General features: G+C 44.0%; 2 protein-coding genes across 5 annotated transcripts in view; one reads left to right on the forward strand and one right to left on the reverse strand.

Moving 5' to 3' along the window:
* Positions 1–2,069: 2,069 nt before the first annotated feature.
* LOC147107305 (superoxide dismutase [Cu-Zn]) lies at positions 2,070–25,418 on the reverse strand. 2 transcript variants are annotated; one of them, XM_086006195.1, is made up of 6 exons: positions 25,246–25,418; positions 20,881–20,931; positions 16,907–17,000; positions 10,588–10,657; positions 3,772–3,889; positions 2,070–2,573 (listed from the first exon to the last, which is right to left on the reverse strand). In XM_086006195.1, the coding sequence occupies exons 1-6, from the start codon at positions 25,309–25,311 to the stop codon at positions 2,466–2,468; spliced, it is 507 nt and encodes a 168-aa protein (XP_085862321.1). In that variant the 5' UTR covers positions 25,312–25,418; the 3' UTR covers positions 2,070–2,465. The 2 variants fall into 2 exon arrangements, with proteins under 2 accessions (XP_085862321.1, XP_085862322.1); XM_086006196.1 differs by lacking the exon at positions 20,881–20,931 and having other exon boundaries at positions 25,246–25,414.
* Positions 25,419–56,523: 31,105 nt separating this feature from the next.
* Positions 56,524–72,089, forward strand: part of tiam1a (TIAM Rac1 associated GEF 1a) — a 358,747-nt gene continuing 343,181 nt past the window's right edge. For 2 of the 3 annotated variants that reach the window (XM_086006197.1, XM_086006200.1), the window contains exon 1: positions 56,524–56,646. The gene's annotated coding sequence lies outside the window, so the exon portion shown is untranslated. The remainder of the gene's footprint in view (positions 56,647–72,089) is intronic. The other variant, XM_086006198.1, reaches the window with a different exon arrangement.

Below are 72,089 nucleotides of genomic sequence, written 5' to 3' on the forward strand. Positions count from 1 at the left end.
TGCTGTAACCATTCTATGATACTACTCTAGGGGGACTTAATTTCATGCATTTAGAAGTCATTGATCCATCTAACAGTCTTATTTCCCACACTTCTGCTCTCACCCCTTCCCCTCCCAGAACCACGATAGGGTTCTCCTTGTCCTCACCTTTCACCCCACCAGCCTCCACATTCAACGGATCATCCTCCACCATTTCCAACGTGATTCCCACCACCAAACACATGTTCCCCTTCACCTCCCCTTTCAGCATTCCGAAGGGACCGCTCCCGTCCAGACACCCTGGTCCACTCCTCAATCACCCCCAACAGCCCTTCCCCTTCCCGTGCAGGAGATGCAACACCTGCCCTTTCACCTCCTCCCTTCCCACTGTCCAGGGCCCCAAACACCCCTTCCAGGTGAAACAGCGATTTACTTGTACTACTTGCAATCTAGTATACTGTATTCGCTGCGGCCTCTACATGGGGAGACCAAACGCAGATTGGGCGACCGCTTTGCGGAACACCTCCGTTCAGTCCGTAAGGGTGACCCCGAGCTTTCGGTCACCTGTCACTTGAATTCTCCACTCCACTCCCATTCTGACCTCGGCCTCTTACACTGTTCCAAAGAAGCTCAATGTAAGCTCGAGGAACAGCACCTCATCTTTCGCTTAGGCACTTTACAGCCTTCTAGATTCAACAATTTCAGACTATAATCCCTGCCCCTATTTTTCAGGTGGCTGTTTACGATTCTGCTATCCCCATTTGCACCAATTAACCACTCCTGCCTCCTACCCTAACAGACTATTCCTTCAATTCCTCCTTCCCTGCACCACCCCCCCCCCCCCAGTCTCTGCACTTGCTTAATATCTGTTACATCTCTAACCATTTCCAGTTCTGATGAAGGGTCACAGACCTGAAACGTTAACTTTTTCCTCTGTCCCCAGATGCTGCCTGGCCTGCTGAGTGCTTCCAGCATTTGTTATTTTAAATATATGCTCAATTGCTTAAATTGTGTATATGTATTAATTTACTATTCTGGACAAAGTGTTTTTGGAAAAGAAAATGTTAACTCTGATCAAGTCAAACTTCTGTTGATTGACTAGGTAATTTATTCATGGCACCTTTTGTCTACTGAAACAACAGCATCATGAACACCACAAATCTGCTTCACTGGAGCCTTTGTGGCTTCAGCTACTCTTGCAGCTTTCTGGAGGTTGAAGCATTGATTTCTCAGTAACCTCTACCATGCGGCTAGATTGAGGCCCCAGAGTACAATTTCTACCATCAACAAACTTGGGATAGGTTCATCAGACTCAATTTCACAACTTCTATTCTGCCAGTGAACTTTAGATTCTGATGCTACATGACATTCCCCTCACATTGGGCCACTATATGGCAAGAGGACAAATCACTCTTGCTCCTATTTACTCCCTCTGCCCATGACTAAATAACATTTGCTTGCTACAGAGAGGATCCAGATTAACAAAATCTGCTTCAAGTGGAGGAGAAAAAACATCAGACCCACTTGCTTTACTCCTGGGAATGGCTGGTACTGAAGCCAGATTAATACTAGGGTGCAGGTTTTGACTGGAGCTGGTCAATAGCACCAACTAATTTGCATGCCAATTGGGATACAATGAAAGACAGTGGCTGCTCCTTTAGGGTCAAGGTATTTGGCTTATTCTTGTCAAGAATTCATTTTCAGATGGTAGATGAAGCATATGACCAGATTATGCTTGAAAGACAGACTTCATATCACCACCTCCACTAAGTAACCTACTGCCTCTTAATATTAGTACTCAAGATTCAAAATGGACACAATATAGAGCAGCCATTTCATTAATTTTGAAGTTTCCCTGATAGCTAAACATGGCCAATCTCAACACAAAAGCCAGCATCACATTCAAACACCCGTTTCTCCCCACCTCCCCCATTCCTTTTTCTTAAGCTCATGTGGTTTATGAACCGTGCTACAGTATAATGAAGAACCATCCTACTGTCCAGAATGTGTGTACACAATAGATCACCCCTTATGTAAAAGTCCAGATAGCTATCAAGTCTATTTTTCATAAGACATTAAGATACTGAAAGGAAAGGACACCATTTTTATTAGATTCGACAGACAATACATTGCTCAGTGCTTCCAGCTAATGGGTTAACTCAAGTTCTAATAGCTAAACAAATTCCAATAGCTAGAGAACATTTAAGTGCTCTAGGCCAACAATCAAGATCCAACAGAATTTCACTTACAATTTCTGTATTTAGGATTAAACAATACAGCTTTAAGGAATTTAAAGCACAACTTTGCCAGCACGGTTGGACCAAATGGCCTATTTCTGTGCCGCAGACTCAAGGTAACTTAATGTGCACTTAACAAAGTTGCTGTACATTAGACTATTTTGGACCATTAGTCATCAACAGGTTAGGTATGCTGACCGACAGAAAAAAATTACAATGTTAGTTCTCTATCCCACAAATATATTCATTTCATTTAGCAATTCCAATCACACCACAGGCCAAACGTCCTCCAGCATTTCCTGTTCGAGTGCTCTCCTCATCGCCACCTTTGCCCAAGTCATCTTCCTTCTCATGAATCTTCACAAAATAAAAAAAATAAAAATCAGTATTTATAGCTTCGATGGCAAGGCTATTTGAAAGCTCTGTAACCTTACAAGAGAAATAATAGTGCAGAGAGAGTTACATCTTTTCACTCCAGGTCCAAATGAAACTCTCAAAAATGCAAGAAACCAGATGGTGGATCTCAAGCCACATTACTTTGGGGCATTTTTACCTAGTGTTAAGTATCTCATTTAACCATAAAAAAAAATCAGTATGAATTTGTTCAAGAAACATTAAATATGTTTTTTCTCCAATATAGACAATCTTAAGTGTCTCAGCAGAGTGAAGTATGTTACAATATTGTTGGGGCAGTGCAGAATTAATTTATTTCTTATTCAGAGAGGCTTCCCTTTAGGTCCTTGGCATGTGAACACAAATCTCCTCAGCTGATTTTTGGGAGGATAACCTGTACACCACATGGCCTCCACTAGCTCACTTCAAAAATGGTGTAGGAATGAAGTTAAATAGTGAAATTTGGGACAAATGTTAGAAGCTGCTGGCTAAGCAGCATCCAAAATTCTGGTTTGTAAATCAATGTGAGAATCAATTAAACTACTGCAGTGAACCTACCAATGGTTTCTGCTGGTATGCATGGATTCCCAATTGCTCAGAAGGGCATCCCAGTGATTACAATGCAGAAATCAGGGAAATGCATAGCATTACAGCACACACAATGGACATATTATACATTGCTTAACATGAGGCCAGTGTGTGCATGCACATGGAGAGAAAGGATGCAAGTCAGAGAGAAGGAATCAAAGTCTTAATAAAGTTAGACATTCATTTGCACAAGTACTCAATAGAAAAGTAATACCGGGCCAAGGTTGGAGTTTGTTTGTCTTTCTTCATTCGATGATTTATGTTGAGTTTCATGCAAACAAGACTTAGCCCTTTGGTTAAGCAGTTTCCCAGTCTTTCCTCCCCCACATAAGAATTACATGCTAGACCACAGATCATAGGTTAGTGGATAAACAGGTTGGATCATCAAGTGGCCTAGAGACTAACAATTTAAAAAGAAAAACAGCTCAGAACAGCCAATTGTCCATCTCAACCAATTACCAGAACTCAGTTTTACAGGTGAATGCCTCAAAGTCAATGGTTTGCACTTCATCGCATCTTCGTTGAATCACACCCAGTCATCATAACTACTAGGCCACAAGATTTGAATACTTACCACAAGTGTACGTCCAATAATGGACCTTTCCCCCAATAGCTGGAGCATTTTATCCTTTATTTCAAAGTTGGCAGTGCCATTTTCATTAGCCTCCACGTTGCCAAGATCACCAACATGTCTACAATGAAATCAGTTATAACTAAGCCAAGTCAGACAAAAATTTAATCTATACAAGGTTAACTGCATAGCAAAACTTTATAATAATTAAAAAAGCCCCCAAAAAACCTGGGATGGTTCACATTAGAAGCAACTTGTACTTCTAGTATCTTTAACGTAGTAAAAATGTCCCAAGGCACTTCACAGGAGTGTCATCCTCACATTACTGCAAGATAAGAAGTTAACTGACCTGGTTTTGTATTAAATTCTTAACATTAATTGTAAATACAAAGTATGCCCTACAAAGTTGATTATATTAAAATTAAAAAATAGATTCTAATAAAGTCAATACTGAAGCAACAGGCCATAGAAACTTTCTTCAATAAAAAAGGACTCGGGATTTAATATTATTTAGTGCAGACTAAAAAGTTGGAGTGGACATATGGCAACACAGACACACAAACCATGAAATTAGAGAATGTAAGCTTGTGGATTCAACTCAAACTTGACAGCGACAGAAACCTGCATTTATAGTGCCTTTAATGCAGAAAAATGTCCCATGGTACTTCAGTGGTGTAATCAGAAAGGAAGTAAGCCCCAGATGTTCTGCCTCTTAAGGATAGGCAAATGCCCAAGTGATGTGCCACTTGTATATTTAAAGCACAGGAAATCTAACAAGGGTAGATTTTCTGGCCTTCTCCAACAGGGAGCTGCTTCAAACCAAGAGCCATCTGGTATCTTCACGTGCATTACATTAAGCACCAACATTTCAGTTTGAGATAGCTGATCACAGCTGGCTGAGAACCCTTATACAAATAATGTGCAGGCAAGAATAAAGTTGTAGATGCCAAAAATCAAAAAAAGGTAACAGTACTTGTGGATTGCAGGCAATAATGTACTCCATCCACTGTCAAGACTACTACAAGCATGGAGGTTTATCTTGGACATACTGCTTCAAATCATCTGCAAACAATTATTTTAACTTTTAGAACTGGGTCAAAAGATTTCTGCCCAGAAAATTGGCCCAAATTATTGTTTTCAAAAAAGAAACTACCTTTTCATAAAAACCAACTGTCACTACCATCTTAAACAAAATCACTGCGAAGTTGAGGAATACGCAAGTGAATAAAAGTTAGCCAAAATGAAGCAAGTTACCTTGATTACCCTGCGTGTATAATGTTTGCAGCGCCAGGGCCATTAAACAGAAGCCACTGTATTAATAGTTTTAACCATTAATCACTGTTGAGATCACACTCAGGTTTGGGGGAAAAGAGCCCTATTTAGTCTTAAAGAAACATAGGGAACAGGACAGTGGGGTTGTATCATTTTACTGATGCTCCTTGAAGAGGTTTCAGAACACTCGCTCTGCCCTCCCAGAAATCTACCAAAATCTCATTCCTGCTGCCCTCATTTAGCCCCTGCACCAAGTAACTTATCCTCAGCGACTGCATTTAAACAAACAGACTTCTGTTCCAGTCCTCAGCCTTACCTTTTACATAAACCTTGCCAACACATCCATTGAGATCTTCGATCACTGACAAGACCTCTGACTATTTCCTCAAGTTATAGTGTGCTCACCTCCGTGTGAAGTTTGAGGGTTCAAACCTCACTCCAGATACTTGAGCAAATAATTGCAGATGAAACTTCACTGCAGCACTAAGGAAGTTGGTTATTGTCAGGTGTTAGAGATACTGTCTGTACTCAGATGAACATAAAAATATTTTATTGCACAATTTGAAGAGCATGGGAGTTCTCCTGGTGAACATTTGTCCCTCATTAGGAATGTAAGAAGATGGTCTACTCTCGTTTCTATTTAACCCCTCAAGCCTATGTTATCTTTCAATTAGATCATGGCTATCTGCACCTCCACTCTATATCCCTTACCTAACAAATCTGTCTTGAATTGCCCTAGCATCCTGAGCCATTATTTTTTGGGGGGGGAAGAAAGGAAGGGAGGTGTGGAAAAGGAAAAATTCCAGATTCCCGAATTCACCCCGAAAGAACATAAGAAATAGGAGCAGGAGTAGGCCAATCGGCCCCTCGAGCCTGCTCCACCATTCAATATCATGGCTGATCTGATCCTAACCTCAAATCTTCTATCTCTCCATCCCACCCAAACCCATGTGATCTCCCGGGAGAGGCGAAAAACCAGATAAAGACCCAATGGCCAATTTGGGAGAAAAAAAATCTGGGAAATTCCTCTCCGACCCATCTAGGCGATCGAAATTCTTCCAGGAGATCACCCTGTCCCTATATTTTCTACAGTACTTACCTTCTGTAAAGGCGATCTCTACCCCAGCCAGGAACAGGAATAAAACCATCTCCTGAAATCTAACAGAATTAGAACACAGTAGGAGCAGAACCAGGCTACACGGCCCCTGGGCCCACTCCACTACCCACAGGGCCATGACCATTCCGAACCTAGACTCATGTCCAATTTCCTGCCCGCTCCCCGTAACCCTTAATTCCCTTTACTTCTAGGAAACTATCTATTTCTGTTTTAAATTTATTTAATGATGTAGCTGCCACAGCTTTCTGGGGCAGCAAATTCCACAAACCTACCACCCTCTGAGTGAAGAAGTTTCTCCTCATCTCAATTTTGAAAGAGCAGCCCCTTATTCTAAGATTATGCCCCCTAGTTCTAGTTTCACCCATCATTGGGAACATCCTCACCGCATCCACCCGATCAAGCCCCTTCACAATCTTATATGTTTCAATAAGATTGCCGCTCATTCTTCTGAACTCCAATGAGTAGAGTCCCAATCTACTCAACTTCGCATATGACCACCCCCTAACTATGGCCTAACTATCATTAAGATTATACCCCCCTGGAGGAAATAATTTCTCCATATCTGTTCAAATACTTTTAAGAGCTATTTAAAATAGACAATAGTTAACCCAAGCCTGCAGAGCAAACTTGTCTTAGCAGGATACATAGGCCCAGAAATTCGGGTCTCCATGAGTGAGTACGCATGGGGTACTCACCCGTAAGCCCAATGGAAGTGCCGGTTTTGGGCATGCACGGGAAACCGGCACTTCCATTCCCCTGAAAGAAGAAGGGGTTAAGAGGTGGAATGCGTGCGCAAACGTACTTTTTTTATTTTTTGTTTGTTTTTTGCAGGTTTTCCCAGGAGGGTAAGTCTCCAGAAGTTAGACATGTAAAAAGCAGTCACAAGGCCTGCTTTTTACAAGGTACGTGGTGAATTAATTAAAATTAAAACATTGTTTCCACAGGTTTATTATTTTTAAATACTTTAAAGGTTAAGTTTATTTTTAGCCCTGTTAGAAAATAAAATTCTCAAATTTAAATTGTTTAAAAGTTATTTCATGTAATTTAGTTTATTTTTAAAAATGTGATTAAATTTTTTTTTTGAAGATTTAGTGATTTTTGGGGCTTATAGTATTTATAGGTTCCCGTCAAACTTATGAATAAAGCATTCCCTGCTACCATTGGCTCTCCATGGCCCACGTGATCCCAGGGGACGCAGCGAACTAACTGCGCCCCTGGGATACACAAGCACTGCGCGCCGGCAGTTGGAGGAGGCCCAGGATCGGAATCCTACGGGGGCCCACAGCTCAACGGCCGGCGCGGTAGGCAAGTGCAGGTCAGAGGCTTGCACCCGCGGGAAATGCCCGACCCGAATTTCTGGGCCATTATGTTATTTAAAGATTCAATTTCTCTTTATTCTCAGCTAGCTTGGCAACATATGGCATTTCCACATGAAGTATAATCATCTTCTGAGTTTTCATCCTTCTCCTGAAGATTAGATGTTTAGAGCTTGTAGGATTTGTCCTTTAACTGTTTGAATGTTCCTCCTAAGAGCATATCCTGCATGTAGTGCATCAACTTACAATAGAACTAAAGGAATCTTGGTCGGTCAGTGTGCATAGCTAAATATCTGCTGGTTGAATTGCCACAGGAGTCCTTCCAACTTCTGAAGATAAAGCAGACAGACAATGGGACAGAACCCCTGTGGAAATTCCAGGTGCTAGTCCTCTTATCAACGTGAAAGCAACTCTGTGGGGCATGTTGAGCAGACGCTGAAGTTCTTTTCATGAGCAGCTCCTCCAAGACAATACCTTTAGAAAAATCCCCAAGCCTGCATATACAAAAACCAGATGTGACCAATATACTGACCAGAGGCAATTAGCTGTACTAGACAACAAACCCTTGTACTCACAGGCTCAAATGGAGGTGGTTAGATCACTTGAAAGCAATATACAGATGCTAATTAAGAACATAAATAATAGGAGGAGTAGGCCATTAGGCCCCTTGAGCCTGCTCTGCCATTCAATCAGATCATGGTTGATCTTCTACCTCAACTTCACTTTCCTGCCCAATCCCCATATCCCTTAATATCCAAAAATCTATAGATCTCTGTCTTGAACAGTAAGCTCTCCCCAACTGCAGGGGGCTACGTCCCTGAAAACCCCCGTGGTTAGTAAAACTGCGGTTGGCAAACAGTATAAATGTTCAAATAACAAAATATAAAAGCAATAAAATAATGTTATTTACCTTAATCCTAAATTAAAAACAGCGTATACGCAAAATTCACTGCCGCGGTTGGCAAAAGTTGTCGCAGAGAAGAAACCGTATACTTGAAATCTGCGTATGGCAAAACTGCGGTTGGGGCGGGATTCCTGGACTAAGCGACTGAGTTTCCACAGCCCTCTGGGGTAGAGAATTCCAAAGACTCATCAACCTCTGATTGAAGAAATTTCTCCTCATCACTCCTAAATGGCCAACCCCTTATTCTGAGACTGTGACCCCTGGTTCTAGACTCCAGCCAGGAGAAACATCCTCCCTGCATCTACCCTGTCAAGCCCTGTAAGAATTTTGTAATGAGATCACCTCATTCTTCTAAACTCGAGAATATTAGGCGTAGTCTAATCAATGTACATTTTTATGCATTTATTTTAAATTAAAATGGGGGGGGTCACAATGATAAAATTGCAGAAACAGAAAAGCTATTTCATGGGTGAATTTCAGCAGCGTATGATAGGTTTGAAATTGCACCAAGTCAGCGATAGAGGAAGGAATACGCAAATCAGGTTTTTATTGGAACATGCTCTGATCTAACTTCCACACCTCCCCCCCACCCCCTCCCCCAAACAGAACACACCTACTACAGGAAACTTCGATTTACCGGCACCTAAATAACCAGAAAAATTCAGGAGTAGGTTCAGGTAAGTTTTATTACTTGCCTTCCTCGATCTGTTGCTGTGCAAGGGTGTGGCTGCAGCTGTTGCTAAGCTAGCGACGCTTGGAACTTGTGGCCATTGTTCTGAACCTGTAAGCAACAGGGTTTGTTGATTTATACGGAGCTCTCAGCTCCGTATCTTTTACTATAGCTTTTGGTTATCCAGAATTGATGATGAACCGGCACCACGTCAGTCCCGGATTAAATAAAAAATAAAAAAATAAAAAAAATAAAAAGTTTCCTGTATCTTGAACAGTCTTCTAGAAAACATGGCAGGAGCCCATGTCAGCTGCGCAAGTAACAGTGCACAAGCCCAGCCGTCAGTGTGTGGAGGACCACTAAAGATTAGAGAGAGAGTTGCAACTATACTAAACTGACCAGATCTAAAGCTAGTAAAAAAAAAAGTAGCACTACTGCAGGGACAAAATCCTAAGGAATTCTGGGCCGATTCTTGCTACGATGAGGATTAACTGAAGCAGTGGCTTAAAGCAACTGTAAACAAAAAGCACTCGAAGGACATATTTCAAATTCAGCATAAAGATTGCTATTGTAAAGTTTGTGTGTGCTTGAATTTGTATGTGCAGGAAGACTTTGCATTCTGAACAGCAGGGAATGGAAAGGGAAGAAAGAAAATGTTAGCGAGGGACCAAACAGTCAGGCATAAAAAGGGAGGGGAGGAGAGGGTAGGTAGATGTCACAACATTCCAGAGGAAGCAGTTGCTGAACTATGCCATCAAAAAGGTGTAAAAGGATAAGGAGAAGCTAAGCATTGGCAGAGCAGAAGGTGCACGTAGGGATACAAGGCTAGAGATCACTAAAAAGGTAGACAGTGAAAAAGGACAGGGGTAATGGAGTGCAGGAACTTGTGTAAAGCTGTGAACTGTAATATACAAGGGGCAACTTAGAGGGTACTGATAGGGTTTCCAGCTAGCAGAGATGGAAAATTGAGTCTTGAAATGTTGATGGCATGGATTTCAATGGTGATGAGAGAGGTGAAGCAGATGAGAGAAAGTACTCGAGCCAGGCACTGAACAGTATACCAAGGTCTTGCACTTCTCAATTCACTTAGAGGTGGGAGCTGGGGGTCAAGGTCACAGGTACATTAGGTGCTGGCATAAGCCAAAAAAGGGTGATTTTGGTCGATATTAAATTGGGAAGTTTTGACTAATCCAGATCCCGAAGTTGGGCAGGCAATTGACGAATGTAGCAAGACTGGCCCACTTCAATTAAAACCAGGGATTTTTATGGTTCATGCAATTCAGAGTACACCACAAGGAGTCACATGGTAATTTTTAAATATGATGCCAAATTAATTTGTTAAAACTAGTCACTTCAAATTAAATGAACCTGAAGAGTTGAGAGACATGGCAGGAAAACAATGATTAATTTAAAAATAATTTGTATTATAGCTCTTAATTGTTATCACATTAAAAAAGGTATACAAAACATTATAAAGATGTATCCATCGAATACCCAAAGGGGTATTTAACATGTAAAACCAGTCTATATAAAAGCTCACCTTTCTTGGTCGTCTGGTCCACCATGACTTTTTTCAAAAGGGTTGTAGTGAGGTCCTGCACTGATGCAGCCTGTTTTGTATACAAATACACCAGATAAATGCATCCATAAACCAGAAGCCAGGTTATCTACACTTAGACAAGCAATGTCACATTTAATTGATCCAACATATTCCATGAAAAGTTGTGGTGTGAAAGCAAGAGGTGGAGATCAGCAGTCTTTGAAATTAAAATAAATCTTATATTTAGAGTCATAGAGTTATACAGCACAGAAACAGGCCCATCGCGTCCGCCATCAAGCCCTGTCTAATATAATCCCATTTTCCAGCATTTGGTCCGTAGCCTTGTATGCTATGGCCTTTCAAGTGCTCATCCAAATGCTTCTTGAATGTTTGAGGGTTCCTGCCACTACCACCCTTTCAGGCAGTGAGTTCCAGATTCCAACCACCCTCTGGGTGAAAAAGTTCTTCCTCAAATCCCCTCCAAACCTCCTGCCCCTTACCTTGAAACTATGCCCCCTGGTTATTGACCACTCTACCAAGGGAAAAAGTTCCTTTCTATTCACCCTATCTATGCCCCTCAATTTTGTACACCTCAATCAGGTCCCCCCTCAGTCTTCTCTACTCCAAGGAAAACAACCCCAGCCTGTCCAGTCTTTCGTCATAGCTGAAGCACTCCAGCCCAGGTAACATCCTGGTGAATCTCCTCTGCACCCTCCAAAGCAATTTACATCTAGTCTTAATCAAATGGAGAGACAATGGCCCAGATATTTACAGGGGAGGGAGGAGGAGGGGGGGGGGGGGGGGGGGCTGAAAAACCTAGCAAGATGGGGGACACGTAGGTCCTGCTAACCAGAACGGCAGGAGCTCATTATTTACTTCTTCTGTTTCCTGCCCAGCAGCCAGCCAAATTGACAGCCTGGCTGGTAGGGTCAACTAGCAGGAGGCCACAGCCAGGTATCCAGTGTGTGAGAGAGAGAGCGAGCGAGCGGCCACGATCAGAATGGGGAGGCTAAAGGCATCCGAGGGACAGTGGAGCACTCCTGCCCACAAGGAGTGCTGGAAAAGGCAGTTACCTTGCGGAGCCAGCAGCTCTCCCGCCTCCCTGTCACTGCCATGCTTCTAGACACCTGGGAATGTTAAAACCGGGCTCCCAATTGCACTGTGGGAGCTGGATTTAAGTAGGTTAAAAAGACAGCGTGCGCGCGTGAGGTGTATTGGGGGACGAGTTCCCCATATTTAAGTCTTAACCCACTCTCTCGCCTGTCGTGGGGAGCAAGAGAGAAAAGAGGAAGAAGGACAATATGTTGGAAGTACACACAACACTTACTTTTCTCAAAATATGCATTTACGTGAAGGGGCCAGCCTCATCAATAGGTTTGAGTCAGACTATTAAAAGAAAATCAAATATTTGCTACTCAAATCTAATCTCAGTCTGCCACATCAACCCTTGTCCCCGTGAGCGTTAGTAGTACTCGATTGTAGCATTTAAACTAGAGAATTTACAGTTTATTTATAATGGTGTTTATGAATTGGTGTGGTTACCATCAGGGCCAGAAATTGATTAAATCAAGTTTCATTTTTTTCCTCAAATTGCATTCTGGAATTTGTACTGGTGTTTCAGGGATTGAATTTCACACATTCGTGGCTTCTGCAGCAGTGGTGTATGATCACTCTCTGCCTCTGCCGTTTAGCAGTCGACCACACCACCCTCAAATCTCTCCTCCGCTGTCCAGCTCCGTGGGACTGCACTTGCTTGGATCCTCAGCAATCCAATTGTAGCCAGAGCACTTCCAGCAGTGGCTTCACTGCCTGCTCCCACCCAATTATCTCCAGAGTCACCAAGATTCTAGTCTCGGGGCCCTCCCACCCTTCGCTACATGGCAATATCTGCAGACGTGGAGTCAGTAGCCACACATGCATCAATGACACCCAGCCCTACCTCTTCCAACTCCACCATCACAGTTGCAAGACTGCTGGTCTGACATCCAGCCTTGGAGGAGCTGAAATTGTCTCCAGCTATATTAATTTGGCCTCGGCCTTTGACATGGCAGACAGCAGACAAAATAACTTCATTTTCTGCAAAGTTTTTTGATGACCGACGAGACTGATTTTTGCTAGGAATGAGCAGTGAACAGTAGACCCTGGAAATACCAGGTTAGGAATCTTTTTTCCAAGGAGGTTCTCAAGTGGCATTTACATTCAGCATCAGCAATGAGACAGGCCTCATAATAGATGGTCTTTGCTATGCTTTACGTTGAGCAAATTGTCCACACTTATGGATATGGAAATTGTGTATGGTTTCAGAATATGTTTTTGGATGTCCACAAGAGATCACTTTCCTAGTTGCCAGTTCCACAAAGATCTTGGGTTTGTTCAGACATTCGCACCACATAGCATAGCCATGTCTTCATGATCAGTGCATTTACACTTGGTGTGTTCTTAATAAGAAAAAAAAATTTCAGTGCAAGGGATCTTGTCTCATCATCCACCTTAATTAGTTGTCTCAGGCAGCTTAGGGGAAAGTGATTTTTTCAACGTAAATGTGGCATGCATATGTTGTCCAGGTTTCACAGGCATAAAGCAGGATCTTCCAAGCAACAGCCTAGTATACCTTGATCTGCCTCTTGTCCCAGCAGAGTCGGTTTTCCAAAAGCTAAACTGGCTTTGGCAATTCTGCAGGAGCTTCTGTATAGATATGGACTGCTCTAGACAGGGCGCTAGCCCAGGTAGGTGAAATTGTCCATCACCTGAAATCTGTGATCACCGATAGTGCAATCCTTGCCTGGGGCTGGCTTGAAGAGTACCACCATCTTTAAAGGCAGAGATAGTCATGCCAAATTCCAGGCAAGCTGCTGCAAAGTGATTCAGGATTGTTTGCACATCATATCCTGAAGTGAGCCACAAGAGCACAATCAGCAAATGAGTTCTTCCAGCAACTTTGTTTTTTTTAAAAAATATATCTTATCTCAAGGGTGAAGAGCTGTCCTTCTGTCTTGAATCGGATCTGGACTCAGATTGAAGTTATTGAAAGCCACAAGAAGCATAGCAGCAAACAAAATGCTAAAGAGTGATGGTGCAAGGACAAATTCTTGCTCAACTATCCATTTGCAACAGGAAAAAGAGATGAAATTGTTTCAATTTTCCATTACTCTAGTCATCATGAAATTGTTTGACCATTTCAATGAATTTGTCTGGCTACTCAAACTTACAGGATTTTCCAGAGATCTCCTATATGGACAGTGTTGAATGCCTTTGTCAGGTCAACAAAAACAGAGATCTGCATTTTGGTCTCTATTTTCTTGTGCCTCTTCCCTTTCTGAACCCATATTAACTGTCTGGTATGATATTTGTCAGCAATGTGTTCAATAAAGCAATTGAGCACACTCTTGCAAGGATCTTTCCAGCAGTGACCAGTAAAAGATTCCTCAGTGACCATCACCGATAGAACCATTGCCCTTAGAGATGGGCAACTGAAGCATTTTTGAGCTCCTGGGGGAGATCTTTCCTGAGCACCACATGCATTGAAATAGTTCAGAGGCATGTGTCCAAGCCAAGGGTATCAAATTCAATTCATATGGCAGGCCTGATCTGGCATTTGGTGTGGACCACATTTTTCAGAACTTTGGACACATTAGGGTGGAAATTAAATGAGTTGTGTGCGCAAAACAGGCAATTTACACCAATTTTTGTGTGCGAGGCAGCATATTAAATCCCCATTTGTACAAAAACATACTGGTCCCCACTATTTAGGCGTACATGACGACTGCCGGAAATCAGCATTGGATTAACTTAAATATGCAAAGCATCCTGCACCTGTTTCAGGACGCTCTAAAACGTGTGAAAAACTAGGTGGAGCATGAGCCGTGCAAGCTCCAACTAGTTTTTCCAGTTCTACAGCAGCCTAAACAGAGTTCCTTAAAGAGACCATTGACAAAATGGTAAGGATTTTTTTTTTTTTTTTTTTTTTTATAAATATATACACACACACACACACAAATACTTCCCTCCTATGGAGCAGCAGGTGGAGCATGCAGGAGCACTCCTCGCAGCTACACAGCACTACTGTGGACCACCCTTCAGCCAGTACTCAGCCCTCCTGCATCTCACTTCATGTATTGGAACTTATGTAAAAAATTGGGGCGTGCAGCTCCTTGGGTACAAGGAGAATTCTGTTTCTTCTACCTTGATCCCCATTTGCCCAGCAGCAACAATCTTTCACCATTATACCCAGAGTAGTTTTCAGGCTTCACACCCAATGACTGGCCACTCCTCTCAGTATTACTCCCACTCACCGCGTTGCTGCTACTGTCCCGGCTCCGCAGGAAATGCTGGGTCCCACACCCACCCCATTCTAGTCCTCTTAGGGGCCCTCCACCCGCAAGCTCTAATCCCAGACGCCCAGTCTCGCGCCCCGCCCGCGCTCTGTTCATCTCCCCTACGGTCCCAATCTTGCCTCACTTCATGTGTCTCACCACAAGCCAGTCTGACCACTTGAGCATGGCAGACTCTGCTGGCAAGGAGAGGGGGGGGAAAAAGGAGAAAAACCAGACAGACACTACTGCAGTCAACACTGAAAATGTGCAATTCTCCTGGGCTGCTTCAAACTCTGCAACTATAAGCAAAACGCTGGAAGCTGTTCTGCAGGCTGGATCGGCATATGTTTGACATCGGTGGTCCAAGTAATCCCCACCAGCATGGTTCTCTCACCTGGGGCAGCATCAGACCAGGTGCCTTCCCAATCAAGGCCTTTTCAGTCTCAAGACAGTAGTTTGTTTTGCAAGAATATCAATGGCATATTGAGGGAGCTGGTCGATGACATCATGGATAACTAATTTCTTATTTAGAAGGTTTTGCAAATGGTCAGCCCCTCTTCAGGATCCGATTTTCATCCTGAGAAGAGTGGTTTGATTGGTGTTCATAAAGGTGGAGTGGTTAGAGTGTGGGCTCCATGCTGTCTCAAGAGTATTGTAAAAGTTCATCTCCTGCTGGTCATCATAGGAATGCAATTCATCTGCCTTTTGCTTCACGAGGTGTTACACATCGAGCCTGCTCCACCATTCAATGAGATCATGGCTCATCATCCAAATTCAGTACCCTGTCCCTGCTTTCTCCCCATCTCCCTTTAGCCTTAAGAAATATATCTAACTCCTTCTTGAATATATTTAATGAATTGGCCTCAACTGCCTTCTGTGGTAGAGAATTCCACAGGTTCACCACTCTCTGGGTGAAGAAATTCCTCATCTCAGTCCTAAATGGCTTACTTCTTATCCTTAGTCCAGAACCAGGGGTCACAGTCTCCCCGACCATCGGGAACATCCTTCCTGCATCTAGTCTGTCTAGTCCTGTTAGAATTTCAGAAGTTTCAATGAGATCCCCTCTCATTCTTCTAAACTTCAGCAAGTAGAAGCCCAATCGACCCAGTCTCTCCTCATACATCATTCCTGCCATCCCAGGTATCAGTCTGGTGAATCTTCGCTGCACTCCCTTCATGGCAAGAACATCCTTCCTCAGATACACAATTCTTAGTCCAGTTTTGACTTGTTTATGAATGTTAATAAGCTTGCTTCTTCTTGGTTGATGACTTGTCATTTATCCATGATGCATGCAGTCAATGTTTCTCATCAAGTACCTTTTTTATATCATGGTCATCAAACTAGTCCTGGTGTTTATAGACAGTTGCACCAAACTTCCAAACCTGCATTGTGGACTGCTTCTCAGGGATGGGGATCTGCTGTTGACCACCATGCTGGCAGGGTGGCCTGTATTCTGCCAATTTTTCATGCTTCCATTTCTACCCAGCTTATCTCCCACATTTTTGGTTATTCACATGTCTCAAATGTCTAATTTTGCTTATTATGCCTATTATCACTTCTGCCATTTAACCATCTCCTGTTTTCTACTCAAGAACTTGGTTTGTTACCCCTGCCTCTTCCCTTCGTTCTGGTCCTTACTCAAAATGGAAGTCGCCACCCTCCCTTACCGTTACTTGGCCCACCTCTGATCCTGTTCTTTTGCAAGATCCTCCAGTTCTGATGAAAGCTCCACATCTGAAACATCAATATTTCTGTTCTCGCCACAGATACTGCCTGACCTGCCGACTGTTCCCAGCATTTTCTGTTTTTGTTAAGAGATTTAAAGCTACTGTTCCAAAAGTTCTAGGCCTACTGTAGTGCAAAAACACACTTCAAATTTAAGCACATCTACACTAGCATGGAAAACTCACTTCCATTCTAGTTGACGCATAGCCATATTAGAATATTTTTAAAAAGTGTCATACTTCACATTAATGTTGTCAGAGCAGCAAGTATTCAGTCCATACCATTTGTATTATCTCCAAAAGCATGTACATGGAACCCATGCCTTCCAGGAGTCAATCCAGTGATGCTTCCTTTTACAGTCACCGGTCCATCTTCCTGGAGAAGAGAAATTCCAGAGGTTTAAGCACATTTCTTCCAAAGTGCTGACATTACAACAATTTAGTAATAACCTGCAGTAATGGAACTCAGAACTCAAGTCATCCAAGCAGCCTTCAAATAGAACTTGATTAATTTAGATAGATAGCCAATGTGGTCACAAAGTCAATCTTCACCTACTGTTACATTAACATAGTATCACATTTTAAACTTGCAATGGCTGCTTCAGTGTTCCATGTTTAGGAGGCTTTATCTACATTTAGTAGCCAATTAGACAGAAGGTACCTGAACAGTGGCAGCATATTTCCTCAAACACATTAATGCGCTGAATATTTTGACAAGACACATGGTACAAAGAGTGACCGCATCCCCAAAAACAAGACAGTATAATTGAACAAATTAACAGACACAATCAAGATTCCTAGAACTATTGCAGCGCAAAGCAGCAGGCGTTTCATCTAACTGCTGTATTTTTGTGGAGACCGCAATATATCTTCAAAACAGAATGGGGGGGGGGGTTTGATAGATCACACCTTCAGAACTGGTCCCTCTTGTATGGCTAGGTTTCATTGTTAATATGGAGATGTAGGTTTCATTGTTAATATGGAGATGTAGAGTACAAATGCACAGGACAAGCTCTTCATCTTAAATTGAACCAGCAGCCATAAAACAGCACATTCACAGGTGCCGATTTACATGATGCATGTGCATCTGCAATCAGCAGACTACAATAAAAGCAACTTGGGTGGTTTTGTGGCAGAGCAAGGAACATGGTACTCCTAGCCAGGAGGCACAGTCTGTGTTCAACAGAAGCACCCTGATCAGATGTAGGTTTTAAAAAATATATAAATGCAAAAGGAATCCAAATATCCTTTTTCCTCCAGTTTCTCTAGCTTTTAAACCACCTTATTTCTCTGACCCTTTGGACAAGTTGTTGTGGGTCTTCATTCAGGCCACTGCAATTTTTACATTTGGTTTTGCAACATCAGATTTCAGTCACATGGATGCTGTGCAGAAACAATACAAATTGTGGTAAGTTTACAATAGATCACACACTTACCAAGAATGTTTTCATGACATAATCCCCATCTCCAACACCATTTTTGGAAGGAATCAAAACTCAATTCTGACCGACATTACACAAATAATTTAGAAACTTCTTACCCTCCATAAAATAGATTACCACCTCCAAATATCAACGACACCAATGCAAATTGTTTGACCAAACATTAGCTAACAATCAATGCTTTACTAATGTTGCTTTATCTCCGACACAAGTTTCTTCTACTTGGTTTATGCCTACAGAACACAAGGTTTTCTGCATTAGCCAGTCGGGGTAAAAATCTAAGATCTGGAAGCTGTACTTTTTCTGTATTTGGTTCTCATGGTACATGCCAGGGGCCAACAAAATAAAAATGGCAGACACCATCCAATTATCTTTGGCTTTTGTTTCCAGCCAGTTTTGTTGCAAGTACACATCAACTGCATCTGTTATTTTGGGTAGCATTCCTCTTGGTCGACCTCTAGCTATTTTCCGTTGTAGCTTCTATTTCCATGTTTGCTTAGGGATCTTGGTGTCAAGTATTCTCAATGGTGACCAGTTAAACATTGCTGGCATCAGTGCTCTCTGAAGTACACTTCCATTTGCCACTTTGTTAAACCAGCTGATGTTAAAAAGAGCTATCACAGGCATCTGCACTGGAAGCTGTTGGACCACCACATTTGATCCAAGTAGGAGCACAGGCAGAGCATTGCTCTTAAATTCTCTTTCTCCAATAACATTTGATTTCCAGATTGGATGAGGTGTTTGGAAAGCTCCATTAGTTTTTCTGATGCAAGCTTTGACATCAGACATGTGGTCTCCATTGCCTTACACAATACCTAAATAGGTGAAATACTGCACATTTTGCAGTCATAGGAACAGGAGTAGGCCATTTAGCCCTCGAGCCTGTTCCACCATTCAATGAGATCATGGTTGATGTGCAACCCAACTCCATGTACCTGCTGTTTCCCCATATCCCTCAATACCTTTAGTTAACAAAAAAAAACTCCCAGATTTAAAATTAACAATTGATCTAGCATCAATTGCCGTTTGCAGAAGAGTTCCAAACTTCTACCCTGTGTGGAAGGGTTTCCTAACTTCACTCCTGAAAGGCCTGGCTCTAATTTTTTTTTTTTTTTAAATACACCCCCCCTAGCCCTAGACTCCCCAACCAGCAAAAATTGTTTCTCTTTATCTACCCTATCAGTTACCCTTAATTATCTTGACTTCAATCAAATCACCCCTTAAACTTCTAAATTCCAGGGAACAACCCTAGATTGCATAATCTCTCATAATTTAACCCTTGGAGTCCAGGCATATTCTGGTAAATCTGCACTGCACTCCCTCCAAGAATTCAGGATTTAATAGTTTCAGACAGAGCAAAAAAGAGATCATTTGTTCAGTTAAGTATGTTAAATGTCCAAAGACACACTTTGATGTAGGTATTTTTCCTGAAGAAAATATCCATCCATTTATTAGTTCAAAAGTCCATACACACCAGAAACTGTCAGTGCACAGTGGTCAATCCCAAAGTTCAAAATAGTGTCTGAGTAAGACATAAGAATCAATTTTAAAACAGATATTCCTTTGACCACAATCAACACATTGTTTTTTGATTCTATTTTCTCTCATGTGAAACAAACAAACTGGGATCATTATTGAAATTCCAGCTTCTCAACACTACCAGAATTCAGGCCAATGAGAAACCCCTTGTTCTAGCCTAAAATGGAATCAATATTTGTATTCAAAGACAAGGAAGCTAGTCTCCTTGAACACGGATACAAGTATAATTCAAGCACTAGAGAGATATTCTGGACAGTGATCCCCATCTTTAATCTGAAACTCTCAGACTGCAATGTTAATCTTGTGCTCACCCCCATCTGCAAAAACAATGCAGCTACCCCAAGAACAGAAGCTGGTGATGACTACTTCGAGGTGTTGAAAAACAGAAGACCAATTGGATAAGACTTTCATCTTGGGTCACAAACTCATTAAGCTGTGCACACTTTTTTTTTAAGATTTGAATTTTAAGCAGCAGAATGGAGTGAACTCATGCTCTGTGCGGTACATCGATTATGTAGATTTCTGAAGTTTCAGAAGTTCAATAGTATTCATTACAAGAACTACTGCAATAATGCAAAAGCTCAGACCAGGCATGTTTTCAGTCCAAAAATCATTGAAAGGGCAGAAACAATTAAATGAAAGTTGATCTTCCTAGGCAAAGGAAATGGAGCTGAATACTGTCTATTGCACAAGTACATAAAATTCACATTTCAAAAATTAAGCTGTACAGGTCTCTGTATTAATACAGAACTTGCTATGTAGTAGTATTATAGGATACATGTACACCCAGACATAAGCCATTTTGTTTAAGCTAGCTAATCTACAGGATACAAAAAAAACTAAAATCAAGATATTATTGTATTTTAAATGGAGTATAAAAAAAAGTTAGTTTTAGTCTAATTAGGTGGGCTTCCTCACCAAGTGCAATGAAGTAGAATAGAAGGATCTCAAATGACAGAACATCAAGATGGTGCTCGACTGTTCCATGGTCAGTTGTGGAGCATCATTACTCTTGTAGTATTGATACAGACCCGTCAGGTCGTAAATCATTTTGGTTCAATCTCAAACATAAACAGCTCCCGATTTTAAATAGGTTGCTGATCTAACTCTTGGATTATGAATCTGACATCCAAACATTTCACTAATGCTAACAGCTCTGCCGACACTGTTGATTATGCTTTACCTTCATAGTTTTTTGGCAGATTTGCTTCACATTTCTAACCCTAAAGCTTTCGTATCTATAGAAGTAGTTTCACTGCCAGCTTGTGGCCTTACCACTAACTGCTGTTTACAAGGACAGAGTCTCCAGTTCCGCTCCTTCCTGACCTGTCAATTTTAAAGGTTATATATTTATAGTCACGTCAGTGAGCCATGAATTGTCAACTACACTTTAATAAAAGGGGAGGGGAAGAAAAAGCAGGGCAATACTTCAGAGGTACTTCTGGAAATGAACTTAAGAAATCTGTAGTTACTAAGTTAATATGTAGGAAAAAAGCCAAGACTGGAAAGTGAAAAGGTTGCAATGTTACTGTTGAGAATAGAACACTTATCAAAATGACTACTAGAGTGCCTTTTTTGAAACTCTGGTTCATATTCATACATGCCAACTGACAAAACAATTCATCTTTTTCCCCCATTGGGATTGGAGGTGGTCAGTGTTAACCAATTACAGGAGATCATTTGGAAGATGGAAGTGACAGCTGTTGGAAACCATTTGCTTGCAGAGCAGGACTGAAGGTCATTAGAAAAACCCCATTACCTTCTCCTACTATTGGTAGTACATTTTTAAAAAAAACCTCAGTTTCTGAAAGTTGCAGGTATACACATTTTTAAAAAACAAATAAACTGCTAAAACTCTCAGGCATGCCCAGCTTGCACCTTATGTCAAGGCATATTTTCTCAAGACTGGTTGTAGTAGGCATTTCATAAATGAGATAAGGAGGTTGTTCCCTGGTGTGAAAGTATTTACTGGCTTTATTTGAGCATGCCTGGCTTCAAGCTACATGCTATCTTTGGTGCAAACGCAACCATTTTAGATGTGGGGTGGCAAGGTGTGCTGCAAACCTGGGGAGTCAAGTACAGCTCTGTGTAGCTGTGGTGCAATTGAAGACACTGAATGGCTGCTCATTTCACACTGGTCTACCAGGAGGACTTTTCAGTCTCCACAATACTGATCGCAAGACTACCGAATGGCTAAACCATGCACGAGTCCTACCTATGCCACTTGATATTTTTGACTTGAGTTTATTTCCCTACTTTACACAGTTTGTATTTCAAATGCATTTGCCAAACTACATACCATTTGTGCATTCAAAAAAAGAGCACTTACAGAATTGGCAACATTTCAAAATGTAAAAAAAAATCAGTCTGATTAAATTGGGAAGCTTTAGCTAATGTAAAAAACATTAAATTGAGAGATTTTTACACAAAGTACACTCCAAAAAGCCAGAAAAGGCACCAAAACAAGCATCAGAACAGGGAGTGGATGCCCCCCACATCTCATCCAAAAGACAGCACTCGGTGATTTAGGAAAGGGAAATTGTGCAAGACAAAATCTATTATTAAGAGTTTTTTGAGTTTGTAACTAGCAGGGTAGATAAGGGGAATCAGTGGATGTAGTGTATTTTCAGAAAGCATTCGATAAGGTGCCACACAAGTAGTTATTACTCAATTAGGGCTCATAGGATTGGAGGTAATTTATTAGCATAGATTGAGGATTGGTTAACAGACAGAAAACAGAAAGTAGGAATAAATGGGTCATTCTCAGCTTGGCAGGCTGTAACTAGTGGGATACTGCAAGGATCAGTGCTTGGGCTTCAGCTATTTACAACCTAGATCAGATGAGGGGACAGAGTGTAATACATCCAAGTTTGCAGACAATACAAAGCTTGGTGGGAAGGTAAGTTGTGAGGAGGATGCAAAGGGATTAGACAGGTTAAGTGAGTGGGCAAGAACATGGCAGATGGAATATAATGTGGAGAAGTGTGAAGTTATCCACTTTTGGTAGGAAAAATAGAAAAGCAGAATATTTAAATGGAGAGAGAGAGAGAGAGAGAGACTGGGAAATGTTGGTATTCAGAGGGACCAGAGTGTCCTTGTACACAAATCACTTAAAGTTAACTTGGAGGTACAGCAAGCAATTAGGAAAGCAAATGGTACATTAGCCTTTATTACAAAAGGATTAGAGTACAAGAGTAAAGAAGTCTTACTTGTAATTATATAGGGCCTTAGAACATAAGAAATAGGAGCAGGAGTAGGCCATACGGCCCCTCGGGCCTGCTCCGCCATTCAATAGGATCATGGCTGATCTGAATCTAGACTCACGTCCACTTCCCTGCCCTCTCCCCGTAACCCCTAATTCCCTTATCTGCTAGGAAAATGTCTATCTCCATTTTAAATTTATTTAATGTAGCAGCTTCCACAGCTCTCTGGGATAGCAAATTCCATAGATTTACTACCCTCAGTGAAGACATTTCTCCTCATCTCAGTTTTGAAAGGGCAGCCCCTTATTCTAAGATTATGCCCCCTAGTTCTAGTCTCGCCCATCAGTGGAAACATCCTCACCGCATCCACCCGATCAAGCCCCCTCACAATCTTATATGTTTCGATAAGATCGCCTCTCATTCTTCTGAACTCCAATGAGTAGAGTCCCAACCTACTCAACCTTTCCTCATACGTCAACCCCCTCATCTCTGGAATCAACCGAGTGAACTTTCTCTGAACCGCCTCGAGAGCAAGTATATCTTTTCTTAAATATGGAAACCAAAACTGCACACAGTATTCCAGGTGTGGCCTCACCAATACCCTGTATAACTGCAGCAAGACTTCCCTGTTTTTATACTCCATCCCCCTCGCAATAAAAGCCAAAGATTCCATTGGCCTTCCTGATCACCTGCTGCACCTGCATACTAACTTTTTGTGTTTCATGCACCAAGACCCCCAGATCCCTTTGTACTGTAGCACTTTGCAGTTTCTCTCCATTTAGATAATAACTTGCTCTTTGATTTTTTCCTGCCAAAGTGCATAACCTCTCTTTCCAACATTATATTGCATCTGCCAAATCTCTGCCCACTCACTTAGCCTGTCTATGTCCTTTTGCAGGTTTTTTTATGTCCTCCTCACTCACTGCTTTCCCTCCCATCTTTGTATCGTCAGCAAACTTGGATATGTTGCACTCGGTCCCTTCCTCCAAATCGTTAATATAGAGATTGTAAAGAGTTGGGGTCCCAGCACGGACCCCTGCGGAACACCACTAGTTACTGATTGCCAGCCAGAGAACAAACCATTTATCCCAACTCTTTGGCTATCTAACAGGAAACAATCTTCCACCTATGCCAGTATATTACCCCCAATGCCGTGATTTTTTATCTTGATCAGTAATCTTGTGTGGAACCTTGTCAAATGCCTTTTGGCAGTCCAAATACACTACATCCACTGGTTCCCCTTTATCCACCGGTTCCCCTTTATCCACCCTGCATGTTACATCCTCAAAGAATTCGAGCAAATTTGTCAAACATGACTTCCCCTTTGTAAAACCATGCTGACTCTGTCCTATTAAATTATATGTTTATCCAAATGCTCTGTTACTGTATCCTTAATAATGGACTCCAACATTTTGCCAACCACAGATGTTAGGCTAATTGGTCTATAGTTTCCAGCTTTATGTCTACTTCCCTTTTTAAATAAGGGTGTTACATTAGCAGTTTTCCAATCTGCCAGAACCTTTCCTGAGTCCAGGGAGTTCTGGAAAATGATCACCAATGCATCCACAATCCCTACCACCACTTCTCTCAAGACCCTAGGATGTAGGCCATCAGGTCCGGGGGATTTATCCACCTTAAGTCCCATTATTTTACGCTAGCTTTTGTTGGTTTTTGAAATTGGCATGTATGCATACGAACGAAGTCCATGGGCATTTCGCATTGTTTTTTTTACAAATGACGGATACCACCCTTTAAAACGAGATTAATCACACATTCTGCAGCTTAGTGGGATAAAATCAAGTTGCTCACGCTTAATGCGATAGCAAAATACTGCAGATGTTGGAAATCCGCTTAATCTTTTCCACAGCTCCTGCACTATCGTCTTTCTACACCTTGTGCAAAGAAAGCCAGACAATTACCTCCTGGACAGTTTGCAGAAATTGCTTAACTGCGTCATATCTAACTGTACAACCATGACAAAGCAAAAAATAAACTAGCTGGTAGGGGCGGAGCAAGAAAAAAACCTTCTAAATCGCGACTTTAAAAAGATTCGAAATTTGATTTTTTTTTAAAAATAAAAAAGGCACAGCCACGTCTAGGAAAATAATTTTTAAAAATCTAAACCCGGCCACGATTCTGCAGCTTCGCCCTTCAGCAATCCAGCTCTAGCGGCGGTAGACGGCTTGTCTCTCCCAGCCCAGCCGGTTACCGTTCGAGCACTACGGCCCCCTCCCGACCCCACCGCTGCCGGTGGCGGGGACACTTGAGACGGGGAGTGAGCCGGAGAATGAAGCCCCTTCGACAGGAGCGCGGTCACAATCAGGGGGGGGGGGCTTCCATCAGAAACACGCGCCTCTGTTAAAACCGCCGGGCCGAGTACCGAGCGGCGCGCCGGCAACACGCAGCCATTCATTCGTCTTTCGTTCCCCTGACTCACAGCTTGCTCAAACTGGACGGTCCCAGTCACTTCGCCGCTCCCCTTCAGCACGCAAATCGCTTTCATAATCGCGCCAACAAGTCGAAGCTCCAAAACTCGACAACAGACCGACTCCTTGCTCGAGCAGAGCAGATATACGCACGCGCGAGTCGACGTCAGGGTCGGAAACCAGCGCCAAACGACGCGCGTGCGCGGAGCGAGATCTCTCTTCGCGAGCACTGCGCGTGCGCGGAGCGCGATCTCTCCGCGAGCATAGCGCATGCGCGGAGCAATTTCTCTCCGCGAGCACGGCGCATGCGCGGAGCGATATTTTACTCCCGCCCCGCGAGCACCGCGCATGAGCGGAGCGAGATCCCTCTCTCCCCCGCCTCCCCCCCCCCCCAGCACGGCGCCTGCGCATTTAGGGCTGTCATGGCTCGGGGCAGCGTCAGCGTCAGGGTCAAATGTCGTCATTGGCCAGAATCACAGACACAGACGATAGCAAAATGCTGCAGATGCTGGAAATCCGAAATAACAACAGAAAATGCTGGAAAAACTCAGCAGGCCAGGCAACATCTGTAATGATCAATAGCATGTCATTCTAGAGTGGTACACTAGATGGAGTCGTAGAGCTGTATAGAGCTGTATATGTAGTTGTATGTGTTTAAGACTACACTACCCATGATGCACTAGGCTACCCAGAAGGCAGTAGTCAAGATGGATAGCAAAATACTGCAGATGTTGGAAATCCGAAATAACAACAGAAAATGCTGGAAAAACTCAGCAAGTCAGGCAACATCCGTGGAGAGAAATTTGAGTTGATGTTTCGGGTTTGACTTTTGAAGAAGGGTCAAACCCGAAACATCAACTCAAATTTCTCTCCACGGATGTTGCCTGACTTGCTGAGTTTTTCCAGCATTTTCTGTTGTTATTTTAGTCAAGATGGATGCCTGCACACAGAAGTACACATGCTGAATATCTACAGATGCTGTACCTAGAGAACGTGTACTGAATAAATGACTAGCTAGAAGCTAGCTGTTCATAATAAGAATGCCTAGTTATTAATGAACATAACAACATCCGTGGAGAGAAAATAGAGTCAACGTTTTGGGTCAAAACCCTTTCATAGAGTCATAGAGTTATACAGCACAGAAAGAGGCCCTTTGGCCCATCGCGTCCACACCGGCCATCAAGCCCTGTCTAATCCAATTTTCCAGCATTTGGTCCGTAGCCTTGTATGCTATGGCATTTCAAGTGCTCATCCAAATGCTTCTTGAATGTTGTGAGGGTTCCTGCCTCTACCACCCTTTCAGGCAGTGAGTTCCAGATTCCAACCACCCTCTGGGTGAAAATTTTTTCCTCAAATCCCCTCTAAACCTCCTGCCCCTTACCTTGAATCTATGCCCCCTTGTTATTGACCCCTCTACTAAGGGGAAAAGTTCCTTTCTATCTACCCTATCTATGCCCCTCATAATTTTGTACACCTCAATCAGGTCCCCCCTCAGCCTTCTCTGCTCCAAGGAAAACAACCCCAGCCTGTCCAGTCTTTCTTCATAGCTGAAGCGCTCCAGCCCAGGTAACATCCTGGTAAATCTCCTCTGCACCCTCTCCAAAGCAATCACATCCTTCCTATAGTGTGGCGACCAGAACTGAACACAGTACTCCAGCTGTGGCCTTACCAGCATTTTGTACAGCTCCATCATAACCTCCCTGCTCTTATATTCTATGCCTCGGCTAATGAAGGCAAGTATCCCATATGCCTTTTTAACCACCTTATCCACCTGTTCTGCTGCCTTCAGGGATCTATGTACATGCACACCAAGGTCCCTCTGATCCTCTGTCTTTCCTAGGGTCTTACCATTCATTGTGTATTCCCTTGCCTTGTTAGTCCCTCCAAAATGCATCACCTCACACTTTTCAGGGTTAAATTCCATTTGCCACTGTTCCGCCCATCTGACCAACCCATCTATATTGTCCTGTAGCCTGAGGCTTCCCTCCTCGCTATTTACCACCCCACCAATTTTCGTGTCATCTGCGAACTTACTGATCATACCTTTCACATTCACATCCAAATCATTAATGTAGACCACAAACAGCAAGGGACCCAGCACCAATCCCTGCGGTACCCCACTGGACACAGGCTTCCAGTCACAAAAACAAACTTCCACCATCACCCTCTGCCTTCTGCCACTAAGCCAGACTTTGTCAAGACTAAAGAAGCACACCTAATCTAGAGCCTTCTTTTGTCTCCACTAGTCCTATCACCATCTCGTCTCGTTTTGAATACCTCTTAACGTCTCCTCACTTCTCTTCTGTTTTCTCCCAGCCTGGCCTCTTAATCTATTTCATTTCCTGTGCTTCTTTAGTCTTGACAAAGGGTTCACCTGAAACGTTGACTCTATTTTCTCTCCACGGATGTTGTCTGGCCTGCTGAGTTTTTCCAGCATTTTCTGTTGTTATCACAGACACAGAGCTCTCTCCCAGAAATAACAACAGAAAAATGCTGGAAAAACTCAGCAGGCCAGGCAACATCCGTGGAGAGAGAAATAGAGTCAACGTTTCAGGTTGAAACCCTTTGTCAAGGCTGAAGAAACACAGGAAATGAAACAGATTAAAAGGCCAGTTTGGGGGCTGGGGAATGGGGGATGAAAGAACAAAAGAGAAGTGAAGAGACATTAAGAGGTATTCAAAACGAGACGAGATGGTGATAGGACAAGTAAAGAGCCAAAAGACGGCTCTAGATTAGGTGTGAAATGCGCTGGCAGAATGAGAGACAGCTGCCATGTGGGAGAGAAAAAAGGGGGGAAGGGCACAAAACAAAGGTGTGGATAAAAAATATATATAAAATATAAGCTCTCTCCCAGGCCGCCTGCCTTTTTTGTGGCCTAGAGGAATCCGTGTTCCATGTTTATATTCAATGTCAGAGGTTGCAGCCCCTGTTCCATTACTTAAAGGGGCTGCTCCTCGATTTTTGGTTGCACTTTAGTCCCACGCTCCTGATCTTCGGTCACCCGGTGCGGAGGGGAGCGGGCGGGTTGGAGGACCTCCTCGTCGGACTGCTCCTGGGCCTGGCCAAAGTGGCCATTAACAGGTCCAGGCAGCAGGCAGTCGAGGGGGTCATCCGGCCCGATTGCCTGCCTCTCTTCCGCGGCCATGTTCGCACCCGGGTGGCCCTGGAGATGGAGCACGCGGTGTCCGCCGGCACACTTGAGGCCTTCCGAGACTGGTGGGCGCCGCGGGGACTGGAGTGCATCATCACCCTGGCAAACCAAATTTTAGTTTAATTTGTTAAGTTTTATTTAAAGTTTTGTTAAGTTACAGTTAATTGGGTCTAACCAATAGAGCTCTGACGGAAGGTCTTTCGATCTGAAACGTTAACTCTGTTTCTCTCTCCACACATGCTGCCTGACCTGCTGAGTATTTCCAGCATTTTCTGTTTTTATTTCTCAATCTAATCCCACTCTTTTGCTCAATCTTCATAACAACAACTTGTATTTATATGGCCCCTTTAATGTACTAAAACGATCCAGGGCGCTGCACAGGAGCATAATCAGACAAAAGTTGACATTGAGCCAAAGAAGGAGACATTAGGACAGATGGTTAAAAGCTTGACCAAAGAGGTAGGTTTAAAGGAGTGCCTTGAAGGAGGAGCGTGATGGAGAGGCGCAGAGGTTTAGGGAGGGAATTCCAGAGCTTAGGGCCGAGACAGCTGAAGGCACGGCCGCCAATGGTGGTGTGAAGGAAGGCGGGATGGATAAGAAGCCATATTTGGAGGAATGCAGAGATCTTGGAGGGTTGTAGGGCTGGAGGAGGTTACAGAGATAGAGAGGGGCGAGGCCATGGAGGGATTTGAACATTCGAGAATCGAGAACCAACATTGGTCAGGAAGCACAGGGGTGATGGGTGAGCAGAACTTGCTGCGAGTTAGGATGCGTGCAATAGAGTTTTGGATGAGCTTAAGTTTATGCAGGGTGGAAAATAGGAGGGCATCCAGAAGAGGATGAAATAGCGGAGCACTTAGCAAATGGGGACAGGATAGGACAGAGTCAACATGGATTTACAAAGGGTAAATCGTGCTTGACTAATCTATTGGAATTTTTTGAGGGAGTAACTGGTAGAATAGATGGGGGAGAGCCAGTAGATGTGGTGTACCTGGACTTCCAAAAGGCCTTCGAAAAGGTCCCACATAAAAGATTAGCATGGAAAATTGAGGCTCATGGGATAAAGGGGAAAGTTTTGGCGTGGATAGGGAACTGGCTGTCAGATAGAAAACAGAGAGTTGGAATAAACGGCTCATTTTCTGAATGGCAGGCAGTAACAAGTGGGGTACCACAGGGATCTGTCCTGGGCCCCCAGCTGTTCACAATTTACATTAATGACCTGGATCAGGGAGTCGGATGCAGCATTTCCAAATTTGCAGACGACACTAAACTAGGAGGGGGGGTGGGCTCAGAGGAAGAGACCAGGAAGCTCCAGAGCGATTTGGACAGACTGGGCGATTGGGCGGATAAATGGCAGATGCACTATAATGTGGACAAGTGCGAAGTTATCCACCTTGGGTGCAGGAACGGGAGGGCAAATTATTATTTAAATGGCAATAGATTGGGAGAGGGGGAAGTACAGAGAGACCTGGGTGTTCTTGTACACCAGTCACTGAAGGCGAGCATGCAGGTGCAACAGGCGGTCAAGAAGGCAAACGGTATGCTGGCCTTCATAGCAAAAGGGTTAGAATACAGGAACAGGGATACCTTGCTGCAGCTGTACAGGGCACTGGTGAGACCACACCTCGAGTACTGTGTACAGTTTTGGTCGCCTCATCTGAGGAAGGATGTTCTTGCCATGGAGGGGGTGCAGCGGCGATTCACCAGGCTGATACCAGGAATGGCGGGAATGACCTATGAGGAGAGACTATGTAGTTTAGGGATGTACACACTGGAGTTTAGAAGATTGAGAGGGGACCTCATAGAAGTGTATAAAATTCTGACAGGTCTAGACAGACTGGATGCAGAAGGAATGTTTCCCTTGGCGGGTGAGAACAGAACTAGAGGACATAATTTAAGGATAAGGGCTAAACCATTTAGGACAGAGATGAGGGGGAATTTCTTCACTCAGAGAGTGGTGAACCTGTGGAACTCATTGCCACAGAGGGCAGTGTACGCCAGCTCATTAAATATATTTAAGAGGGAATTAGATATATTTCTACGGGCAAAAGGGGTTAAGGGTTACGGAGAGAAGGCGGGGACGGGATACTGAATTAAAGGATCAGCCATGATCTCATCGAATGGCGGAGCAGGCACGAAGGGCCGAATGGCCTACTCCTGCTCCTATCTTCTATCTATCTATCTATGTAGCATTGGAGTAGTAAAGTCTGGAGGTAATAAAAACATAAGAACATAAGAAATAGGAGCAGGAGTAGGCCATTCGGCCCCTCGAGCCTGCTCCGCCATTCAATAAGATCATGGCTGATCTGATCTTGGCCTCAACTCCACTTCCCGCCCACTCCCCATAACCCTCGACTCCCTGTAGTTCAAATATATGTCTATCTCCGCCTTGAATATATTCAGTGACTCCGCCTCCACAGCTCTCTGGGGTAGAGAATTCCAAAGATTCACGACCCTTGGAGAGAAGAAATTCCTCCTCATCTCCATTTTAAATGGGTGCCCCCTTATTCTGAAACTGTGCCCCCTAGTTCTAGTTTCCTCCACGAGGGGAAACATCCTCCCTGCATCTACCCTGTCCAGCACCCTCAGAATCTTATATGTTTCAATAAGGTCACCTCTCATTCTTCTAAACTCCAGTGAGTATAGGCCCAACCCGCTCAGCCGTTTTTCATAAGACAACCCCTCCATCTCAGGAATCTACCTAGTGAACCTTCTCTGAACTACCTCCATTGCAAGTAGATCCCTCCTTAAATAAGGAGACCAAAACTGTACGCAGTACTCCAGATGTGGTCTCACCAGCGCCCTGTACAGTTGTAGCAAGACTTCCCTACTTTTATACTCCATCACCCTTGCAATAAGGGCAACAGTCCATTTGCCTTCCTAATTGCTGTACCTGCATGCTAACTTTTTGTGCTTCATGTACGAGGACCCCCAGATCCCTCTGTATCGCAGCATTTTGTATTCTCTCTCTATTTATTAAATAATAACTTGCTTTTTTATTCTTCCTACCAAAGTGGATAACCTCACATTTTCCCACATTATACTCCATCTACCAAATTTTTGCTCACTCACTTAATCTATCTATATGTAAGCTTTTTATTTCGACTGGCATTAAATGGACAGCAAGACCAATTCTTTTGAAACAATTTGGAATAAGTTTATTAAACACACACACATGCACATAACCTATTGGACAAAACAATCAGTCTACTGGTATCCTGTGGACTCTATTTGATTACAACAGGTAAGGTAACGGGTTACAGATTTAAACAGACTTATACTTCCCTCTGAGTCGAGCAATGCACGCGGCCTTCTTCCTTGCTTCTTGGTCTAGTCTATAGAGGGGAGCTTCCTGCTTTTCCACGTGGTCATCAAGAGAGAGAGAGAGCGAGTGACCTCCTGGGTTACTTTTATATCTTTTTAAGGTCCATTGTCTCTAGTATAAATTGCTAAAACCCTAGGTTTGGGTCTTCGTTTCATGGCAGTTCTTGATTGGCTTTCCTTACCTATGTGTCTCTCTGCAGAGGCTGGTGCCATTTCTTGATTAAGTTAATCGTTTTGTTAACACCTTTTAATGGCTCTGAGTTTCGATGGGTTTTCGATGGGTTTGTTTACCCTGAAAGTCATGCTGTCTCTGTGGGGGGAATACCTTGTTATGCAGGTTTCTTTTGTTAAGTTTTGCGCCGTTGCCTTGCGCTCTGCCCACCCAGTGGAGATCCATACACATTAAATTCATCTTTATTACATACATCTTATATTAATAGCCTCGAGCCCATCACACATCATAATTTTGACAAAACATACATTTTTATTTTTACAATATCCCTTTGCAGACTCTTTGTGTCCTCCTCACAACTTGCTTTCCCACCTATCTTTGTATCATCAGCAAATCTGGCTCCAGTACACTCAGTCCCTTCATCCAAGTCATTAATATAGATTGTAAATAGTTGAGGCCCCAGCACTGATCCCTGTGGCACTCCACTAGTTACAGTTTGCCAACCTGAAAATGACCCATTTATCCCAAAGATCTGTTTTCTGTTAGTTAGCCAATCCTCTCTCCATGCTATTATATTACCCCCAACCCCGTGAGCTCTTATCTTGTGCAGTAACCTTTTATGTGGCATCTTACCGAATGCCTTCTGGAAATCCAAATACACAACATCTACTGGTTCCCCTTTATCCACCCTGCTCATTACATCCTCAAAGAACTCTAGTAAATTTGTCAAACACGATTTCCCTTTCATAAAACCATGGATGAGGGTTTCAGCAGCAAATAGTCAATATTACGGAGTGCAAGTAAGCGATCTTGATGATAGAGAGGCTATGGAGTCGGAAGCTCAGCTCAGGGTCAAATAGGGTGCCAAGGTTGTGAACAGTCTGGTTCAGCCTGACACAGTGGCCATCGAGGGGAATGGAATTGGTGGCTAAGGAACAGAGTTTGTGATGGGTCCCAAGACAATGGCTTCAATCTTCTCAGTGTTTAATTGTAGGAAATTTCGGCTCATCCAGGACTGGATGTCAGACAAGCAGTCTGACAATTCAGAGGCAGTAGAGGGGTCGAGAGAACTGGTGATGAGGCAGAGCTGGGAGTTGTCAATGTAGGTGTGGAACCTGAGGTGTTTTCGGATGATTTCGTTGAGAGCCAGCATGTAGATTGTTGTGTCGGTACCTTTCTACCTAGACACAATTAGAACTCAGAACCCAGAGATTCAAACATGAAGTGCTTTATTCAGGAAGGAAAGGAAAGTTCTGGAGAGTTCCGAACAAAGAGAGCTAAACTTAACCAAGAGAACACCCAACCATGTATCTGCTGTGACAGCGCCACCACAGGTGGGAGGAGAACACACAATACATAACATATTCCTCCCCTCTTAAATGAAAGGTCCACATTATTCCTCAACAGGTAAGTTACTTTCAATGCACTCAACTAACCAAGGGTAGAGGTAGACTGCCTCAAACCCTAACTTTACCCTGGGGTTTATTCTGCCCCAGTCTTGTGGGTAAGTCACTAAGCCTACAGATCCAAGCATCTTGGAGGCCGCCGCTCTCTGACAGGATACCGGCGGTCATCGCTGGCTTCCACAGCAGTAGGCATTGACACAGGCCTAGATAGAGAAGGTGCCTGTGTCAGTCGAAAGTCACGAGTTTGCACAGGTGGAACAGTCTCTATGACTTCCTGTGTTGGAGAAGAGCACTGTGGCAAAGGATGCTGGTTTGCGGTATCATCCGGAAACAGTTCAGGCCAACCAGCCGTTGGAGCCTCTGTGGCTGTCTCTGCTCCTAGCAACAGTTGATCTGTGTGTCTTCTCCAGACGACGTCCTCAGCAGTCTCAACCGTGTAAGACACAGGGCCCGTCTGCGCGATCACCGTAGCAGGAACCCATTTCAGTCCAGTGTTGTAGTTTCGAGCTAGGACGTGCTCTCCAGGGTGAAACCACCTCTCCTTGGCTCTTTTCTCTCTCTTTTCAACTTGAGCTTGTTGTTGACAATGGACAACCTGTTCTGCCCTTGGAGGTTTGAGTAAGTCAAAACTTGTCCGCAACTGCCTCTTCATCATGAGCGAAGCGGGGGAAGTTTTGGTTGTGGCATGCGGCTCGTTCCTGTAGGACAACAGGAAGCTGTTCAGACGTTGGTGGATTGAGCCCTGACCTTGCCATGCCTTCAAGGCGTGCTTCAAAGTTTGCACGAAACTTTCTGCCAGGCCGTTAGTAGAGGGATGATAGGGCGCAGACCTGATGTGTTGGACACCATTCACATGCAGGAAGGTTGCAAACTCCTGTGATACAAATTGTGGACCGTTGTCACTTACGAGTTGTTCCGGTGAGCCATAACGGCTGAACATCTCACCAAGTTTCTCAATTGTTTCCTCTGCCATGGTAGACCTCATCACAGCGACCTCCGGCCACTTGCTACGAGCGTCCACAACCACCATAAACATCTTCTCTTCGAAAGGACCGGCGAAGTCCACATGTACTCGCTGCTACACTTCTGCAGGCCAATCCCAGGGGTGTAGGGTTGCCAGCTGTGGAACATTCCGGACCCTTTGACATGGGGAACATGTTTTGGCTTTCTCCTCAATATTTCCATCGAGACCTGGCCACCAGAAGTAGCTTCTTGCCATTTCCTTCATCCGAACCATCCCACTGTGGCCTGTATGAAGTTGTTGAGTATAGGTTCCCTCAGAGGTGGCGGAATGATGACACGGCGTCCCCAAAGAAGACAACCTGCCTGGATGGAGAGCTCATTTCTTTTTGAAACGTAAGGTTTCAAACTAGGAGAATCTCCTATAGCTCTCCCTCAAATGACATCGTCCATTACCTCAGACAGGACTGGATCGTTGCGGGTGTACCTTCGCACCTGAACTGCCGTGACAGGTGCTCCCTCCACTTGTCTAAAGTAGAAGATGTCTATCTTGCAGCAAGAGATGGAATTCCGGTGTGGGGCCCGAAGATTGAAGTCAATGGACGGTGGTCTGTCAGGAGTGTGAACCTTCTCCCAAACAGGTACTGATGAAATTTTCGAATTCCAAAAACGATTCCCAGGGCCTCGCGCTCAATCTGTGCATAGTTACTCTCGGTCTTGTTCAAGGTGCGTGATGCGAAGGCAATAGGTTTCTCTTCACCAGAAGGCATGATGTGGGATATGACTGCTCCCACACCATATGGTGACGCATCACATGCTAGCTGCACGGGTAGCTTTGGGTCGAAGTGTGTCAGGACCTCCGATTTCAGCAATGCTTTCTTTGCTTGGGCGAAAGCTTCGTTGCACAGTTCAGTCCATTTCCATGTTTTGCCTTGACATAGCAACTGATGTAACGGCTTCAGCAATGTTGCTAAGTCTGGAATAAACTTCCCATAGTAGTTAAGTAGCCCCAGAAATGAACGTAACTGGCTCACATTCTGGGTGCTGGGGCCTCCACGATCGCCTTGACCTTTGATGGCGCCTTATGCAGGCCAGTAGCGTCAATCACATGCCCCAGGTACTCAACTGAAGTCTGAAAGAATTCACATTTGTCTTTACGAACTCTGAGTCCGTACTCTTTCAGTTGTTGTAGTGTTGCATCCAAGTTCAGAAGATGATCCTCCTCATTTGTCCCAGTGACAAGGATGTCGTCCAGGTAGCACTGGACTCCTGGCAGTCCACTCAAAATCTGATCCATTGCCCTTTTGTGATGAAATAACTCTGTGTTCTGGCATTTGTATTGTTGTTGTTGTTGTTGTACTTGTTAATGTCTGGAATGTTCCACCGGTGTAACCACTAATGCTCCTCCCTAGCCCCGCCCCTCTTCTGGAATGTTCTACCAAGGGCTGGGTCAGTGATGACTGTGTTAACTTGATGCCATGTTCTTACTTAATAAAAGCCTTTAGTTTTAAGCTTTGACCTCATGGATTCAGGCAGTTATTTGGCACATCAATTTTATTAAGTAACAACTTTTGGAAGATGGATCGATTTTTGAAACCAGAGCGTCTGGATATCGATTCCCATTCGGCAGATGCGTCGAAGAAATTTACGCATTGGCTTCGATGTTTTGAACACTTCATCGCATCGGTCGATTCGACGGTTAACAAGTTGGGTCTTCTAACCAACTTGGTAAGTCATCAAACTTACTCGATAATTGAAGATATTACTACGTATGAAGAGGCCCTCGCAGCTCTTAAGGCCCAGTGCCTTAAGTCGGTTAACGAAGTATACGCCAGGTATCTTTTGTTTACTCGCAGGCAATTACCCGAGGAATCTCTGGACGATTTCCTGCAGGACCTTAAGGCTTTGGCTAAGGATTGCAACTACAAGGCTGTCTCTACCATAGTGTATCAGGAAGAAGCCATCCGCGATTCTTTCATATCTGGCCTCCGATCTAATTATATTAGACAGAGACTCCTCGAGAATGACTCGTTAGTTTTAAAAACGGTCGTCGCTACTGCTCGATCGTTAGATGTAGCCCAGAAGAATTTAGAAGTGTATGCATCAGCCCATGCGTCTCTCTCAGCCTCGTGTGTTCCGAGTATGGAGGCATTCATAACACCAATGGAGCCTCTACTTAATCCTATTGTTGCGGCTGTACCCCATGGGTCTAAGTGTTATTTTTGTGGCCAATCTAAACACCCCAGGCAAAGATGCCCAGCCAGAGAGGCTACCTGTTTTAAATGTAAGAAACGGGGACATTTTAGTAAAGTGTGTAAGGGTAATCCTGTACCCGATGTCTTCTCTGCTGCCGCCCATCATTTTACTCTAGCCTCGGCTAAGGTTGACCAGACCATACCGTGTTCCTTGTCGAAATCTATGATGGACATCAAGATTAATGGTCGTCCTACTGGGTGTTTGATAGACTGTGGCAGTACTGAAAGTTTTATACTACCCCAACCTTGTTAACTCCTGTTCATTGAAGGTTTATCCTACTCGAAGTGAAATTATGATGGCGTCCAAGTCCCTTACTTCGGAGGTAACTGGATATTGTAAAGTCACATTGACCGTTAAGGATACGGAGTATAAGGACTTTAAACTCCTCATATTACCTCAGTTGTGTGTGAACTTAATTTTAGGCTTGGACTTCCAGTGTCAGCATGAGAGCGTTACCCTTAAGTATGGCGGATCTCAGCCTCCACTCACAGTCTGCGGCCTTCCTACTTTAAAAGTAAGTCCGCCTTCTTTGTTCGCGAACCTTGCTCCTACTTGTAGACCTATAGCGACTAAGAGTCGACAGTATAGTTCAGAAGATAAAACATTTATAAAAGAGGAAGTGGAAAGGCTTCAACGGGAGGGAATCATCGAACTCAGTAATAGCCCGTGGCGTGCCCAGGTGGTGGTGGTTAAAACTAATGAAAAGAAAAGACTTGTGGTCGATTATAGCCAGACTATAAACTTGTATACCCAATTAGACGCCTATCCTTTGCCTCGTATTTCTGAGATGGTGAACCAGATAGCTCAGTACCGCGTGTTCTCCACCATTGATTTAAAGTCTGCCTACCATCAACTCCCCATTAAAATAGAAGACCGACCTTATACGGCCTTCGAAGCTAATGGGCGCCTGTACCAATTCCTTAGGGTGCCCTTTGGAGTGACGAATGGGGTATCCGTCTTCCAATGGGAGATGGATCGTATGGTGGATGAATACGCATTGGAAGCAACATTCCCGTACCTGGACAATGTTACTATCTGTGGGCGCGACCAATGGGAGCATGATCAAAATCTCGCGAAGTTCCTAGAGACTGCAAAGAGGTTAAACCTGACTTACAACGAAAACAAGTGTACCTTCAATACTACACGTTTGTGTATTCTTGGTTGCGTTGTGGAGAATGGGGTAATCGGGCCAGATCCTGAAAGATTACGCCCACTTAAGGAATTACCTTTACCTCACACTGTAAAAGCTTTAAGAAGGTGTCTGGGATTCTTCTCGTACTATGCCCAGTGGGTGGCTAACTACTCAGATAAAGTCCGACCTCTTATTAAGTCGACGTCTTTTCCACTATCGGCGGAAGCTCAGGAGGCTTTCCTTAATATCAAACGGGACATTGAGAAGGCAGTGGTATGTGCCGTGGATGAGAAGATCCATTTTCAAGTGGAAAGTGATGCATCTGATTTTGCGTTGGCAGCAACTCTTAACCAAGCTGGTAGACCAGTAGCTTTCTTCTCTCGTACATTGCAAGGACCAGAAGTTCGACATTCTTCAGTGGAAAAGGAGGCACAGGCGATTATCGAAGCAGTCAGGTATTGGAGACATTATCTTGCTGGCCAACGTTTTACGCTCATTACTGACCAGCGGTCCGTGGCCTTTATGTTCAACACTAAGCAGAGAGGCAAGATCAAAAATGATAAGATTTTAAGATGGCGAATAGAACTGTCAACATATGACTATGATATTCAGTACAGGCCTGGAGTATTTAATGAGCCATCGGATGCTTTGTCACGAGGAGTATGTGCTAGTCTAGGTATAGATAAGCTTCGAAGTCTCCACGACGCACTCTGCCACCCTGGGGTTACCAGAATGAACCATTTCATTAAGTCCCACAATCTACCCTACTCTATTGAGGAGGTCCAGACAATGACCAGAACCTGTCATGTTTGTGCTGAATGCAAACCCCGCTTCTATAAGCCGTCCGAGCCAACTCATCTTATTAAAGCAACTCGACCATTTGAGCGTTTGAGTCTCGATTTTAAAGGTCCCCTTCCATCAAGCGACTGTAATGTCTATTTTCTTAATATTATAGACGAGTACTCTCGGTTCCCTTTTGTTATCCCCTGTCCGGATGTGACTAGTGCTGTTGTAATTAAATGCCTCTGCCAACTGTTTTCCTTGTTTGGCATGCCTAACTATATACATAGTGATAGGGGTTCTTCCTTTATGAGTGAAGAATTGCGACAGTTTTTGCTATCGAAAGGGATTGCAACGAGTAGAACTACCAGCTATAACTCTCGTGGTAATGGGCAGGTCGAAAAAGAAAATGCGACAGTGTGGAAGGCTATCGTACTGTCTCTGAAGTCACGAGGCCTGCCAACCTCTCGCTGGCAGGATGTCCTGCCAGACGTGCTGCATTCCATAAGGTCTCTTTTGTGTACAGCGACGAATGCCACCCCTCATGAAAGGATGTTTAGTTTTCCAAGAAAAGCTACTAATGGAGTAATGTTACCCACATGGTTGATGACCACGGGCCCTGTGTTGTTGCGCAGACATGTGAGAGGCCACAAGACTGATCCACTGGTGGAGGAAGTACAACTCCTCCATGCTAATCCCCAGTATGCGTATATTCAATATCCGGATGGGCGAGAGGATACGGTCTTTATTAAAGATCTTGCAACTGCTGGAGCTCGAAAAGAGTCCGACTCTGAGAGTAGAGTTTTCAATCGTGGTATTGGACCTTCAGAGACACAAACTCTCAGTGTGGAAAATACTGATGATTCTGGGAATTTGAATGAACCGGAGTTAGTACTCCAGGAGGAGCCTCGGCAAGAGTTACGTCATTCCCAGAGGATTATCAGACCTCCTGACAGACTGAATCTATAGCAGGGGGTGAATGTGATGAAATAACTCTGTGTTCTGGCATTTGTATTGTTGTTGTTGTTGTTGTACTTGTTAATGTCTGGAATGTTCCACCGGTGTAACCACTAATGCTCCTCCCTAGCCCCGCCCCTCTTCTGGAATGTTCTACCAAGGGCTGGGTCGGTGATGACTGTGTTAACTTGATGCCATGTTCTTACTTAATAAAAGCCTTTAGTTTTAAGCTTTAACCTCATGGATTCAGGCAGTTATTTGGCACATCACCTTTGGAATAGAGCAGGGGCCGACGTAATTCCAAACGGAAGGCGGCAGTACCTGTATAGCCCCTTGTGTGTCACAATTGTCAGCAGCTCCTTTGATTTGTCATCAACATGCATTTGTAGATAAGCCTGGCATAAGTCTATTTTGCTGAACTTTTGCCCTCCGGCCAGGCCCGTAAAAAGATCATCAATGAGGGGAAGAGGGTACTGTTCCGCAGACAGCACCGGGATAATAGTCACTTTAAAATCCCCGCAGATTCAAACAGATCCATCCTTTTTCAGGACAGGAACAATGGGTGTGGCCCATTTGCTCACGCTCACAGGCTCCAGGACTCCATTCTCGATTAAGGCCTCCAAGTTAGCCTCAACTTTTGGCCTAATTGCATAGGGACAGGTCGGGCTTTGTGAAACTTCAGCTTGCTGTCAGGTTTAATGTCCAGTCTCACGCTGATCTTTTTCATGCTCCCAAGTTCCCCATTGAAGAGTTCTGCATGTTTGTTTAACACTACAGTCAGACCTGACTCCCCTTTTGACATCATGCGGACTGCAGGCCAGTCCAGCGTGATTTTCTCTAGCCACGCACGTCCCAGTAGCGATGGGTAACTTCTCTTTACCACATATAGTGGCAGTTTTGCAGTCTGTCCGTTCAATTTAACTGTCACCTCAATGGCGCCTCTCATGGCCACAGGTTCGCTGGTATACGTCTTTAGCACAATGTTTGTTGGCTGAAGGGTAAGATACTTTAGCATTTTGTTGTAGACAGTGTCTGAAACAAGGGACACAGCCGCGCCTGTGTCCACCTCCATCCGCACTGATTGTCCCTCCACCAGTGGTGACACCCAGTAGCCATTTGAACCACCTGCAACCGTCAGTATGTGCACCTCTTCCTCCTCAGAGGTGTCGCTCCCCTCTGTTTTGCTTGTTCCATCATACTGCACTGAATGAACACTCTTTTTCCTCTCTTGTCCAAATACAGACATTTTGCTTTCATGCTTCCCAGCTCTGCCTGTTCTTTTTTTTACCTCTACAGGCGCGTTCAATGTGACCCTTTTTGCCACAATTTCGGCATTCCAGCTCCGTACACCAGCAGTCATTAGCGTGATGGCCCGTTTTCCCACAACGGTAACATGTGCCATTCCGCGCACCTTTAGGCTCAGACGACACCTTGTGAACTCTCCCTGTTGAACTCAACTGGTGAGCCTCCTTTTCCACCATCTCCATGGAGACACTAACTTCAATGGCCTTTTCAAAAGTAAGGTTGTCCTCAGTAAGAAGGCGCTTCTGTGTGGCTGCACTTTGCAGACCACACACAAGTCTGTCTCTAATGGTGTCATTCAGCACCTCCTTGAACTCGCAGTGTTCTGACAACCTTTTTAAAGCAGCAATAAACATCGTCACTGATTCCCCCTCCTCTTGATTCCGTTTGTGAAATCTAAATCTCTCAGCAGTAACCAGAGGTTTTGGTGAAAAATGTGCTCCAAGAATTTCCACTAGTTACTTATATGTTTTAGTTCCTGGCTTATCTGGTTGCACAAGGCTGCGAAGTAAATTGAATGTCTTCGGCCCCATTACACTCAAAAAGGTAGGCACGACCTTTTCATTTGCCATCGCATTCGCCAAAACAAAATAGTCAAAACGTTCTGTATAAGCGCTCCATTGCTCCACATTTTCATCAAAATCACCGCTGTTTCCTAATATAGTAGCCATCTCACATTTCAAATTAAAATTTCTGTTTATTCACTGCACCCGTAATGTTAATGTGATGCTGCAATCTCGGTTCCGAGTGTTTTGTAGTCGAAAACAAGAAAGTTCCCACAACGCAGATTCATCCGATCCTCGTCGCCACTTTTTTGTGTCGGTACCTTTCTACCTAGACACAATTAGAACTCAGAACCCAGAGATTCAAACATGAAGTGCTTTATTCAGGAAGGAAAGGAAAGTTCTGGAGAGTTCCGAACAAAGAGAGCTAAACTTAACCAAGAGAACACCCAACCATGTATCTGCTGTGACAGCGCCACCACAGGTGGGAGGAGAACACACAATACATAACATAGATGAGAAATAGGAGGGGGCTAAGAATAGCTCCTTGGGTACTCCAGAGGTAAGAGAAGCCATTGCAGAAGATCCAGGCTATGACTAGATAGGTAAGAGTGGAACCAGATGAGGGCAGTCCCATTCAGCTGGACAATGGCAGAGAGACTTTGGAAGAGGATGGTGTGGTGAACCGTGTCAAAGGCTGCAGTTAGGTTGAGAAGGCTGAGGAAGGAATCATGTACCATGGTCACAGTCAGAGAAGATGTCATTTGTGACTTTGATTGGGGCCTTTTAACTCCTGTGGTGGGCAATATTTCCCCCCAAATTTGTTTTGAGTGCGCGGCCCATTCACAGTGCAAAATTCAACATTGGAAGAGCTGGTCCCGGGCTGCGCACAGCTTAGAGGGAACGTTGTTAGTGGGGCAGTAATATGATTGTAGTGGTTGAAACATGAAGTTATGGGAAAGTTGGGCGCGGATTTGGGAGGCGACAACATGTTCAAGGAGTTTGTAGAGGAAAGTGAGGTTGGAGATAGGGTGGTACTTTGCAAGGACAGGGGGAACAAAGTGGGTTTTTTGAGGAGGATTTGAAAGAGAGGGGAACAGTACCTGAGGAGAGGAAACTGTTTACAATAACAACTAGCATGGGGGCCAGGAAGGGAAGTTGGATGGTCAGCAGTTAATCGGGAATAGGGTAGAGAGAGAGAGCAGGTGGTGGCTCTCATGGACAGGATGAGCTTGGAGAGGGCATGAGATGAGATAGGAAAAAAACTAGAGAAAGATGCTTGTTCAGCGCTAGCTGTCTAATATTCCTCCTTTTTAAAACAAACAATGTCTTTTCAAATGATTGTTTCAACAACTTTGTGGAAGTCAATAATGGGTTTGTGGTACAAAAGCAAAATACTGCGGATGCTGGAAATCTGAAATAAAAACAGAAAATGCTGGAAACACTCAGCAGGTCAGGCAGCATCTGTGAAGAGAGAAACAGAGTTAATGTTTCAGGTCGGTGACCCTTCGTCAGAACTGGAAAAAGCTGGAGATTTAACAGATTTTAAGCAAGTGTAGGGGTAGGGAAAGGGGGGGGGAGGAAAGAACAAAAGGGAAGGTCTGTGATAGGATGGAAGGCAGGAGAGATTAAGAGACATTAAGAGATGGTGCAAGGCAAAAGGAGATGGTAATGGGACAAGTTAAGAAACAAAAGATGGCTCTAGAGAAGTGTAAATGGCACTGGCAGAATGAAAGACAGCTGCCATGTGGGAGAGAGAAAAAATAAATAAATAAAATGGAAAAAAAATGGGTTTGTGGTATTGTGTTTAATAAAAAACATGACCGGAATTTTCCTTACCGAGTAAGGTCGGGTGCGTGCGGGCTGCGTGACGGGTCAGTACCGCGATGTATTGATCAGCCCGCTCCTCAGAGCGACTTTCAGTTAATGGCCCTTGTTATAAATCTCATCATCATAAAGAAACTACACATGAAATAACACTGGACGGCCAGCTGGTGGTGCCGTCCAAGGAGTATAAATACTCGGGCGTGGGCCCAGTTTGCCCAGGGACATTTTGTAAGACAGGAACTAGTGAAGTACAACTAGACCTCCATGTTTTGAAACAAGTTGATTAAAGCCTTGCTTTATACTCGAACCAAGTGCGCAGTGAGTTTTATTACGTCAGCCCCTATTAAGGCAGACATGCGCGTTTCCCAGCCCTATTAAATGGTGCGGGTCTGTTGACATCATCAATGACTCATTTCCAGTGGGAATATTTAAAGCAGCCTTGGCCACATCGCATTTGAAGGTTCATCTAGGAGTGTGGAGGGAGTATATTGGGGGATTTTGTTATTGCTGACATTTCAGAACATGACTTCCCAAAGACAGAGGGCTGCACCCAGGTTTTCCGATGACTCCCTACATATTCTTGTGGAGGGAGTCAGAGCAGGCAGGGAGGTCCTCTTCCCTGCGGATGGGTGGAAGACACCTCCACAGGAGACAAAAAGAGCCTGGCTCCAAATAGCTGAGGAGGTAAACAGCAGGGATGTGGTGAGGCAGACCAGGGTGCAGCGCCGGAAGTGCTTCAATGATCTGATGAGATCAGGAAAGGTGACTGCAATGCCACACTCACCTTCATCCTGCTGTGCCTGTCACCATATCCCTATCACTCTGCCTTCCCAAGCCTACTCCTGCACATCATTCCTCACACCAACATACCTTGCACGTTCACCCATCCCTCTCTCTCTGTGTACATACTCACATCCCCAGCTGACTAACCACCCCTCACACTCACCCTCATCCTAATGCAATCACAGCACGTAACACCACAGAAGGAGGCCATTTGGCTTTGGCACCCCACTCATCCAGTGAAATTCAAATGATCTGGTTAAAATCACTGTTAAGTGTCTCACAACAAGAAGTTAATGAGATTACAGGAAACTTTGGTTTATCCGGAGGTTGTATGCCCGGAAACCTCGATCTAACGGCAGAAATCAGCAGCCGTTTTGGTTAGGTTTTTTTTCTTCTCCTAGCATTTTTTTTAACAGTCAGGCTCTGGAAAGTGCCTCTGTAGCTTAGCAACAGCTTCAGAGACACTTCCAAGGTACGGGCCGAGTGTTTACAAGCTGTTGCTAAGCAACAGTGTTTGTTGTCAGATATGGAGATGAAAACCTCCGTATCCTTCAACATTAGCGCTGGTCTATCCGGAAGTTTTGATAGATTGGCAGCAGCTCGGTCCCGTCGGTGCCGGATATCAGAACTTTTCCTGTAATTAGGTCGCCTGCCTCTGCCGTTCGGGTCTGTGGCGCGCTGGCAAACACGCCCGAGTTAACGGCGCGAGGAGGCAGGATCACGGTGCGTTCCCGACGCGCTCCCATTTTCTGCAAATTTTACTGCCGACCCGCCTCCAAACCCGCTGCCCTTGTGTTAGTCTCCACAAAAGAAGTGATGTATTCAGAGTACTAGGGGTAGGCACATCTCATTTTGTTGGAGTAGCTTTAGGGTTGTTCCTCCACTTTTATTGTTGGATTTCATCAAAATTCACCAATAGCAGCACCGTGGAATCAACCACCAACCTGAAGCTCTAGGTAGGACTTCAAACAAGTCACACCAGTGTAATATAATTGCAAAATACTGCGGATGCTGGAAATCTGAAATAACAACAGAAAATGCTGGAAATACTCAGCAGGCCAGGCAGCATCCATGGAGAGAGAAACAGAGTTAACGTTTCAGGTCTGGGACCCTTCATCAGAACTGGAAAAAGCTGGAGATGTAACAGATATTAAGCAGGTGCAGAGACAGGGGTTGGGGGGGGGGGTTAGGAGGGGAGGAAGAAATAGAAAGAACATCCTGTACTTTTGTAAGAGGCAGGAAAGATAAAATGTTGCAAATGGGAATGGCAAAAATCATACTGCATGAAAAATGGGGGCAGGGATAATTATCTGAAATTGTTGAACTCAATGTTGATCAGTGTAATGATCAATAACATGTCATTCTGGAGTGGTACACTAGATGGAGCCGTAGAGCTGTATAGAGCTGTATATTTAGTTGTATGTGTTTAAGACTACACTACCCATGATGCACTAGACTACCCAGAAGGCAGTAGTCAAGATGGCTGCCTGCACACAGGAGCACACATGCTGAATCTCTACAGATGCTGTACCTAGAGAACGTGTACTGAATAAATGTCTAGCTAGAAGCTAGCTGTTCATAATAAGAATGTCTAGTTATTAATGAACATAACAACCAGTTCAGCCAGAAGTGAGTAAACAGCCAACTGAGTGGGAGAGGAGTGCAAATTTGCCAAAAAAATATGAAATTGCAACAGAAGGCCCAACCCAGGTGTATCACAGTTCCTTTGTTAAATGAGGAAGAGGTGATATAATGGGGGAAAAAGACTAAAAATACCTGTTTTGTAGTTTTTGCTTTTACTTTGGAGAATAGCAAGACAAAAATACAATGATTAATCAAGGGGGGCTTAAAAAATCATAAAATGGTCTCTAAACCTAATTGCTATATCAATGCTCGGCAGCAACACATTGCAGAGAATACTCTGGGCTTTCATCAACCCAGGATGTCCTTTCCAGCAAAATGGATAGGCACAAGACTCCCCCACAAACACTAACTATCGTGTCAGCCATGGCTCAGTTGGTAGCACTCTCGTCTCTGCGTCAGACGGTTGTGGGTTCAAGTCTCACTCCAGAGACTTGAGCACAAAAAATCTAGGCTGGCACTCCAGTGCAGTGCAGTGCAGTGCTGAGGGAGTATTGTATTGTCAGAGGTAGACGTAAAAGATCTCATGGCACTATTTCGAATAAGAGCAGGGAAGTTATCCCTGGTGTCTTGGCCAATATTTATCCCTCAACCAATATCACTAAAACAGAATATCTGGTCATGATCACATTGCTGTTCGTGGGAGTTTGCTGTGTGCAAATTGGTTGCCGCATTTCCTACATTGCAACAAGTGACTACACTTCAAAAGTACTTCATTGGCTGTAAAGTGCTTTGGGGCATCCTAAAAGATGCTATATAAATGCAAGTCTTTCTTTTTAACTGATCCTTCCTTTAAAAAGATACCTTACCAAAGTGCAGGGCAAGTGTACATCATTGCTTTATGTCTAGGTCACGACAAACCTACTGCACAACTGGTCCACCATCCAGAAAGGGAACAGTCTCAGTGACTTCTTGACGCCAGTTCCACTAAGGATGTTATTAAGATGACAAATGGCAATTCTCCTCTTAAACCAGCACCTTTTCTTATCCTATATGCATCTAACTTTTACTCTAGTAATCCCAAGAGCAATTGAGTGGGGTTGCCATATCGAATTAAAAGACTGAATTGTGCCTTAAAATTTACTAAATAAGCTCCAAACATTAATTGGAATGGTTTCCATGGCCATGGTTATATTCAGCTGCAGAAATGTGAGCCAGTACATACTGCAACAATGGCAAGGATGAACAACAACTACTTGTATTTTTATAGTGTCATTAGCATAGAAAAATATCCCAAGGCGCTTCTCAGAGGCATAATCAGACAAAAATGGAACGAAGCATTGGAATTTCAGCCAATGAAAGAGGTATTGGGAGGAATGATGAAAAGCTTGGCCAAAGAGGTGGTTTTTACGGAGGGCCTTAAAGGAAGAGAGAGAAGGTTTAGGGAGGGAATTTCAGACAGTGGAGCTGAGACAGCTGAAGGCACAGCCGTCAATGGTGGGGCAGAGGTGTGGAGAGGTGCACAAGAGACCAGAGTTTGACGAACAGAATGTCCTGGGGGGGGTTGGAAGTTACAGGTGTGCTTTATCCTGTAAAAGTGAAGGTTCCCACATCAGGAAATATTCATGCTGCCGGATCTTTCCAAGCCACCGCAGGGGACATTTTCTGCATTAGGCAGTGCACAGTGTACACATGTATTCAGCAAATGACAACTGCATCACCTTCATTACTTTTCTTGTGGAATGGAGGTATCGGTTGAACCAGATGCAGAGCTTTCCCTGGGTGGCAAGGTTCTCTTGAATGCAAAGAGTCACATATGTGGGCATCAGGACACTTCATATCAAAATTTCAATGCTAGTACTGGATTTCAAGAGGTCTAAAAGTGAAAGAATGGCAGAGGACTTAAATCAGGTCAAATGGGCAACCCTACTAGGTGGGAATAGTAATAACACACATGAAAAATTTAATTTGTTTAAAACCATTCTAATGCAATAGGAAGCCATGGATGTCCCTAAAGCCAAAAAAGGGCACATGGTAAAACCAAGCCAGGTTGGCTAACTGGTCACGTGCAAGGACTAGTCAGACTTAAGCAGAAATACTTTTACAGATTAAAAGAAAACAAGTCTCAAGAGAAAAGGGATAGGCATCATTTTCAGCTTAAAGTAATGAAATCTGCTCTCAGAGTAGCCAAAAGGTCAGTGGAAAACAAGGTTGTAGATAATTGCAGTAGCAATAGTAAAATCATTTTTGGCTATCTTATGAGTCAGGGGGTGATAAAGGATACATAGGCTCGCTAAAGGAGATTCAGGTGGACTCCCAGAATATGGCAGTCATTTTAAATGGTTACGTTTCATCAGTATTTCCTCTTGTAGACTGTACTCAGATACCATTAGTGCAGTGTGTGGTTGACACAAAAGTTGTTAATGTTACAGTAGATCTTATCCTGAAGAGATTAAGGTCTTAAATCAGATTGTTCTGCTGGTATAGATGGCATTTATCCAAAGTTGCTTAGCAAAATGGGAGCTGTGCTAAGTCACCCCCTTGCTCATATATTCAATAGTTTGCTGTGTCAGGATCGTTCCTGATGACTGGAGAGAGGCTAATTAATGTTGTACTGATATTAACAAATGAGTAACAAGGAAATTATAGGCACATCAGCTTAATATCAGTTGTAGGAAAGTTGCTAGAAGTGATTATTTGGGATGATCACTTTGACGGAGAAAGAGTTATTAGATACAAAGAACACGGCTTCTGGAAAAAAAAGACTTTTCTCACCAGCCTCGCTGATGGATGGATGGATGAAGTTAGCCCGGTAGACATTGTATATTTGGACTTTCAAAAAACTTTTGATAAGGTGCCTCTCTGTAGATTACTATATAAAATAAAGCCCTGTGGGATTGGAGGGCAGATCCTGGGTTGACTAGGGAATTGGCTGCATTCTCATAGACAGAGGGTTGTCATTAATGGTAGCCACTCCTCTTGGAAACCAGTTACAAGTGGAGTCCCACAGGGATTGGAGCTAGGGCTGTTACTCTTCACGGATGACGAGAAGATCTGTGGATGACACAAAGATCTGTGCTGGTGTCAGAATCCTTGAGAAGAAAAGATATGTGATCTGATAAGTGTATATTCTTCAGTCTTCAAAAGAAGAGAAGACTATGTGATGGCATGTGATATATTCAAGTAAGTTAGAGTACAGTGGCAAAGATTCTCTGTTCAATCCCTGGTTCTTGCTTTTTTAAACCTAGATCTTGGGATGATAAAGACTCATGCTGGTTTGTAAGGGACGTGAGGTCTGCTTGTAGGAGTGCCTGGTAATGCTGGCCCAAGCATATCTAATATAAACACCCAAAAATGTAGTAGTGTTCATGAAGGGAAAGGGTTTGCACTCAATTAATATTCAAGTGGTACCCAATCACAGAACCATAAGTGGCTGTTATCCAGGACGTAAGCATGATGTTTTTATTCTGCAACATCCCACTTTTGCATAATTTGAAGGAGAAAAAACAGTAGGTTGATGGCGCTTAGGAGATCAGAGCTATCTTCTGCATCCATGGCCACTGACCCCAGTGAGAAAGTCCCAACAGCAGAGGAGTACCTTACTGCTAGAATCAGCGAAAGACAGCAGGACTTGCACAGTTGGCTTTTATAGTTAGTTTCTGAGATAATACAGAAGTTTTGGACTGTTGCTCCTTTGAAAGATGCAAAGCAATTGATATATGTTAGAAAAATAGAGGGTAGGATTTTCCACTTTTGCAGAAAGTAGATGTGGTGGGTTTTTGCGCCTCCCAACACTTGTCTGGGAAACTACCAAAGCAGTCCTTTATGGACATATTATTGCCTTCCCTTATAAACCCAGAGAGACCTGGAGCAAAGGATAGTGGAGCTAGATGCCTGACAAAAGACGATGATTGGAGAGCAAGGAATGAGCCCTGATTTAGGCCAGAGGAAAACTAAACATTTCTGTTTTCAGTGTAAGCAGAAAAGCTCCTCCTATATTCCAAGGAAAAATATTATGAACAAAGGAGACAAACCAGGGGAGCTTTCAGGATGCATCCTGCACAACAAGTCAAAAACAGAACTCTGCCTTCAATTAAGAATGTAGAGGGCAAGCTAATGTCAGACCCAAGTGAAAGCAACAGGAGTTTGCAGACTTCTGTACCTCTCAGGCCATCCCTAAGGCGGCATCTCACCACCTTGCCAAACTTCCACTCTCACTCGCATGTACAAATATGAATACCTGGATAGCTGAAACAACGTGCCCATATCCCACACTACCTCTGTAAGCTCCTCTATCCCTGTAAACCCCTCTGAATTCCTATTCATTCCCTCCCTTCGCCTCATCTTTGTTCCTACTCTGAGGAACTTCCTCCCTAAACGTCTTCACCTTTACAAACCTTCTCAAAACTGATCTCAAAAAAAGTTTCAATGGCCCCATCTAATCTCTCTCTTTCTAGCTTGGCATCCATTTTCTTATACCCATCTGTGAAGCATCTTGGGATATTTCATCACGTTGCATTAAAAGCACGATACAAATTCAAGTTGTTATTCCATCAGATCTCTTCCACAGCTGCAAGTGAGGATTCCAGCCCAGCAATTCTGAGACCTTCACAGGTGCATTTTGAGGTTGCTATAGGCAAGCAGGAAACTGCAAGATGCCTCAAATACTTCCAGCTCACCAAACATGAAGGAGCAGCTCTGAGAAATTGTGGCCTGAAATTTAGCCAGCCCATGGCTTTGCATGAAGATGAAAGCATCCAAAATAACTGGCCTACATAGTTTTCCATCCATAGACCCCAAGTGAAGACAGAGGCCTAGAAAAACCCTTGCTGGCAAAAATACTATCAGCCTGGAAAGAAACCTGTGCCTCTGAAAATCCTATAGGGTCCATCAGGCCCCTCCCCAAGCTGGTGTAAGGAAGAGTTGCCAGATGCATTATGTTAGAATATTGATAATTTCTAGTTGACCATTTTCCCATCAGACCCTGATTGTGTACGACGAGTTAAAATGTCCTTATGACGCACTAGCTGAGCTTACAGATAACAGGTTTTGTTTGGGAACAAGCTGCAAGAACCAGGCACTTACAGATGAGAGGAGAGCTTACACATTCTGGAGGACAATAACAAGCCTGTAAGACAGAGATGGAGGTTGAGGAGATTAGGACGCTACGTAAACATAAGAACATAAGAGAACATAAGAACATAAGAAATAAGAGCAGGAGTAGGCCAATCGGCCCCTCGAGCCTGCTCCGCCATTCAATAAGATCATGGCTGACCTGATCCTAACCGCCAATCCACTATCACAGAACCATCTCCTGAATCTAATAGAATTAGACACACGAAATAGGAGCAGGATCAGGCTACACGGCCCCTGGGCCCGCTCCGCTACCCACAGGGCCATGACCGAGCCGAACCTAGACTCATGTCCAAATTCCTGCCCGCTCCCCGCAACCCTTAATTCCCTTTACTTCTAGGAAACTGTCTATTTCTGTTTTAAATTTATGTAATGATGTAGCTTCTACAGCTTTTTGGGGCAGCATATTCCATGGACCTACCACCCTCTGAGTGAAGTAGTTCCTCCTCATCTCAGTTTTGAAAGAGCAGCCCCTTATTCTAAGACTATGCCCCCTAGTTCTAGTTTCACCCGTCATCAGGAACATCTTCCCTGCATCCACCCGATCCAACCCCTTCACAATCTTATATGTTTCAATAAGATCGCCTCTCATTCTTCTGAACTCCAATGAGTAGAGTCCCAATCTACTCAACCTCTCCTCATATGTCCATCCCCTCATCCCCGGGGTTAACCGAGTGAACCTTCTTTGTACTGACTCGAGAGCAAGTATGTCCTTTCTTAAGTATGGACACCAAAACTGTACGCAGTATTCCAGGTGCGGTCTCACCAATACCTTGTACAACTGAAGCAATACCTCCCTATTTTTATATTCTATCCCCCTAGCAATGAAAACCAACATTCCATTGGCCTTCTTAATCACTTGCTGCACCTGCATAATAACCTTTTGAGTTTCGTGCACCAGGACCCCCAGCTCATCTTGAGTTGATAGTGTGGTGTCTGCTTGGTGGGATAATTAATAACTAGAAGATAAGGACAGAGATGTGCATGCAAGAATATAAGAACATAAGAATTAGGAGCAGGAGTAGGTCATACAGCCCCTCGACCTCAACTCCACTTTCCCGTCTGATCTCCACATCCCTTGATTCCTCTAGAGTCCAAAAATCTATATCTCAGCCTTGAATATAAGCAACAATTAAGCATCCACAGCCCTCTGGGGTAGAAAATTCCAAAGATTCTCCACCCTCTGAGTGAAGAAATTCCTCCTCATCTCAGTCCCAAATGGCCAACCCCTTATCCAGAGACTGTGACCCCTAGTTCTAGACACTCCAGCCAGGGGAAACAACCTCTCAGCATTTACCCTGTCAATCCCCCTCAGAATGTTGTATGTTTCAATGAGATCACCTCTCATTCTTCTGGACTCCAGAGAGTATCAGCCCAATCTACTCAATCTCTCCTCATAGGACAAACCTCTCATCCAAGGAATCAAATAGTGAACCTTTATTGCACCGCCTCTAAAGCAAGAATATCCTTCCTCAGGATAAAGCAACAGATCCGTGCAGCCCAAGGAAACTGAATAGCCGGTTTCCTCCAAAAAGTTAGAGCTCTCGGGACAGTTGTAAGTAGCAAAGCCTAGTGACGGAGGTCGAGCCTAATCACCTTGAAGTCTGTGTGGAAACCAGGTTGTATTAATTACTTGTCATTTGATGTAATACTGTAGAACAACAATGCTATTATTCAATATATTAAAGCTTGTTGTTTAAAACCACTCGGGCCTGAATCACTCAGAAGTTATTGTTGAAAGACTAACAACCTTATGTTGCAACAGTAAATACAGGAAGAAATCCGCTAACAAATTTGTTAGGAGTGGATTCTGGAGCTGGCATAAGAAAGACGTCACTAGGCTAGGCTTGACAGGGGTCTGATTATCCTATTCCAACATCTGGCAGAAAAAAATCACCTCTCGAAACATGATCAGTACCACTACTTTCAAATTAAACACTTTCTCCAGGATCCAGCATGCTGTAAAAGCTCCCACATGACCCCACCCTGGGGAACTGTACCTGCACTCCCCCACAGACTGCTGCAAATGCGTGCCTACTATTTTCTTCATGTTTGCATCCAGTTCAAAACCAAAAGAGATAACCTGAGGAAGACCTGGGAATAAGATTTGGGTCAACAGATAGCAGAGGAGGAATAGAGACAGGTATGGAAACAAGCTACCACCTGCAGCAGAATGCAAGTGTGTCAGCTTAAGATAATGGCTTGAATGTACCACACCACAGATGCTTCACAAATTCCACCCTTCCTTTTAGGATAACTGCTGGAGGGGCTGTGAGCAAGACGTTCTGCTACATGTATTCTGGTCATATGCCCACATTCAGCCATTCTGGGCAGCTGTCTTGGAAGCCATGGACAATGTGACAGACTGACAATCCTGCATACCTAGGATAGTGTCTATTGCAGCTACTCACTGGAGAACAAGTCCTCTAGAATTGGCAAGCTAATACAGGTGTCACTGCGAGCCGCAAGAAGCCAACCCTCCCGCCCACCTGCCCCGCCCTTGAAAAAATCCAAACCTCCCCACAAAAGATTTGAGTGAAACACTTGTTGGATATAGGTCAGTGTGAACAGTTAATGTACAAACTCCATCCAGAGCTGTGGAAGAATCAGGTAACCTGATGCCCTTTCCTGGAAACTATTCTACCCACACACCTGGCCCGATCACCAGGAAGGTAAGGATAGCTCAATCTGGAACGTGATCACAACCTATTGAGAATTTTCTTCCATTCGATTGGACCACAATAGCTCCACATTGAGCACCCCACTCAACCCTGCAAAAGTAGGACCCTTGCAATCTCCCCATGACTCAGCTGAACTAAATTACCATGACCCTCAAAGCAGTTCTCAGTGTATGCTTAACTATAATAATAACCTCAATGTAATAATAATAACCTCAATGTATATTCCTATAAGTACAACATAAGAAAACTATATTTAAGCTTCCAAAATTGCATGTTATTTATTTTTATCTGAATAAAAAAAGCTCCCAGTGAGATATAATGAAACTCCATTAGTGAGGCTCACCATAGTTCCACATACAATCTACTCACTTTATTTGCAAAGCTATTAGTTATTTAAACAACTGGTGTGGAAATGTTTATAATCCAATAATGTCCTAATGAACCCACTCCAGTCAGAGACGAAAAATATCAAGTTTGTCGGTACACTGCATCCAGGGGAAAAACATAGGAAGGTCTTCGCTACCCACTACTACTCTGTACTTTCTTATCTCATGCTATGGTCTCATGTCACACACAAATAATGAACAATGCACACGGTTGACGGTCCATATTATTTATTCACTTTGTATCATACAAAAGAATTTCTAGCATTTAAAAAAAAATCGTAAAAGTTTACATTAAAAAAAGTAGTTAAAACATCATTGTTTAGAAATCATCACCAAATTGTAAGGTCAGCCTTACACTACCATGAAATACAAGAGACCCTGTTTTCTCTGTATCTCATTTATTGGCTATGTGAGTTAGCTCCAGCAATAGATGTCGCAATGTCTCTAGATGGTTCAATCTGCTTTGGGAATGAAAAAAAAATCTGCTTTGGGATTACAGACTCGCAATTGAGCACGTTTATCCAGAGAGTTTCCGCAGAGTGAATGACTTGCTGGTTATGATGTACCTTACACACAAGTCACCTGGCCAAAGTGGCCATTAACTGGTCCAGGCAGCGGGCAGTCGAGGGGGTCGTTCGGCCCGACTGCCTGCTGCCTCTCTTCCGCAGCCACATTCGCGCCCGGGTTGGCCCTGGAGATGGAGCACGCGGCGTCCGTCGGCATGCTCGAGGCCTTCCGCGACCGGTGGGCGCCGCGGGGGACTGGAGTGCATTATCACCACCGGGAACCAAATTTTAATTTAATTTGTTAAGTTTTATTTGAAGTTATATTAGTTACAACTTATTTGTTTTAAGTATGCATCAAAAGAGTACACACAAGTCACCTGGCCAAAGTGGCCATTAACTGGTCCAGGCAGCGGGCGGTCGAGGGGGTCGTTCGGCCCGACTGCCTGCTGCCTCTCTTCCGCGGCCACGTTCGCGCCCAGGTGGGCCCTGGAGATGGAGCACGCGGTGTCCGCCGGCACACTCGAGAGGCCTTCCGCGACCGGTGGGCGCCGCGGGGGACTGGAGTGCATCATCACCCCGCCAACATAATTTTAATTTAATTTGTTAAGTTTTATTTAAGGTTTTATTGATTTACAGTTGATTTGTTTAATCAAAAAGGTTAAAAAGTTGATTTGTGCAATCAAAGGAAGCACCCCAGCCAATCAAATTTTAATTTGATTGTTCAACAATTTGAGATCATAACCTCAGCCCCTATTACATTTTTACTTATATTTTTTATCCACCCCTTTGTTTTGGTTTTTCCCTCCCCCTTCTTTTCCTTTTTTTTCTCTCTCCCACATGGCAGCTGTCTCTCATTCTGCCAGAACATTTCACACCTAATCTAGAGCCGTCTTTTGTCTCCACTAGTCCTATCACCATCTCGTCTCATTTTGAATACCTCTGAATGTCTCTCCACTTCTTTTGTTCTCTCCCAGCCCTGCCTTTCGATCTATTTCATTTCCTTTCCAGTTTTGAAAAAGGGTTAGACCCAAAACGTCGACTCTAATTTCTCTCCACGGATGTTGCCTGGCCTGCTGGGTTTTTCCAGCATTTTCTGTTGTTATTTCAGATTTCCAGCATCCGCAGTATTTTGCTATTATAATTTTGATTTGATTTGTTAAGTTTTATTTAAGGTTTTATTGATTTACAGTTGATTTGTTTAATCAAAAAGGTTGAAAAAGTTGATTTGTGCAATCAAAAGAAGCACCCCAGCCAATCAAATTTTAATTTAAGTTGTTAAGTTTCCTTTAATGTTTTATTTAGTTACAGTTATTTGTTTTAGGGTGCATCCAGAAGAGTGCACAAGTCACCCAATTTCAGATGGTGGTGAAAGCTGCACAACATACTATAGGAATTAAACTACCTGCTGTGCAGGATATCTACCCCGAGAGGTGCTGGGGAAGGCCCTGAGAATCATTAAAAACGTGAGCCACCCCAGCCACAACCTCTTCGCCCTGCTCCCGTCCGGTAAGAGATACCGAAGCATACGGTCTCGTACCAGCAGGTTTCAAAACAGCTTCTACCCCCAGGCCATAAGACTCATGAACGAATAATTTATTATTATTTATTACTGTTGTTTTATTTATTATTACTGTATTTCTATTAGTATTTTATCATTGTTATGCCATATTTATTCCAATGTTGGGAGGACTCGTAAAAATCAACATTTCATTGTGCAGTACACACGTTTGCCAGGGCTGCTCCTCGATTTTTGGCTGCACTTCAGTCCCACGCTCCTGATCTTTGGTCACCCGGTGTGGAGGGGAGCGGGCAGGTCGGAGGACTGCTCCTGGGCCTGGCCAAAAAAGCCATCAATTGGTCCAGGCAGCGGGCGGTCGAGGGGGTCGTTCAGCCCAACTGCCTGCCCCTCTTCCGCGGCCATGTTCGCGCCTGGGTGGGCCCTGGAGATGGCGCACGCGGTGTCCGCCGGTGCGCTTGAGCACTTCCGCGACTGGTGGGCGCCGTGGGGGACTGGAGTGCATTATCAATTCGGATAACCGAATTCTAATTTGATTTGTTAAGTTTTATTTAAAGTTTTGTTAAGTTTTATTTAAAGTTTTATTCATTTACAGTCAATTTGTTTATGTACTTAATCAAACACGTTTGCTGCATATATGACAATAATAAAATTGAATTGATTTCTTTGACTTCAAATGCAACGTGCTTCCACCAGGAGCCGCGCTCGCTCACTCTTCCCAGGCTAACAGCGAGTCGGACCTCGCATAAAGCGAGTGGGGGAATCCAGCCCCAGTTCATTGAAGCAGGAGCCTGGCGCCACCTGCTCTGCCGATCGCCCATTGGCTGCAACCCTCTTTCTGATTGACGGGACGTTGCAGCCAATGGGCGCCGGCCCCCGGGCGCTTGCACGGCGGCGGCGCCGCCCCCCCTTCGCTGAGCGCCCTCGGAAACAACATGGCGGCGGTTGCCAAGACTATCCTGTCGTGAAGTGATCTGTTTTTAACCCCAAAAAAATATTGAATTTTAATTCTGTTCCGATGTATTATTTTAAAGTCCACGAATAGCGACTTTTTCGGTAAGTGATGAGCAGCCACGCTGAGCGGGAGTCAGCCCGAATCCCAGCCGCTCTTGTGTTGTGCCCTGAATGAGACCCAGGGGATTCCTCCCGGGCTCTATCGCCCGCCAGGCTCCCGCAGTCTCCACATATTTAGGTACATTTCACACTAAAACTGCTTTGACCAATTCAGTCTGCATTCTGAGAGACGTGGGGCTGATCCCTGTGGTGGGAGCTCTGTTTATTTGTCTCCAGCATCTTTGCTCTCTCAAAAATCTCTCTCTCTCTCTGTGGAATCGCACACTATTATACTATCTTAATTAGAAATCACGAGCTTCTGTCGTTTTTTTAAATTTTTGGGCAATCGAAAACGACGAATATCCCGTAAATGGTAAATCAGAACTCTTCCTATTCTCCTCGGGAGAGTCGAATGACGACGATCTGTCAAGACCTCTGTCGTTTTCTTTACTAATTTTGTTTAAATCAGAAACGAACGTTTCTTTGTTTTCTTGCAGATTCTTAAGGGAATCGAGCTGAGCTCTGTATATATTGAGTAAATGGGTTTATCACCGGTCTTATTCTTTGTGCTGATCAGATCTCTCGCTCGGTGAACGAGCCTTGGGGCTGTCCGCTGGGAGATTGGGGGGGGGGGGTCTTAGGTTTTGGAAACCAGTCCAGCTGTATATATTGGCATTATTTCTTCTTATTGTTGAATATCCATACAGTCTCCATCTCTTTCCCCCCCCCCCAGCTCGTGTTCTGTTCCGTATGATTGTATGGCAGTGGGTTCGGGTTTAGTCTGTGCGTGCTCCACACATTTCCTGAAAAGTGCTGTGTGTACATTGTAAGCAAGTGGCAAACATAACGAAGTGAGCTTGATTTTCGTTAACAATTTTGGGGAGGAGAGAATGGCGGCGTACTTGATGGGTACATTCAAAAGCAGCTGATTCCCCAGCAGTATTGGTCCTGGATATTGGGGTTGTTTTGAATTGTGTCACATTTAACTTTTAGGGTTTTGGTTTGCACATTGACAAGTTGATCCATTTAACTGTACTTACTGTGTGTTAGTTATCGGCTTAATCCATTGATTTAGCGTTTAAACTCTTCATTGTTGATACTTAAAAGCCGCAGCTTTTTTAATTTAATGATTACTTCAGATTTTCAAGTGGGCTGAAATATATTTTAAAAGTTTTGTACCATTGCGATCTGTTCAGATGGTTCGATAGATCTATGTACGGAGTGAGTATTTCTATTATTTTTTTTAATTGTAAATTTCATAGTCTGGTATCTTGCTGCTTAAGACATTTCAGAATTGATTCTGAAATAGCGCTAGGTGCACCTGACGAGCTTTCTTCAAGATGTTAACCACCTTACGTCTGGAAGATCTTTGTGGTTTTAAATATATAAATGTTGCGAAATAATGCCAGATTTGCAAATTTGACTTGTGACGTACCTGGAGATTGAATTGCGACTTGAACCGTCCTTCTAAATGGTTACATGCGGTAGGTATAAAAGCTAAAGTGGAATGGAATGGATTTGGCTTGGTATTCTGCAAAGACTTTCAGCATTATGTACCGGAGTGCCAGACTCAGGAAATGGTGAACCGGGTAATTGATTTATTTTTAAAAAAAGCATTGTTTCTTCACTGGCGAACCTGGAATTGTACCTTTTTCAAAAGTGGTATTTTAGATACTCGAACCCGTGCAACTGTAACTAGTACAACATGGGGCATTATTATTTGGGCAGTACCGATCCGTAGAGTACACCCGTGGGTTTTTGTCACAGCTTGCGTTGCATACTAAAGTTGGGAAACTAGTTTGATCAGCTAAATAGGGGGGAAAGGGACCTTTAGATTATTTAAAATAAAGTTTACTTTGATGGGAACAATAGAAGAAAATGTGTAGGAGGTGCTGCTGGCGATAACGCCTGTGTATATTAAATACTAAAACGATCGTTGAAACGAAATGCAGCAGATGTTACAGGATGCTGCATATCATAAGTTTCTAGATCCTACCTTCAATATGGCAATTAGTAGCTCAGCATATCTGGCAAAAATGGGGTATATTTTTTTCACCCATTCAGAGTCAATAGCCCTATATGTATTTCTTTCATCTCTGGGATTTGAGTTAGGATCTGTCCCAGAATAATAGGATTAAAAAGTCTGCTGGAGGGTTCGCTATAAAGGTACTGTAACATTTTATTTTAAAAAAAGGGTGAATTTCAGTTTCCATCAAGGTGAGAAATGTCAGTGTTTGGAATTGGAACACTTTCCAATTGTGGGCACCCAGTATGCATCAGATGCTCTCAGCTCATGTATAAACAGTGACATGAAGAAAAAAACTACCCTAGCTCAACAACGTGCCTTAACCTCAATCTTAAGAGCAGCTATACCAATTTCTTTCCAATTCCTACAGCAGCCATCTTTGACAGTGAGATTGATAATTTAATATGGAATTGCATTTACTATGAACTGGATTGTGCCAACCCAAGTACTCAAGATCTTTACCCCAAACAGCAGTCTGGGTTAGATTCAAGCCTCAGTCCCAGAGGTGAAAGAATCGTAAGGTGTCCAGCTTTCCACCATCTTTTTTGAACTAATGTCTCAATTTCTTCCCATGTCAGTTTACAAGTCCCTATTGCTGCTAATACCAATCAACCTACGTGGAGGTATGCAAAATAGGCTTCGGGTTACAAGTTCTTTTACACAATTTATTTTTAACCTTTCCTTCCTATGGGGAAACGTCTAAGGGAAAGTGCAGCTGAAAGCTGGACCTCCAAATAAGTATTGGGATTCACTCTGGGGAAATCACAGATTTGAACCATGTCCTGCACAGTGCGATTCCAGTGTGTTGCTTCACCATGTCTTTTTAAAGCTGCTTTGCCTTTTTATTTTGTGATGCCGAAGTAGCAAGTTAAGGTAATTTGTTTCCTTTTGTTTTGGAAAAAATGTAATGCAGTATAAGTATGTTGTTATTCAGTGATAATGGTACATTTCTTTTTGGCTTTGTGGAATTTTATGACGATAAATGTACTATTTTGCACAGACCTATATTCAGTGGAATAACCACTATTGTTGAATTGCCTTCCATAACAGAGGCCACCACAAATATTTTTTCCAAGAAGCATCCCGTGTAGTATTCTCCAACTCTGGTAACTAAGAAGAAAACCTTAATGAAGGGTCTTCCACTATTAATATTTTCTCTTGAAAGATGGCAGAACATCCTGTTCGAGAGTATCCCGATGGGAAGCAAAGGTGAGGAATTTGAGCATATGCAATACCAGAGAGTACAGGCTTTTTTTTAGAATAGTATGGCATTACATACTTGCTCTCGAGTCAGTACAAAGAAGGTTCACTCGGTTAATCCCGGGGATGAGGGGGTGGTCATATGAGGAGAGGTTGAGTAGATTGGGACTCTACTCATTGGAGTTCAGAAGAATGAGAGGCGATCTTATTGAAACGTATAAGATTGTGAAGGGGCTTGATCGGGTGGATGCGGTGAGGATGTTCCCAATGATGGGTGAAACTAGAACTAGGGGGCATAATCTTAAAATAAGGGGCTGCTCTTTCAAAACTGAGATGAGGAGAAACTTCTTCACTCAGAGGGTGGTAGGTTTGTGGAATTTGCTGCCCCAGAAAGCTGTGGAAGCTACATCATTAAATAAATTTAAAACAGAAATAGATAGTTTCCTAGAAGTAAAGGGAATTAACGGGGAGTGGGCAGGAAATTGGACATGAGTCTAGGTTCGGAATGGTCATGGCCCTGTGGGTAGTGGAGCGGGCCCAGGGGCCGTGTAGCCTGGTTCTGCTCCTACTTCTTGTGTTCTAATTCTGTGTTAGATTTCAGGAGATGGTTTTATTCCTGTTCCTGGCTGGGGTGGAGATCGCCTTTACAGAAGGTAAGTACTGTAGAAAATATAGGGACAGAGTGATCTCCTGGAAGAGTTTCGATCGCCCAGATGGGTCGGAGAGGAATTTCCCAGATTTTTTCTCCCAAATTGGCCATTGGGTTTTTTATCTGGTTTTTTGCCTCTCCCGGGAGATCACATGGGTTCGGGTGGGATGGAGAGTGATAGAAGATTTGAGGTTAGGATCAGATCAGCCATAATCTTATTGAATGGTGGAGCAGGCTCGAGGGGCCGATTGGCCTACTCCTGCTCCTATTTCTTATGTTCTTATGTTCAAATTGTGTAATTTTGATGCTTTGTGTGGTTAGATGGAGGTCTTGAGGAATGTTTTAAGACTTTGCAATAATGAGCAGAACTGGTCATTTGCAAGTGGAATTGGGTAGTCTGTAGAACCCTTTAAATATACCCCACAGAATAAGTACAGAAATTCACCCTTTTTTTACAGAACATACAATCTGACCTATTAACATCCATGTATCCCTTACTCCAGTAACTCATGCAGCTGCAGTATGTATTCTAGTCTGTCTCTGTCTTTCTCTGCATTATTCAAACAGGCATGCACAGGTGTGGATTGTGTCGGGGCAACATTCCCCCTTTGGTCAGGAGAGTCTCCGTTGGAGGATATCATGTTTCATATCTTTAGCAAATTGTGATAAAAGACAGGCAGGTTGGAGAAGAACATTTCCTGCAGTTTGAGGCCGAACTGCTTGTTTTATTCCACACTTCCCTTTCACCCAGAAAAAAACCTATGGGGCCCCCCTGGACCTCAGTGATCAGAGCAGGAAGAGGGGACAAGGTGATTAGCTGATTGATTGACGTGTAGCAAGCTTGACCAAATACCAAGCTCAGCAGAGACTTTCTCCAGCTCAGTCCCCAGATTCCCAAATACAAAGTATGGATGGTACGCTCTGCAAGAAGTCCACCTGCCACAGACTAACCAAGAACCCCCAGCATTTGTTCCAGTTGATCTTTGGAAAGGAAACTGCTAAGTGCACCCACAGACACTTCTATATCCACTGTACACCATCCACAGGCAGTACATTTGTATCCAGCCCATGGACAGATATGAGCCATTTCTATATATGTCAAAGAATAGCAGATTCCAGTGTAGATGGTGTAAATGAATGCATACTGGAACAAAACAGCTAACCATTGCACAGTTTAAGAACATGTATTGGTAAACATGAATAAAGAAAATGATTTGGGTGTGATCATTAATCTTTTATTGGAAATTTCCATTCAATAAGCTAGCAGCTTCACAAGTATTTTGATTAACATTTTATCAACAGAGCTAATCAAATAGTATGATACATCTTGACTATATAAAAAGTTCTTCTAACCTCTTGTATAGAACATGATGCTTTGGAGATGGCTCAGAGGAGAGCACTGAGGATAAATTCAGAATTTATAGGGGGAGGTTGTAGGGCTGAAGGAGGTTACAGATATGGAGGGGTGAGGCTATAGAGGGATTTAAACACAAGGATGATCATTTTAAATTTAAAGCATTTGCGGACTGGGAACCAACATGAATCAGAGAGGACAAGTGTGATGGGCAAGTGGGACTTGAGTTATGGAGGGACTGAAGTGTTTGGAGGGTGGAGGATGGGAATTTGGCTAGAAGAGTGTGTGAAAAGTCACATTTGGAGGTGACAAAGGAATATACAAGCGTTTCGGCAGCAAATAGACTGAGGTAGGGGTGGGAATATTACGGAGGCAGAAGTAGAGGATATGGAGATAGAAGTACAGTTTGGTGTCAAACAGCATGCTGTGGTTGTAAACGGTCTGGATCAGTCTGAGACAGTGGCTAGGAAGGGGAATGCAGTCAGTGGTAAGGGTATGGGACTGAGGGCAATGGGTTTGATCTACTCCGTGTTTAGTTGGAGGAAATTATGGTTCATCTAAGACTGCTTGCCTGGCATCCAGTCTAACAGCACAAAGGCAGTGGAAGGGTTGAGTGGAGCTGGAGAGGTAAAGTTGGGTGACATTGGCACATGTGCAGAAGCTGATGCCATTTTTGCTGGTTATGCTGAGCTGCTAATTGCCATATTAAAAGTAGGACCGAGAAACTGCCGACATTCAGCATCCTATAAAATCTTATGCATTTATTTTCATAAGAACATAAGAAATAGGAGCAGGAGTAGGCCAATCGGCCCCTCGAGCCTGCTCCGCCATTCAACAAGATCATGGCTGATCTGATCCTAACCGCCAATCCACTATCACAGAACCATCTCCTGAATCTAACAGAATTAGACACACGAAATAGGAGCAGGATCAGGCTACACGGCCCCTGGGCCCGCTCCGCTACCCACAGGGCCATGACCGATCCGAACCTAGACTCATGTCCAAATTCCTGCCCGCTCCCCGTAACCCTTAATTCCCTTTACTTCTAGGAAACTGTCTATTTCTGTTTTAAATTTATGTAATGATGTAGCTTCTACAGCTTTTTGGGGCAGCATATTCCATGGACCTACCACCTTCTGAGTGAAGTAGTTCCTCCTCATCTCAGTTTTGAAAGAGCAGCCCCTTATTCTAAGACTATGCCCCCTCGTTCTAGTTTCACCCATCATCGGGAACATCCTCCCCGCATCCACCCGATCCAACCCCTTCACAATCTTATATGTTTCAATAAGATCGCCTCTCATTCTTCTGAACTCCAATGAGTAGAGTCCCAATCTACTCAACCTCTCCTCATATGTCCATCCCCTCATTCTGTGGAGAATGTTACCAAGGGGCAGCATGGAGATAAGGAAAGGAGGGAGTTAAGAATGGATCTTGTGCGTCTCCCAAGGTGATGGTGTGGGGATGGGAAGGGAAGCCATTGCTGGGGCTACTCTAGCTACACTCAGCTAGGTCAGAGTGGAGCCAAGCAAGCTTGGAGCTGGACAATGGAGGAAAGGCATTAAAGGATGATGGAGTGGTTGATTGTCAAAGAGTGCAGAGAGTTTGAGGAGGGATAATACACCACGATCACAGAGGAAGTCATTTGCGACTTTGGTTTATGGCGTTTTGATGCTATGGAGGGGCGGAAACCTGTTTGGAGGGATTGAAGCATGAAGAGGTTGGAATGGATCTTAGAGGGAACCACAAGAGTACGGATAGGAAACGGGGTTTGTGGCACTAGTTGACATGAAAGTGAGAATTTTGATAGGTACAAACTTTGTAATGTTGACCCTGTCTTATACAAGGGTTATGTTTCTTTTTGCTTTTTGGGTGGAATTGTCAGGTGCTGTTTTGGACAGCGGTAATGTATGGTATCCCTAAAAATATCTAGTTTTCTTTTGTAACATACTCCAAATGTAAATTTAATTTCCTGGAATGCACATGGTTTATCTCGTGTATGTGGATCGTTGTGATAGTTGGTGCATTCATTAATAATTTGTAACACGCTGTTTTTCTCAACTGTTTTGAACAAGAAGCTTGCATTATACTCCATCCGAGCAACTCGATTTTATGCTTGTTGATACTGGTATTCTAATTTTCTGCCCCAAGACCCTCTGCGACAAGCAATCTGCTCTGGTATTTGTTATTTCAAAGAGAAATGGGTTTATGCAGTCTTTAACAAGTCTGTTTGGAATGGTCAGCTTCAGAGCAACATTCTCAGGATCAACAAGGGGAATTTTAACTCTCCACCCCCCCCCGGCCACCTGATCAATGGCAAAGCAGCAAGGGAGCAGTTCAAATGGAGCAGCTTCATTTCCCACTCGGTTTCCGCCAATTTGTTATTTTAACTCTGCTAGTTTTGGCGGAGGATGAGGCTCCCGCCGGACTCCAGCGGGAGCCTCATTAATAAATGCAAATCAGGGTCCTATGCCGTACTTGGGACGCCGGTGGTATTTTAACTCCTTGCCCACCGTGGCTGTCCAGACAGGTAAAGCTGTCTGGAAACCATCGAGGCCACTGAAGGCAAGTTCATCCATCTCCCCTGTGCTCACTGACCTACACTGACTTCCGGTCCAGCAACGCCCCAGTTTTAAAATTTTCTTCCTTGTTTTCAAATCCCTCCACGGCCTCGCCCCCTCCCTATCTCTAACTCCCTCCAGTCCTACAATCCTCCGATCTCTTTATGCTCCTTCAATTCTGGACTCTTGCTCATCCCTGATTTTAATCGCTCACCATTGACGACCGTGACTTCAAGTGCCTGGGCCCTTGGCTCTGGAATTCCCTCCCGAAGCCTCTCTGCCTCTCTACCTCTCTCTCCTCCTTTAAGACACTTCTTAAAACCTACCTCTTTGACCAAGCTATTGATCACCTGACCTAATATCTTGTTTGGTTCGGTGTCAAAATTTGTTGCTAATGCTCCTGTGAAGCGCCTTGGGACATTTTACTACGTTAAAGGCGCTATATAAATGCAAATTGTTGTTGCTGAAAAACGTTCCTTAGTGGGACCAGGAGGAACATGAGTGCTTCTCTGGGTTCCACAAGGAAAGTCCAGACCTCTGCTGGCTACCTCTAAAGTACTTTCTTGTGCTGATTTTCCTTCCTGCTGGCTGGTTACTATACTTGACTTATTAGGGACAATTTTGGTCTCATGACCACCCTGTTTGCACTCAGAAACTGGGTGGTAGCAGGTCGTAAATGGAATCTTGGCTCCTTCTGTTACGTTTGTGTTGGTTACAGAACTTCCTGATTTTTTGCAGGGGGTAGGAAAACATTCCTGGTGGCCAGATCTACTGCCTGAAACAAGCAGGAGCCTCGTGAGTACGTACAAACCTGGGTTGTATGATGTCATTATAATGCCGATGTGATTTCCTGACCTTATCAGTTGACTAATGCCACTTCCAATTCTCACCCATAAACTCTGGGCAGCTGAAGTTCGGAGGTGGCCATTAGACATGCTGTATAAAGAGATCCTTTACTGCTGTTCACGTAAAGCTGTATGGAGCTTTGGAGATTTTTATTGCATTGTCTTGTGACTATTTAGACCTTAAAATTATTAAAAGTTCTTTTAGTCACAATGGTAGACTCTGAACTATAATGGGGCATTTGGCATGGCACTTGTTTCTTCATGGAGGCACTTTTAGGAAGAGGAAGGTGTAAATAGAGCTGCAGCTGGAGGGAGAGCAAACAGAAGGATGCATACTCACAGAAATCCTTACCCTTCTAATAGAGTTAATGGGCCCTGAACAACATACCCGCAGTTCTCTCAGAAACAATACATAAGGTGGCATTGCTTCACCAAGAAGGCAGTGTCAGAGCTCCGAGTAGAGCGCTTGTTTTGGGAGTCTCGTATCAGGCATGCGGACAATGTGACCTGTCCATCAGAGCTTATTGAGCATGGTCAAAGCTTCGATGCTGGGGATGTTGGCCTGAGCGAGAACACTGATGTTGGTGCGCCTATCCTGCCAATGGATTTGCAGGATCTTGCGGAGGCAGCGTTTGTGACATAGAGGGCGGTGGGGAAGCAGTTCCTTGCAGCCAGAGTTATTCAGCAGCGGGTCATTGATGACATCTTCAGCCGAGCAATCCATGCTCATTTGCATGAACTGATGTCCAACCTCTGTCCCAGTTCTTCTATCCCACACCCAATCGCATCTGCTCAAATACTAAAAATCACCTAACATTGCAAGCTCACCAGTCACTACAGGAATACTCTCTGAATACAAATTGATTGTAAATAGCATTGTGGTTTTAATGGCTTACAGATAGGCTTTCAAACAATTTCTTACCCTGATAGGAGCCCCTAGTGCCTGTTTGAAGTGCTCTTAAACCTACTCCTGCTTCTGTGAGGTGTTTCCTAATGGCTGCATCATGGGAGGAGAGAAGCTGCTGAGGCTCATTTAAGGGCTCGTGAGATGCTTATAGTTGGCAACCTCCAGGTTCTCATGCTTGCCCTCTGCAGACTGCAAAAACTCTATCTGCTGGGGCAGTCTGGCCCAACATGCGTTCTGGTGGGCGTTGGTTCAGTGGGCCGCAAGAGTACAGAAATGTAATCTTGAGAGCGAACATCATTTTGCATTTCTGCTGCATGACTCCTCCGCTACTAGGCTGCAGTTCAGCACTTTTACTGATCTATCGGGGAGCAGAGTGTAGGAGATCACTGATCGAAGTGAAAACTCGATCCATTTGATCCCCCCAGCCTGTCCACGGTTGATGGGAAGGTTGGAAGCTTGCATGGCTTCCGGTATAAGCTTCCCTGAGGGATGCCCTTGTGCCCAGGTGTCAGACTCCTGCAGAGGGAGCTGAGCTGCAACAGCCGCCAAGGTGAACACATTGACGTAAGAAAACTACTAGGCACTTGGTCTAAGCGTTAAACAAAGCTTTAACCAACTGTTTTACAACATGGAGGTCTAGTTGTGTCCTTCACTAGTTCCTGTTAAGAATGTCCTGCACAAGCTGGGCCCGTGCCCGAGTATTTATACTCTCCCTGGACAGCGCCACCCGCAGGCCGCTCAGTATTATTTCATAAGTCTTTCTTTCATGAATGACTGATTCATGTCACACATACTTTATGGTTAACTGCAGTTTGTTGATGCCATGTGTGAAATCCCCACACAAGTGGGTAGTAGGCTCCACCATACTGCCCGACATGTTTTGGAAGCTTCCTGGCTGGTAGTCCAATGCTTTTACTAATTGCTGGTGCACAGAAATAATTTAAAAAGAGCTGAGCCCTTGAAGACTGCTTCTGTCCTCTTTAACAGAACTAGGATATGGGCCCTCCGGTGAGCTCTGCCATTGTCCTTCCTTGCCACCTCCATCTGCTCCTGTTCACTTTTATGCTTTGTGAATCCCCCGTTGCACTCTCCTCAAACTCAGCATCTAAGTTAACACTGGATGCCTATTCCTATGGCGGTGCTTGGTATGGCAAGAGCAAGTGATGATGCATTAGCAAGGTTTTCATCATCAGTCTGTCTGGCAATAGCATCCGAGTTTTCTGCTGTATCTAGGAAAAGGGAGAGTGACAAGGGTTAAGATGCAGTTTCAATGGCAAGTACTTGCCAGATCATTGTTTCACCAGGTTAGTGAGTGTGTGACTGAAAGAGTTAAGTAGCAGGAGAAGAGGTAAGGAAGATGCCAACAAACCCAATAGTGACAGGCTTCTAGCTTCGGCACTTCCGAGGCTGACTGCTCTGTGTCTTTTCATTCTGTCAGTGGTGGTCTCTTCTATAGGGTGAGTGTCTTTAGAGTGGCTGGACCTCCTTGTGTGCTGATTATCTCCTGCTATGCCGCAAGCTTCTCCTGCAAGAAATGTGGAAGTGGGTAAATATGTGTCTGGGTCAAAGGCTTTCAGTCCTTGCCACCATTTCATCTACCAGCTTACCATAGTGTGCATAACGACAGGAGAAGCGAGTGTGGCAAGGAGAACACAGGAACATAAGAAATAGGAGCAGGAGTAGGCCAATTGGCCCTTTGAGCCCGCTCCGCCATTTAATAAGATCATGGCTAATCTTTTACCTTAACTCCATCTTCCTGCACTATCCCCGTATCCCTTGATTCCCTTAGTATGCAAAAAGGTCTATTGATTTCTGTCTTGAATAAGAGGGAGACATGGTGTGAGGACAGTGGCAGCTTTTGAATGAGAGCAGAAAGGAGGTGCAGTGAAATCTTCTCTGCTGACTCATAGACAATCATGGGAAGAAGTGAATAGAAGGAATAATTGTGTGGAAGCAAAGGTGAGGTCCTGTAGGGATGTGCAGAAGAAATGAAAGATGTGAAATGGAGTCTTACGTTGTCACTCCTGTCAAGATCTTTATGCCTTCTTTAGTGGATGCAGGGGGGGTGTTTCCCCTGGCTGGGGGGTCTAGAATGAGGGGTCACAGTCTCAGGATACGGGGTAGGGCATTTAGGACTGAGATGAGGAGAAATTTCTTCACTCAGAGGGTGATGAACCTGTGGAATTCTCTACCACAGAAGGCTGTGGAGGCCAAGTCACTGAATATATTAAAGAAGGAGATAGATAGATTTCTAGACACAAAAGGCATCAAGGGGTATGGGGAGAGAGCGGGAATATGGTACTGAGATAGAGGATCAGCCATGATCATATTGAATGGCGGAGCAGGCTCGAAGGGCCGAATGGCCTACTCCTGCTTCTGTTTTTCTATGTACAGGAAACTCTTTTTTATCCGGGACCGGCGTGGTGCCGGTTTATCAAAAAGTCCGGATCACAGAGAGGTATAGTAAAAGGTACGAGAGCTCCGTACACGGCCACAGATCCAGGCTTCCCTGTTGCATAGCAACAGGTGCAGGAACCCCGGTTACACGGCCACAGATCCAGGAACGGCCACTAATATGAAGTAAAACTTACCTGAACCTACTCCTGAATTTTGCCGGTTAACAGAGATTTCCGTTATTTAGGTGCCGGTAAATCGAGAGTTTCCTGTATGACCTGATGATGGAAATTATGAGCTGCATAATTTTAAATCTTCAGATTCAATGTCGCTTTCTGTTCCATCAGCACTCCTGCTCAGTGAGTGGTCATGAAATATTTTTGGGCTGTAGAGTTAAAATTAATGATCTATCATTTGGACTTGCATATAATTGCATGGTCAATTTTTCCGTAATAGTGATGGTGCAACATAGTACATGGACCATGTACAGCAGGCACCTCAAAGCACTGGAGAGGTACCACCAACGCTGCCTCCGCAAGATCCTGCAAATCCATTGGCAGGATAGGCGCACCAACGTCAAGTGTTCTCGCTCAGGCCAACATCCCCAGCATCGAAGCTTTGACCACACTCGATCAGCTCCGATGGACGGGTCACATTGTCCGCATGCCCGATACGAGACTCCCAAAACAAGTGCGCCACTCGGAGCTCCGGCACGGCAAGAGAGTCCCAGGTGGGCAGAGGAAACGCTTCAAGGACACCCTCAAAGCCTTCCTGGAAAAAGTGTAACATCCCCACCGACACCTGGGAATCCCTGGCCCAAGACCGCACAAAGTGGAGGAGAAGCATCCGGGAAGGCGCCGTACACCTCGAGTCTCTTCGCTGGGAGCAAGTGGAAGCCAAGCGTAAGGAGCGCACGTCAACCCAAGCACCCCACCCACCCGTCCCTTCAACCACCGTCTGCCCCACCTGTGACAGAGACTGTAGGTCCCGCATTGGACTCATCAGTCACCTGAGAACTTATTTTTAATGTGGAAGCAAGTCATCCTTGGTTCCGAGGGACTGCCTAAGAAGAAGAAGAAGAAGAGATGTACTTTAGTATGACCATGCAGATTTAACATCAACACAATGCAACTACCACTTGGATAGAGGAGAATCTGTCCAATTGCTTTCTTTGCTGCCAACACTAATCACTCTTAAATTACTTGTGAATCTTCTTGTATGGCATTTATTTGGAAATGAAGATCTGGTGTCCTGACAGGTCTCGGGAACTGTCCAGTATAAGATGATTAAATTTAACAAGGCTCTCAAAGGTGGTTTTGGTATTTCATTCTTAGCCTTCAGTTGACTCAATGGCTTTGACTTGTAGGAAAACTAGGGCAGTGTGTAAGTGGGGGAGCAAGAAACATAGAGATATTTTAAAAAATCTTGAAAAGAAGAAAATATAAGGAACAAATTACCACCAAGCAGCCTTGCATTATCTCTGTCTTCTGTTTGAGAAAATGCCAGAGGTGTTCACAGACTTACCTTTTATGAGTTTAAGTCTAAAGTTTTCTATTTGTGATCGTGGCATCAAAACTGCCACATGTTCCCACGACCAATTGAGTTGAAAATCTTGGTTGGCACAAGAAAGGATTGAGGCAAGTCTCCCAGTTGTTGGGACAAGGATCTCTCCAAGAACACTGATCTTTGTAGTGAGAATTAAATATGAAGGTATCAAGATTTCCCCTTTCCTATCCCACCCCTGCCCATCTTCTGACACATCACGTCTTAAACAGAAACACCTGGTCTTGGATCAGATTACTGGAGAAATTTATTATTTTCATTCCTTTGGGGAAATTGAAGTTTGGTGAACTACCATCTCCCTGAAAAAAAGTTTTTGACCAACCCTGTTTTTACTTATTTGCATACACACACAGCACAGATATATAAATTATGTTAAAATGCATCATGGTCAAGTTTGTACATGTCATTGTGCTGCCAGAATGATTGACACATGTCTCTGCTTGCTGCTTTTCCTTGTTAAATAAAAATAGTTTGTCAAACATTTCATGGGCAGTGTCCTTTAACTTGGAAAAACAAAACTTGCGATCATTTGTTCAAGCACAGATCAAAATGCCCGGTGCCTGTGTGTGAGCTCCTTCTTTAGGGAAGTTACTACAGAGGGTAATATTAATATCCCCTATTAATTGCTGAGTAAAACTCTCATGCTAAATTTAATGCAAGTGTTTATTTTGATTTTCCTGTCGGGCAGAGGAAGTAAAACAAACTACAGATTATTGATTCAAGGTGGCATACTACTGTGACAGAGTGACACTTTCAAATTAAAAATAGCTGGGTGTGTTTCAATTTCACCTTGGTGATGTAAATTTAATTTGCATGAGTTCTGAAAAACATAGCAATGACTCCTTGATCAGCAATGTTGCAAAGCAGCATTCTGCTAACTACTGGTTTATATCAATCATGCATTTTTCTTGCAACAACTATGTTACACTTCATTGGACATTATTAAACTCACACAGAAAATAATTTGAAAAATAACTTAAGCAAATACTTAAGGAAACAAAGTTAAAATAGTCGTGAATGGTGGTGGGCCATTAAACAACTAACGGGAGGAGGAGGCTCCGTAAACATCCCCATCCTCAATGATGGCGAAGCCCAGCACGTGAGTGCAAAAGACAAAGCTGAAGCGTTTGCAACCATCTTCAGCCAGAAGTGCCGAGTGGATGATCCATATCGGCCTCCTCCTAAGGACCCCACCATCACAGAAGCCAGTCTTCAGCCAATTTGATTCACTCCACGTGATATCAAGAAATGGCTGAGCGCACTGAATACAGCAAAGGCTATGGGCCCCGACAACATCCCGGCTGTCGTGCTGAAGACTTGTGCTCCAGAACTAGCCGCGCCTCTAGCCAAGCTATTCCAGTACAGCTACAACACTGGCATCTACCCGGCAGTGTGGAAAACTGCCCAGGTATGTCCTGTCCACAAAAAACAGGACAAATCCAATCCAGCCAGTTACTGCCCCATCAGTCTACTCTCAATCATCAGCAAAGTGGTGGAAGGTGTCATCGACAGTGCTATCAAACGGCACTTATTCACCAATAACCTGCTCACTGATGCTCAGTTTGGGTTCTGCCAGGACCACCTGGCTCCAGACCTCATTACAGCCTTGGTCCAAACATAGACAAAAGAACTGAATTCCAGAGGTGAGGGGAAGAGTGACTGCCCTTGACATCAGGGCAGCATTTGACTGAGTGTGGCATCAAGGAGCCCTAGTAAAACTGAAGTCAATGGGAATCGGGGGATGGGGGGAGACTCTCCACATACCTAGCACAAAGGAAGATGGTTGTGGTTTTTGGAGGTCAATCATCTCAGCCGCAGGACATCACTGCAGGAGTTCCTCGGGGCCGTGTCCTCGGCCCAACCATCTTCAGCTGCTTCATCAATGACCTTCCCTCCATCATAAGGTCAGAAGTGGGGGTGTTTGCTGATGATTGCTCAGTGTTCAGTTCC

The sequence above is a fragment of the Somniosus microcephalus genome, chromosome 14 (assembly GCF_052327205.1).
Source record: "Somniosus microcephalus isolate GS21.2 chromosome 14, FLI_Smic_1.0, whole genome shotgun sequence".
Taxonomy (NCBI): Eukaryota; Metazoa; Chordata; class Chondrichthyes; order Squaliformes; family Somniosidae; genus Somniosus; species Somniosus microcephalus.

What these genes read in the sequence shown, in the direction of transcription:
- LOC147107305 (XM_086006195.1), bottom strand. Translation starts at nt 25,311, where the DNA reads ATGAAAGCGATTTGCGTGCTGAAGGGGAGCGGCGAAGTGACTGGGACC. An exon ending in CCGTCCAGTTTGAGCAAGCT is followed by an intron (nt 20,932 to 25,245) that starts GTGAGTCAGGGG and finishes TAAAATTGACAG; the next exon opens with GTCAGGAAGGAGCGGAACTG. An exon ending in CTTGTAAACAGCAGTTAGTG is followed by an intron (nt 17,001 to 20,880) that starts GTAAGGCCACAA and finishes TCTCTTCTCCAG; the next exon opens with GAAGATGGACCGGTGACTGT.